General features: G+C 45.2%; 2 protein-coding genes across 2 annotated transcripts; one reads left to right on the top strand and one right to left on the bottom strand.

Annotated features, from left to right (window-relative positions):
• Window positions 1-23373: 23373 nt before the first annotated feature.
• Window positions 23374-25232, top strand: LOC124688107. The gene is made up of 3 exons (XM_047221822.1): window positions 23374-23540; window positions 24238-24420; window positions 24802-25232. The coding sequence occupies exons 1-3, from the start codon at window positions 23478-23480 to the stop codon at window positions 25030-25032; spliced, it is 477 nt and encodes a 158-aa protein (XP_047077778.1). The 5' UTR covers window positions 23374-23477; the 3' UTR covers window positions 25033-25232.
• A 487-nt stretch (window positions 25233-25719) lies between these two features.
• Window positions 25720-30626, bottom strand: LOC124690545 (ATPase family AAA domain-containing protein 3C-like). The gene is made up of 7 exons (XM_047223916.1): window positions 30321-30626; window positions 30146-30241; window positions 29087-29507; window positions 28293-28383; window positions 27067-27403; window positions 26834-26982; window positions 25720-26521 (listed from the first exon to the last, which is right to left on the bottom strand). Exons 1-7 carry the CDS (start codon window positions 30624-30626, stop codon window positions 26020-26022), a joined length of 1902 nt encoding a protein of 633 aa, XP_047079872.1. The 3' UTR covers window positions 25720-26019.
• Window positions 30627-72089: the final 41463 nt, after the last annotated feature.

Below are 72089 nucleotides of genomic sequence, written 5' to 3'. Positions count from 1 at the left end.
AAGGCATAACGATAAAACAACCAAGTGAAAAAAAGGTACTCATCCTAGAGGAGCAAGGCAATATAGAAACAAATAATATCACTTAAGATCTTTTGATGTTGAAGCATGATAAGAGCACATGTAAATATTCAGATATGGTGCATGGGGATTCAAAGGAAGTGATAAGGGAACATATAAATATTCAAATATGGTGCATGGGGGTTAAAATAAACTAAGTGTATCATACTGAATTGGAATAACATTGCTACAATGAGAAAAAAAAATAGGCATTTAAGATCTTGCAATGTTGATCCAACTCGAGAGCTAAATTACAAAGCATACCAACCAACCAGCTAGTTGTATACACCACACCAACGTCACTTTTTCCGTTATAAGAATGTTAGTTGGTACAAAAACATTGCCCCAAGCATTCTCAGCAAGATAAATTGTCAAAGAGGATGACCCGCTCATTTACACGCATCATCTCTTTGAAACAAATACCATGACATGATGATACTAACCACATGATTCTTGCATACTACTCATAATTCTTGCGTACATCGAATTTTTCTTGAAAGCTTTGTAGGTGAATCCAAAGCCAAACATAAAATTCCACCGCCATGATATCGGTTGCTATTCTGATAAATAATTGTGACATATCACCAAACAGTACAATACGAACAATGGTGTAGTAAATAGCAGCTATGATTGGAAATTTGCACCTTGTAAGTACGCCCACTCAAATGAACAAAAGGGTTCCACACCACTAATAATACAAAGAATGTGGTGAAGTTTAAATAATTGACAGGAGGGGTACACTTATGTATTTCCCTCCAGGGAGCTTTGTTGCGCCAGTGATGAAGTATGACGGCATAATTCTCTGCACACATACAAAACTGCTTAGCTATGAACCCTGAGATTATGAAACAAAATTTTATGGACATAGGCGCAATAAATCTACACATAAATCCATCCTCACGTTAGCACAATATATTGCTAGCTGGTTTAAGGACAAAGAAAGTTACAGAGCTAATCAGGGGTAATTGAACATCCTGGGTCACCAAGATTCAGAGAGAGATTTTGCGGACATAAAAATTTGTAGCCAAGATCTGTTTGACGAATCGCATAAATCCATATATATGAGAACCTACTTATCCCATGCTCCGTAAAATAACACTGCATCTAGTAGTTGGGTAAGGAAGCAAAAAAACAACATAGGAAATTTTATTTTTTGGTATTGTACCGTTCTAAAATCTTTAAGAAAGTGATCATATCATACTACTCCAATAATAGCGCAGCAAAGATTCTTCCAAATTATTTTTTCTGACCAAACTTAACTTGTACTCCCTCCATTCCAGTGAATAAGGCGTCCTTCTTTTATGTGTTTTCTCGTTGACCATAAATTTCTCAAAATATATGAAGATTGTTAGTGTAAAATTGACATCATTAGAAAGTGTTTTTAATATAAATCCAACGATACTAATTACATCTAATATAATCAAGATTTTCTTACCTAATTTTTTCGTTCAAAGTTCGTCTTGAAATGTGTGTGCGCCTTATTCATCGAAACGGAGGTAGTATATAGCATCAAATGTAATGGCGAGCTCATCCAACAATATCAGCCCATGTATATAGTAGAAACACAAATAAAAAAAGCTTTAACTATGAGGTACATATGCGACGTAAATGATTTTATTGCACAGATCTTCATAAGTGTGTAAACATAGTAGATACATAAGGATATATGTGAAGCAAGATTAATATAATGTGATTTAGTATGAGCAGGGCTTCATTAATAGAGCTGTCATTTCCACGAATTACAGTGAAAATCTGCATGAGTTAAGATGCACGTATATGTATATCGATCAACTACACAATCTGAGCAAAGTGAAAACCATTTCTGCGATGAAAAACAAGTATGTACCTAAATAAATGTCATTACGACTCTTCAAATCTCTACTTGATCTGTCCTTGCATGATATTCCTATATCCCTGAATATAAACAAGTAGGGATTTCTATTTTCGTGCCCTCGGGTCCTTAGTTGTGCTCAGTTTTCCCCAGCTCCTTAGTTTTTCCTCAGTTTTACCCAAGCGTTTGTCTGAAACCATCACACGTGATGTAACGGCCGGTTGCCCGACGGTTGACCGTTATCTTCTGACTAGTGGGGCCACGTAGAGCCTGCAAAGACACGTCAGACCATCCATCTTTGTTTGACCGTAAGCATCGCTGTATCCCTGACCAAAACGCGAACGAGTGGAGCTTCGGTATATCAAATGACAAGTACGGCCATGACGCTGATACAAGGGGCAATACACGGGTAGGATTAGATTTTTAAACGGAGCTCTACAGCGATGGCACGGAGGAGGTGGCATGCGGGGTGCCGAGATGAGATCGACGTCCACAAAGAACTGCATGAGGCGAGACCGGACGCATTAGATAGATATGAACTAGACGCGTTTAACCATGCAAAGAAGAGAAGAAATGGTCGACGACATCGACGACCACCTCAAAACTTTGACTGACCGTGTCGGACACGAACGCGAGCAATGTAGAGAAAACTAGTGTCTCTCCTTTCTGGCGTGTATAGGTGGGTGCTAGGAGAGTGTGGTGGCGAAGGGAAAGACCTCGCGGCGGTCTGTGGCGTCCAGCATAGCGGGTCGGCGTGGCCGTGCCCACAGCGGCGTGCATGCATGATCGGCATTGGCATCAGCATGTACGTTCGGCATTGGCCTCGGCGGTATCTCGGGTGTGTCGGTGATCGAATGAGGGGACGGGATTGAGGGTGCATCCCGACGTTGACCTAGCAGTGGCGGCGAGCATAGCCGTTTTGACCATGCCGATATCGGCATCGGCATCGTTTGGAGGCTGTGGTGCTCGAATCAAGTTGGGATTTGTTTCTTGTAGGCCAAAATGAATTTGAAACAAGTTTCATGTTGAAGGTTAGGTAACGAAAGTTTGTAACTATCCCAAAATTATACTAGCGCCATGGTGAGGTTCTTTTTGATAGAGCTATACGGTTGGGCAAACTTTTTTGACACTTTTTAGATAGGGTTCCTTGTTGTTACACGTATGGCATAATGTATGGAAAATTTGGGGTCATTTGGAGATGTTCGAAAAAATCACTTTGCTTAAGCGCATGCCGTTTCGTCTCGCTGAAACCAGCTTTTCTAACAAGGTGATTTTTTCTACCTTCTCTAAATAACCTCAAATTTCATACAGCTGATCTTCTATACATAGATAGATAGATTGTTTCGTTTTTACATTTTTCGAACTTTTTATTTCCCTTTACAATACCCAATTGATTTTCAGGTCAAAACCTCGAAAAACAGCATCATGTATGGCATCATTTTCACCCTAAATTTTCCGAAACTTTCCCTTTTAGATATTCCTTGTTGTTATAGGTATGCCATCATGTATGCCAAACTTGGTTAGGTCTCACTGAAACCAGCTTTTGTAACAAATTAGGTTTTTTCTGCGTGAAAAGTAATGGCTACAACAAATTGTTGATGGTTTATCATTTTTTTGCGTGAAAAGTAATGGCTACAACAAATTGTTGATGGTTTATCATTTTTTGCGTGAAAAGTAATGGCTACAACAAATTGTTGATGGTTTATCATTTTTTGCGTGAAAAGTAATGGCAACAACAAATCGGTGATGGTTTATCATATTTTTTGCGTGAAAAGTAATGGCAACAACAAATTGTTGATGGTTTATCATTTTTTGCGTAAAAGTAATGGCTACAACAAATTGTTGATGGTTTATCATTTTTTGCGTGAAAAGTAATGGCAACAACAAATCGGTGATGGTTTATCATTTTTTTTGCGTGAAAAGTAATGGCTACAACAAATTGTTGATGGTTTATCATTTTTTTGCGTGAAAAGTAATGGCAACAACAAATCGGTGATGGTTTATCATTTTTTTTGCGTGAAAAGTAATGGTAACAACAAATCGGTGATGGTTTATCATTTTTTGCGTGAAAAATAACGCCTAAAACAGTTTATAATTTTTAGCGCGTGAAAAATAATACGTAAAACCGCCCTTCAGCAAGCTAATTAACCGCCAAAGAGAGAGAGAGAGGGGTTATCCTGCCCGTTCCCTATATCATACGATCAACGGTCGGTGGGCACGATCCGCGTGACATGGGCTAGACCAATCAGAGCGATGATGCACGTCTGCGAGAATTTGTGAAGAGAGAGGGCAAAACTGAGTACTATCAAGAAACCAAGGGCACCCGAGTAGTAAATAGACTAAGGGATTCAAATATGAGATTTAAAAAATGGAAAATGCGTGTTTTGTACAATGAAACCCATCTTGGCCTACCTCAAACTATTTGCAATACCAATATACATCAGGTTGAGAATTGTGGCCTCATTTAGACAAAGTATGATTTGGGGGAAGCTGTTTTGGGAAGGGCTTATTGTGGAAAACCATGCACCTTCATAGCTACTAGGTGATTTGAGAAGTGGCAATTTGTGGTAAAACTTGATTTATCTATGATTTATCTATGATTTGAGAAGTGTCAATTTGTGGTAAAGACTCCATGAGTAAGTGCCACTCTTTTTAGGATTTTTTTGCACATTAAATGACTCATTTAACTAGTTAATCCCATTTGTTGACTCTCTCGTTGACCAGCCACTTGAGGGTAAAACTGAGTATATTGCACTAGCCAGTATTAGCACTCGAGGGGAAAATTGAGCACACAAAAAATGCTAGTATAAGACTCGAGGGTATACCCGAGTATATCTAAATTTCCGGGGTTAGACTCGAGGACACGTGCAATTGTTGACGCGTAGACGCGGGTCGCGGTGGAGAAGTCGAGACGTGCAATCGTGGACGCGTGTCGCGTTGCGTAAGTCCAAGACGTGCGGACGTGCACCCGTGCACGCGTAGGACGCGGGTCGCATTAACCACCCCTCGCCTTTATAGACGCCTCCTCCCACCGTCTCTCGTCACTCTCACTCGCTCACGCATCGCCAACTCTCTCCCACGTCCCATCATCTTCTCCAAAGCAAAAACCCTCTCCCTCTCCCTCTTCCTCTTCCTCTTCCTCCGCCGGAGAGATGGACAAGGAGAATGCCAATCCCATCGTCGAGGTTGGCTCGAAGCGCGACGCCTCCATCTTCGGCCCCGTCCCCTCGACGGACGACGCCGCCGCCGCCGCCGCCGGTGCATCGGAGGCTGCCGCCGCCGGTGGCGGTCGGATCCCGGCGGGATGGGACCCCTACGACCCCGTGCCGTACGTCCCGCCCCCGAACCCCTACGACACCTCCCTGGAGGACCCATGGAACGAGGTAACTACGGTTTGCTTCCTTTTTGTTCCCCATTCCTTTTTGAACCCTATTTTTGCTGGTGTAGATGGATCTCGTAGATGGATGAGTATTGGGCTAATATCTGCGCCGATTTTATTCCATTTTGTTTTGATCACTTCTTGATTTGGGGTTCGGCTGTTCGGTTAATTTATGCAAGTAATATTGGATCTCAATCAGTTAATTTATGCAAGTAATCATGGGATCTCAATCAGTTATTTTATGCACTAATCAAAAGATATCAACCGTTTAATTTTGCAAATAATCTCGAATGTGTTCAAGTTCAGATCTAGTTCAGATCTAGAATCTGTTTCTTTGCCTATGATGAATGGTTGGGCACAAATTTTTACAGGGAGGGTTCAGCGAACCATTGCTGTGTACAAATCTGTTGTGCATGAGTTTTAGTTCGCTTACCCCTTCCCTGTAGATATATAATCATGTCCACTCTAACTGAGGCTGACTCTGTTTTTCTTAACTTTGTTATCATGTACGTTAGTCATCGTTGCAACTCATTCACTAGTTTCTGTTTGATATGGATCGGATGTCCGGCAGCGACGTCGGCAGCGACGAAGAGCAGGAGGACGTCAAGACTCGCCGAGTGCCGCGGAGGCTGCAGGTCGGCCGAGACATCTCCTACTTCGCCAAGGAGGTGTACAGTGCCCCTTCCGCACCGGGAGACTCGGCGCCACGGACTTCAACTCGCCTCGTCACGCATGCAGAGAACATCAGCAACACCTTCCCCAAGGTCGGCACGACGGTGAACGTCCACTCCTTCCGCGCCAAGCACAGGGCGCTCGGCATGCACCTCCGCAGCTTGCAGCGGGTGGAGATCTCCGCCGGGCGCATGCCTCCGCTCAAGCCCAAGGCTCCCAAGGGGAGCAAGAGCAACAAGTGGAGGGAGAGCCAGATGGGGTAGGCGGAGTCCTCGGACGTGTGCTGCTGCTGCTTCGCTGCCTCCTAGTTTGTTGTTGGGATCCCTTTGTTGTTAGCTAGGGATCCCTTGTTGTTATGTTAGTATGATGGTGCTCGTGAAGAACCTCGTTACTATGTTGGCTGCTGTGTATGCAGTATATTATCTATCCATATTATCTAGGGATTATCTATCCCTAGTCTACTATATTTTGTTGGCCGTACTTAGTTTTCTTGATTTACTATGACTGTGAATTTATCGTACATTATCCTGGAGATTTGCTTCTAGATTTAACTACATACATATGAACCGGAGGGAGTACTAGATTTGCTGCCATATTGGGCAAACAACGAGGGCCAAAAGGCACAAATAATTGAAGAAAGTCAGAAATGCAAGCTTCTCTAGATTTTATACTAATTTGGTGAAAAGGACAGAGAGAAAGAGGGGAAAAAGGTGCACTTAATAGGGATGCCAATTTGGGGCCGAGAGAGACAGAACCCAGCTCCTCGCTCACGTGCAACCAAACGCTTCTCGTCCTGTCCCACGCGGGCCCTTTCTACCAGCCCCACGCGACGCGGGCCCACACGACTCGGCCCCACAAGACGCGGCCCCACACGTGACAGAACGGTCAACTAAACGGGAATCCTGCCGTCTGAGCTGCTTCTGCGGGTTTCAAACAAGGGCTTGGGGAAAACTGAGGAAAAACTAAGGAGCTGGGGAAAACTGAGTACAACTAAGGACCGGAGGGCACGAAAATAGAAATCCCAAACAAGTAAACCAAAAAGATAAAGCGAAGACCCATGTGAGAAACGAAGTTCATCCCATTTCGGTTTTCAAACAATAGTAGCAGCAACTAATGCAATTGCAATGAAACTATCTTTCCATTGACCTTACGGTACTACCTATTGTTAAACAGGTTCAGCAACAGCATTATCGTCAATTGAAAACTGAAAATGATATTATCTGCTATTCTTGCCCATGTTTCTGAAAAGAAAACATTTAAATAGGATGCAAGCCTTTGTTTGTAGATGATATTGACTGCAGACTAACAGTAACAAACTTGGACCTCTTACATGACCATTTAGAATCAACAAAATGAAGAAATGGTATGAGAGAAGTAACATATGAATTGAACTGCTTTCAACTTGATATTTAGTTTCACAATAACTCAGTTCAAAGAATGCAAACCTTTGTTTCTAGATGATTTGAACCGCAGACTAACAGTAGCAGAGTTCCAGCTCTTCCACGACCACTTAGAATCTGCATAATAATCAATAAAACAAAAAAGATAAAAGTGGCATAGCAGTTGAATTGCTTTGAATTTTCAAAGCTTTAGGGTATCAGGGAACCAATCAAATGTCTGCTCCTCCTAGATGGAACCAACAATTGGGGTACTTCTGGTGTCTAAAGGAAACAAATTATGAATTGAACACAGCAAGACATCTTAATGGTTACTGTCGTTTTTTCAAAAAAAAACTTCTTGCCTGCAAGATATCTTAAAGCAACCATGGCATGAAGTTGTACGAAGCATGTGTAATTGCTGAATAAGATCTGGACACACACCTGGACTATACCATCTCTATACACAAAAAGAATCGTCATATGCAAGATAGCATTACACTTCTACACATCTTGACATCCACTAAACAGTAGTGGTGAAGCTATTGCAATCCGGTGCATGCAACAGTGCGATTCCACCATTTTCAGGTTGCAACAGCCATAACTCTACGTCAAACTTATCATTTTTCGTCCAAGAAAAAGAGCTTAGGATTGCATCCAAATCAAGAAGTGGGCATACCTCCATGAAGATGGTGAGCTTGGGGTCCCGATTGACCACCAACCCGTGCACCTGTAAACCAGCAATCAAATAGCAGAAATCGAAACTGAAATTGGGCCGAACTAATCATGCATGATCCACCTCTCACCTCGTACTATACATTGTGTTTTTCTGAGTCCTCAAGCAGGATGTTGTACTTGGCTAGGCACATCTTCCCCTGCCAGTTCTGCAGAAGGATGGACCAGATCTGAGACCGGAAATCCATGGAAGAGAGAAATATTTAGCAGGACTCGATTAGATGTGAAAGCTGATAGAATGGGGATTGCTGGATCGACTAAGCAAGTAGTTCACCATGATCAATCACCAGACAAATCGAACCCTCAAGATCAATTAGCCGACAAAAATGGCTGGGGATCAGGGAGATAATAGGAATTAAGGTCCACGGAATTGGTGCTTACTGGTGTCCTCGTATGAGCCATAAAGCGGGAGAATGTTCGGATATAGCTCTCGCGGAATCACATCGCAAACAGGAGGAGAAAGTGCTCGCAATCGACCAGGTCCCACTCGTTCGGGCAAAGCAGTGGTCCACATGCAGGTGCATGGAGCGCTCGGGCTCTCACAAGGCAACGATCGCAACAGGATTACATACTGTAAATAAGAGTGAAATGCATCAACAGTCCTCGAATTTGCTGGCTACGTCTAAAACCGTCCTCGAACTCAGAACTTGCCTCATTGCAGTCCCCTAACTTGCTCCCAATGTTCATCTACGGTCCAAAATACATAGACCAACGTATACCGCTGATGTGTCATGGAATCAGGCCCACACTTGCGTTCTAAGCTGGCTCCGAACGTACAATAGCTAATCTGCCTTACGTCTGGGTCCCATTTGTCAATGGTGAAGAAGAAAAAGGAATCTACAGATTTAAACTCGCGGCCGTACAATCGAGCTCAAAGCCTCAAAGTACCACCCACGTTAGCCACAACGTAGAAGTTCGGTTGATGATTTAAATAGGGACGCTCTTTTATTAAAAGGATTATTCAATAAACTTCAATTACATGTGCCTATCGGGCACAACTTTTGAAGAAAAAAAACCTAGCGACGATAGTAATTACTGTGCATGAACAATATTTCCTCCAAATCGATTTAACAAGCGCGCACGTAGTTTAAGAAATTGTTTTGAAAAATATTTTGGTTAATAAAATATGGAATATATGTTATACAAATTATATGATTGGAAAACTTGCTTGAATACGAATCTAATGGTATATATGTTGTGGACATTTAATTTATATTTTGTTGATCTAATCATTGGTCAAACTTTATCTTAAACTGCGTGCAACCGTACAGAGTGAGTACATGACTTGTTCAGTTACATTTGAAATTTTACGTACTTCCATGTATTGATTTAAGGATAGGATGTTTGAAAATCTATGAAATACGAAGTATATAACAACTTAGATATTAAAGCTAGTTTCCCATCAGTACAAGATCTTCACATATATTCGACTTGAAGGAAATTTTATATCCGGTAACCATTTCCTCAACACTTAAACACATATTTTTTTTGTATAATCAAGACCATTGTATTGGGAAACACCCAATTTATTGCAAAATTCAAATTTAAATACTACCGATAACAAGTGGATGCATGTTTCCGAGAGGGAAGTCATTTATTCTAGTTCGTAGACGTATCACATTTTTCAGAAAAGAATGGCTAGCAGTTGGTCAAACAAAATAAGAGATAATACAGTACATACTTAGCGTCCTTGTATGAAACGGAAAGCGGATTGGGTTGTAGTGGTTTGCTTGTTGGGTTACAGTAACATGGGATGTGAGTTCTAATCTTACCCTTGTCGTAAGTTTTATATTATTCTTCGTCCACCATTGAAAAGTGGACTCACACGTAACGTAAGTTAGCTCAGGTGTTGTTGTGGGTCAGCTAGTGACTGTCACTTTGGGCCTGATTTCATGCCACATCAGCAGTATACGGTGGATCTTTGTATTATGGACCGTAGATAAACACTTGGAGCAAGTTAGGGGACTGAAGTAAGGCAAATCCTGAGTTTGAGGACTGTTTTAGACATAGCTGGTAACTTCAGGGATTGCTGATGCATTTCACTCTGTAAATAATATGGTGCATGCATTTGAGCATCATTCCAGGTAGAGCTGAAAGATGAGCAAGATGAGGAGACATGATCAGCCGAGGCAACTGATACGTCTCCGACGTATCGATAATTTCTTATGTTCCATGCCACATTATTGATGATATCAACATGTTTTATACACATTATATGTCATATTTATGCATTTTCCGGCACTAACCTATTAACAAGATGCCGAAGAGCCGATTGTCTGTTTTCTGCTGTTTTTGGTTTCGTAAATCCTAGTAAGGAAATATTCTCGGAATTGGACGAAATCAACGCCCGGGGTCCTATTTTTGCACGAAGCTTCCGGAAGACCGAGGGGAAAGGAAGTGGGGCCACGAGGCGCCGACACCACAGGGCGGCGCGGCTCGGACCCCGGCCGCGCGGCCCTGGTGTGTGGGGCCCTCGTGTGGCCCCCCGCGTTGCCCTTCCGCCTACTTAAAGCCTTCGTCGTGAAACCCCCAGTACCAAGAGCCACGATACGGAAAACCTTACTGAGACGCCGCCGCCGCCAATCCCATCTCGGAAAAGATGGCTAGAATTGATTAAGGATTATGATCTGACAATCAATTACACACCAGGGAAGGCTAATGTTGTAGCAGATGCCCTGAGTAGGAAGAGCACCGGAGGAGTGGAACAAGAAATATCACCGGAGTTGAGGAAGGAAATAAGTCAAGCCGAAATACAACTATGGGAGAAGGAAGCCCATGAAGGATTATCGGCGCTGCAAGTAGCCGATGAGTTGAATGTCAACCTGAAGAATGAGATAATGATGGGTCAGCTGGACGATCCATTTATCGTGGAGGAGATGAGAAGAATAGATGAGGGAAGACCATCAGAATTTCATCGCGGAGAGTCTGGATCATTATGGTTCCAGAAAAGAATTTGCGTTCCGGATATTGCTGAAATCAAGGAAGTAATACTCCGGGAAGCCCATCAAACACCATACTCCATTCATCCGGGGAGTACGAAGATGTACATGGATCTAAAGGAGCTATTCTGGTGGAACAATATGAAGAGAGAAATAGCACAATATGTGGCGGAATGCCATACTTGCCAAAGAGTGAAGGCGAAACACCAGAGTCCGGCAGGGAAGTTACAACCTTTACCTATTCCAGAATGGAAATGGGAGGAGATAGGAATGGATTTCATCACCGGACTACCCATGACCAATAAAAAGAAGGACATGATTTGGGTAATCGTGGACCGGTTGACGAAAAGTGCACATTTCTTAGCGGTAAACCAGCAAGATAAAGGAGAGAAACTCATCGATCTTTACATCAAAGAGATCGTGAGTAAACATGGAGTGCCTAAGAAGATCGTGTCGGATCGGGGATCCGTGTTCACGTCAGCATTTTGGAAGCAACTACACGAAGCTTTAGGATCCCAGTTGGATTATAGTACCGCCTATCATCCCAGACAGGTGGACAAACCGAGAGAACCAACCAGATCTTAGAGGATATGCTTAGGGCTTGTGCTCTAGACTTCGGAGGATCATGGGAAGAGCACTTACCACTAGCAGAGTTTTCATACAATAATAGCTATCAAAGTAGCATCAAGATGGCACCATTTGAAGCTCTCTATGGAAGAAAGTGTAGATCACCGATATGTTGGTATGAAGCTGGAGCAAGCAAGGAGTTCAACCCTGATTATGTCAAGGAAACACAACAAATCATTGACATTATCAGAGACAGGCTTAAGATAGCCCAAAGTCGGCAAAAGAGTTATGCCGACCAGAAGAGGAGGACATGGGAACCACAAGTTGGAGACATGGTTTATCTTAAGGTAAGCCCGATGAAGGGACTCCAGAGATTTGGAGTTAAAGGAAAACTCAGTCCTAGATATATAGGACCTTTCAAGATACTGAGTCAGAACCGAGGTTTAGCCTTTGAATTGGATCTACCGGGAAGGTTAGCTCAAGTTCACAATGTATTCCATGTGTCACAACTTCGGAAATGTTTGAAGACCCCAGATGAACCAATATCACATGATGAGCTCGAGTTACAACCAGACTTGACATACATCGAGAAGCCAGCCAAGATTCTCGAGGAAAGCTGGAAACAACTCAGAAATAAAGCGATCAAGTATTGCAAGATACAATGGAAGCATCACCCCGAGAGGGAAGCCACCGGGAAAAGGAAGAAGACCCGAGGAAAACATACCCCGAACCGTTCGGTATTACAACCACAACTTCGGGACGAAGTTTTCTTTAAGGGGGAAAGGCTGTAATGTCCCGGGTTTAGAGACGATCGAGGGGTAGATTTTAGAAAGGGATGTGCATTGCATTGCAAATTCTGGGAAATTTCGCGTTTTTAAACAAAAACCGCATCGAAGGGGGACAAGTTTCTCTCTCGACACCTTACGAGGTTAGGGTTTCGAGAGTGCGACAAACTTGCTCTTATCTAACTAAACTAGGGTTTTGAGAAGAGAGGAGAGAGTTTGCATCACAACTTAAGTTGCATGATTGAATTCAAACCTAAGTTGAATTTGAATTTCAAAATTCAAACATCAAATAAATATCTCATAAAATCAATTGTGAGGAAATTCATTAAGTAAATATTAAATAATAAACAATATGAACAATTAAAGTAAAATAAATCTCATTAGAGAAAACTTTGAGCTTTATTGATAATCACACATTATACAATGTCAATTACAATATTCAGAATTGAAATAAAGGAATTACTTACAACACATTACACAAATTGGGATAAATAGAAAAAGAAGATAAAAGAAAAGTACAAGTATGAAACTATTCTAAATACTACAATGTGATTATCATCCAATCTTGAGCTTGAAGATCATCTTGTTCATTTGATCATCATTTTGAACCTGCACATACACACAACAAACACAAGTTATGCCAAGTGGCATAGCCACTTGGCAGGTTAAAAATAAAATGGAATTGAGCAGATATGATCAGGTTCTGCCGAGCTGATCCACTCCCAGCCTAGAACCAAGCCAGATACCAAGCACTTGCACACACACACAGCAAGACTGCTCACAAGGCAGTGTGCATGCTCAACAGCACACACGGGCCAGTGAGTCACCACAAGCTTGCCAGGCCAAGCTGTCGACCAAAAAGGCAATGAAAGGGAGGTATAAAAACCTCCACAGTAAAACCTAACCAGTCCATCGACACCAGCAGCTGGGTAAGTGCATCAAGAACACCAGAACACTTAGAACAGGAAGAACAGCAAACCCTCAGAGATCATCCAGGGACAGTTTCACCAAGAACTGTCAACCTTGAACAAGCACTGGATGGAGTAGAGCAAGCTCAAGCTAACCAGGAGGAGCAGGGCAAGCCAAGAAATCAACACAGCAGCTAAACCTCTACACCAACAACCTTTCTAGGAGCTGGAGTGAGGTATACAAAACAAGAGCCTGAGCAAGATCATATCTTGCTCATACTTAAGCATGCTTGCATCACAGGAGCACAGAAGGGTAGGAAAACCCTGGGTGTATCATCATTTGGTTACTAAACCAATTGGTGCCAGCAAGTACAACCAAGGCTAAAAGGAAAATAAACCAGGGAACACTCGGTTGTGACAACACTCGTGTCAAAACCAGAGAAATCCAAGCATGGATTTACTCCTTGTAGTCATTCAGGTTCACAAAGCACCCATTAGCCTAGCTAAACCATCAGATTGACAGGCAACATGTGCCTATCCTGTTTATCAACATCAAGCCTACTGGAAATTCACTAAATGACTAGCCAGTGAGCATCTATCCATCACAGAAAGCCACCAAATAGGGGAGCTACCCTAGGACAGCATATGACTACCGCTGTGGTCACCTCAAACCCTAGAACAGACCAAACCAACAAGCCAAATACAATTATCATCACCCCGATTGGGTTCAAAGCAGGGCTAGGGTTCCCAACCACTCGTGGGCATCCATCTAGCATAAGCCAATCAAATGTGATGATCATTATCGTATCACAGTTCACATCAATTATCCACTCAATCAATTGAAGCAACACGGATAATTGATATTAACAAGTAAATCATGAAACGAGACACATGCAAATGATCCGGAGGATCACCGCAAGCATCAGCCGATGCTTGAGCAAGCACCAGCACTGATCTGTGCCACACACATACACAGAGTAAGTAACAGCAAGGCAGGCAACAGTTAAGCACTCCACTGATCAGCTGCTGATGAGCACATGCTCATCAGAGCTTGCCATAGCATGCTAGGGCATGCTAGGGCATCACTAAGCAACAGAGCATGAACCAGGTATTTAATTGGCTACAGATACTCCACAAATGTCTCACAGATAACCAAATGGCTAACCAAATGATCAGTATCCGAAGCACATCCAAGGCTCGGATGAACCACTGGATCCGGATAAATAAGTAAAGCACTTGGTGCTCATCACCGAATCATACGGATAAACCGAGCAGTAATGCTCAATCAAGCATACACATGAAATTGAGCCAAGAGACAAGCATACCATTACCCCGGTTCTTGCAAAATTGCAAGAAATTGCACAATATAATCAAGCCGGGGACAGGAATATGCACACACAACATGTCCAAGTGACAAGTAAAAATAATAGGAGCAAGCTAATAGGCCATGAACATCACCTGGATGCTCATGAGCAATCACAGGAGGGCCACAAGCAGGAGATGACCATGAACGAAGTAGCTAGGAAGCACGAAGCATGGCGAGAATAAAGACAGACAAGCATCATACGCATAGCAAGAGAGCAAGCACATTAGCTAGGAATCATGGCGCATGCAGGCAGCAGCAATAAGCACAGCCACAGAACAGTATCGGCACAAGGGACAGCAGGCAATGGCCAGAGCTAGCCCAGAAGAATAGGAGAGGAGGATGAACCAGCAGTAGAGAAGGAAGAAGGAAGAGGATGGCGGCGCACGTACCTGGAGCGGAGCACCATAGCGTGCCACGGCGGCACGGGCCACCACGGCAGCGCCAAGCCGCGCCTGGCCTGACGTCGCCGAGCGCGAGCGCCCCAGCACCGCCACAGCACCAGGAGCATCGGCGGCGTGGAGATCACCATGGATCCCCACTGCAGGCGAGCAGAGGCGACGAGGGCGAGCGAACAAGGACGCCTGCGTCAGATCGACGCGGACCACCGTGTCCGCCGTCGAAAGGCGGATCAGATCCACCTGATCTCGCCGGCGGCGACCGCCGGAGTTGGCCGGATTAATTCGGCGACGGCGAGGCGACCACGGCGTCGCGAGAGCCACAGAGAGAGGGGTTAGGGTTTCTGCGCGAGGAAGGAAGGGGCGAGTGGGCCGACCGAGCCCAAGTGTGGCTCGGGTTAGGGTTAACCCGCTGGGCCGCACTGACAGGTGGGCCCAGGGGCAAATCAGTCATTTTATAATTCCCATAAATACAGAAACTTTGAAATTATATAAAAAATGTTTAATAGCTCTAAAAAATAATTAAAAATATGAAAATAGATCAGCATAAAATTCTCTATCATAATAAAATACAAAGGAGAATTTTTGAAGACAATTAAGAATAAGTCCTCATTTGATGATTTAAATAATCATTTAAATCACACATATAATTTTCACTAATAAAAATAAGTCCATTAATGCATTTGGACTTTAAAAACACCTTGACAACATTTCAAGGTTGTATATTACTTTAAATAAAGTATCCCTCAAATTATTCTTAGTAATAACTTCCTACATTAAATTATAACGACATTGGAAGGGGGGACCAAACCCTAAAACTGGAACCATGCATAATTGCTTCTTTAACCATTGCCCTTATCGGACAATGATGCTATTTTTCAGAACCAGAGGACAAGGGTCAGTCCACACCATCCAACTGCAAAACTTTGCAGTGTTCGGGCAAGTTCATCACTTGCTCATGTCATTTGAGTATTTCTATCAAATTACTTGCAAAGTATTATGGTTATCACTATTGCATAAAAATCAAAACCACTACTTTCATAACTATGAATATGACTATGTGGTGGGCAATGGAACCATGGATTGTGTTGATATGGTGGAGGTTCCATTGCACGGGTTTATATCCATCTAGGATTAAACAACAAATGTCGCCGATGATTCTTGTGCCGTAATACCCGTGTTAACCATAAGATCCGGAGTGGGACGGAATAGTCAAAAGTGTTTCCACCTCTCGTTCATCAACGGATGCGCTTACCGTAGCGGTTGTGTCTTGCGGAGCAACTTGAGGGTGGGGAGCCCCTTCTAATTCCCCACGGTATAGCTGTTGCTTACCGTAGCGGTTGCCGCTTGCGGAACAACTTGAGGGTGGGGATCCCCTTCTAATTCCCCACGGTAATGTGGTCTATGATGGGTTGCAGCTACCGGCGAAGGAGTTTGGTTAACGAGTCCCAAACTGTTGTCGTGGTCGGGGTCCATCCTTAATTGGTGTAAGAGGACCGACGAGGACCCAGGGTCGGGGTATGCAACAAAGGGTGGGTGTTCGAGGTAGCGGAGGAACATGTTTGGCTAGACCTTATACCGGGCCTCACACCGAAGGAAGTGTGGACGGGAAAGCTGCCCGGTTGGCACCAAGGTTAAGATCTCTTATGGGTAAAGCAACACACCTCTGCAGAGTGTAAAGAACTGTGACCTGTCACTCCTTGTTCCGGGATGAGGAACTGCGAACGCGGCCGGAAAGGAGCTCCATGAAGTTCTAGTAAACCGGTGAAGGCTGACGGACATAGCTCTTTGAAATAAAAACAATCTCTTGAAGAAATGTTTATCAAAACTTGCATTGGTATTAGACTTTCTGGTCTAATATCATAGCTAGTGCATTAAACACCTCTTATCTATAATGAACTTGTTGAGTACGCTCGTACTCATACCACTCTTAAATCCCATGCTTAGATTGTCTGAATCATCTGGAGGAGGACTACAACAACAATGAAGGAGCCGAGATCATCGGCTATGAAGAACCAGACCTCTCTGGAGGTATAGAAGGCGTAGATTACCTCATCGTCTACGGATCCGGAGAGGCTTCCGGAGAAGATCAAGCCTAGAGACATCCAGTAATAGTAGTAACCGAGCAGCCCGAACTCTTAGTATTTAGCTGCTCGAGGCAATAAATGTATAGTATAATGAGAATCTTATATTGTAAGCTAAGTTGGGTTCATCTCGAACCCAGGAGTATCCCTCTTAGGACCCAAGAGGAGCTCCAAGACAATATATGTTTGATGCTTGTAATAATAAGTGAATGAGTTATGGACCCTGCTATGTTCTGTTGTACTACTCTGAGGGATGTAATATTTGCGGAATGGTACTTCGTGAATGTTATATCAACGACAGGCATACTACAACATGCAGTGGTATGCAGGGTCACCACACCCTTCTTCATCGACAACATTATCAGGTTCCTCCCCTGAAACTATATTTTTATTCCATCACATCTTATGTACTTTACTTGGAGCGTCGGTTTGTTTTTGTTTTTGTTTTTGTTCGAATAAAATGGATCCTAGCATTCATTGTGTGGGAGAGAGACACGCTCCGCTGTTGCATATGGACAAATATGTCCTTAGGCTTTACTCATAGTGTTCATGGCGAAGGTTGAATCTTCTTCGTTAAATTGTTATATGGTTGGAATCGGGAAATGCTACATGTAGTAATTCTAAAATGTCTTGAATAATTTGATACTTGGCAATTGTTGTGCTCATGTTTAAGCTCTTGCATCATATACTTTGCACCTATTAATGAAGAAATACATAGAGTTTGCTAAAATTTGGTTTGCATATTTGGTCTCTCTAAAGTCTAGATAATTTCTAGTATTGAGTTTTGAACAACAAAGAAGACGGTGTAGAGTCTTATAATGTTTACAATATGTCTTTTATGTGAGTTTTTCTGCACCGGTTCATCCTTGTGTTTGTTTCAAATAACCTTGCTAGCCTAAACCTTGTATCGAGAGGGAATACTTCTCATGCATCCAAAATCCTTGAGCCAACCACTATGCCATTTGTGTCCACCATACCTACCTACTACATGGTATTTCTCCGCCATTCCAAAGTAAATTGCTTGAGTGCTACCTTTAAATTTCCATCATTCGCCTTTGCAATATATAGCTCATGGGACAAAATAGCCTTAAAAACTATTGTGGTATTGAATATGTACTTATGCACTTTATCTCTTACTAAGTTGCTTGTTGTGCGATAACCATGTTTCTGGGGACGCCATCAACTTTTGTTGAATATCATGTGAGTTGCTATGCATGTCCGTCTTGTCTGAAGTAAGGGAGATCTACCACTCATTTAATGGTTAGAGCATGCATATTGTTAGAGAAGAACATTGGGCCACTAACTAAAGCCATGAATCATGGTGGAAGTTTCAGTTTTGGACATATATCCTCAATCTCATATGAGAACATTAATTGTTGCTACATGCTTATGCATAAAAGAGGAGTCCATTATCTCGTTGTCTATGTTGTCCCGGTATGGATGTCTAAGTTGAGAATAATCAAAAGCGAGAAATCCAAATGCGAGCTTTCTCCTTAGACCTTTGTACGAGCGGCATAGAGGTACCCCTTTGTGACACTTGGTTAAAACATGTGTATTGCGATGATAATCCCGGTGATCCAAGCTAATTAGGACAAGGTGCGGGCACTATTAGTATACTATGCATGAGGCTTGCAACTTGTAAGATATAATTTACATGATACATATGCTTTATTACTACCGTTGACAAAATTGTTTCATGTTTTCAAAACCAAAGCTCTAGCACAAATATAGCAATCGATGTTTTCCTCTTTGAAGGACCATTCTTTTACTTTTATGTTGAGTCAGTTCACCTATTCCTCTCCACCTCAAGAAGCAAACACTTGTGTGAACTGTGCATTGATTCCTACATATTTGCATATTGCACTTGTTATATTACTTTACATTGACAATATCCATGAGATATACATGTTATAAGTTGAAAGCAACCGCTGAAACTTAATCTTCTTTTGTGTTGCTTCAATACCTTTACTTTGATTTATTGCTTTATGAGTTAACTCTTATGCAAGACTTATTGATGCTTGTCTTGAAGTACTATTCATGAAAAGTCTTTGCTTTATGATTCCTTTGTTTACTCATGTCATTACCATTGTTTTGATCGCTGCATTCATTACATATGCTTACAATAGTATGATCAAGGTTATGATGGCATGTCACTCCAGAAATTATCTTTGTTATCGTTTACCGCTCGGGACGAGCAGGAACTAAGCTTGGGGATGCTGATACGTCTCCGACGTATCGATAATTTCTTATGTTCCATGCCACATTATTGATGATATCTACATGTTTTATACACATTATATGTCATATTTATGCATTTTCCGACACTAACCTATTAACAAGATGCCGAAGAGCCAGTTGCTGTTTTCTGCTATTTTTGGTTTCAGAAATCCTAGTAAGGAAATATTCTCGGAATTGGACGAAATCAACGCCCGGGGTCCTATTTTTGCACGAAGCTTCCAGAAGACCGAGGGGGAAGGAAGTGGGGCCACGAGGCGCCGACACCATAGGGCGGCGCGGCCTGGACCCTGGCCGCGCGGCCCTGGTGTGTGGGGCCCTCGTGTGGCCCCCCGCGTTGCCCTTCCGCCTACTTAAAGCCTTCGTCGCGAAACCCCCTGTACCGAGAGCCACGATACGGAAAACCTTACTGAGACGCCGCCGCCGCCAATCCCATCTCGGGGGATTCCGGAGATCGCCTCCGGCACCCTGCCGGAGAGGGGAATCATCTCCCGGAGGACTCTTCACCGCCATGGTCGCCTCCGGAGTGATGAGTGAGTAGTTCACCCCTGGACTATGGGTCCATAGCAGTAGCTAGATGGTTGTCTTCTCCTTATGTGCTTCATTGTCGGATCTTGTGAGCTGCCTAACATGATCAAGATCATCTATCCGTAATTCTATATGTTGTGTTTGTCGGGATCCGATGGATAGAGAATATTATGTTATGTTGATTATCAATCTATTACCTATGTGTTGTTTATGATCTTGCATGCTCTCCGTTATTAGTAGAGGCTCGGCCAAGTTTTTACTCTTAACTCCAAGAGGGAGTATTTATGCTCGATAGTGGGTTCATGCCTCCATTAAATCTGGGACAGTGACAGAAAGTTCTAAGGTTGTGGATGTGTTGTTGCCACTAGGGATAAAACATTGATGCTATGTCTAAGGATGTAGTTATTGATTACATTACGCACCATATTTAATGCAATTGTCTGTTGTTTACAACTTAATACTGGAAGGGGTTCGGATGATAACCTGAAGGTGGACTTTTAGGCATAGATGCATGTCTGGATAGCGGTCTATGTACTTTGTCGTAATGCCCAATTAAATCTCACAATACTCATCATATCATGTATGTGCATGGTCATGCCCTCTCTATTTGTCAATTGCCCGACTGTAATTTGTTCACCCAACATGCTATTTATCTTATGGGAGAGACACCTCTAGTGAACTGTGGACCCTGGTCCATTCTTTTATATCGAATACAATCTACTGCAATACGTGTTCTACTGTTTTCTGCAAACAATCATCATCCACACTATACATCTAATCCTTTGTTACAGCAAGCCGGTGAGATTGACAACCTCACTGTTTCGTTGGGACAAAGTACTTTGATTGTGTTGTGCAGGTTCCACGTTGGCGCCAGAATCCCTGGTGTTGCGCCGCACTACATTCCGCCGCCATCAACCTTCAACGTGCTTCTTGGCTCCTCCTGGTTCGATAAACCTTGGTTTCTTTCTGAGGGAAAACTTGCTACTGTGCGCATCATACCTTCCTCTTGGGGTTCCCAACGGACGTGTGCTGTACACGCCATCAGCAACCGAGTGCAATGAGGATTCAGAGACCGGCTCATGCAAGTGAGCAACAGGAAGAACCAAGTTCAACATACACGGTGTTAGCACGGCGCTGATATTTTCAAGTTGGCGACATATTCACAAAAGTGAAGATTGTTAAAGTTGTGTCAAATATGTCTATAGGCTACCGTTAGACTTGGATTATGCGGGTAAGTTACATGTCGGAGTTGAACTTTGTAAGTGCCTACTATATTAGAAAAACACCATAAATAGCCGAAATAGACTAGAAACAAGTTGTACGTTAGACATAAGATTTCTCACCGGGAAAGTTCGGCGTTTGTGACATGGACGCTAGACCAACTTGATGTTTCAAGATCTAATGTGTCTACATATCTCGATGGGCTCATTATCGGCGGTACTATGATTAGTATACATGTGGATACATACATGTTAAGCATGCGGTACTATAATTAGTATATATGGGGATGGATACATGTTAAGCATGTCTCGCAAATGTAGGCGTTGATCATTGAATTGCGCTACCAACCATCGTCTTCGTATTTCTATAATAGTCTACAAAGGATAGATGAAACAGGTTAGTTAAGCAGAAGAAGCTCCCATACGAACAAAGATTTGTTTCACATGGGCAATAATGCTCCCTTCATTTTCAGATTTTTTATAATTTTAAAACCTCACACTTCTATGTCTCCAAAAATTATGGCGTTAATTATATAGATAGATATGTACAGGAGGAGTGTACGCAAAAAAGTCTAGGTAAAAATACTTTAAATTTTGGAAAATACAAAAAAATCTGACAAAAAATGTACTATGTACTATTTTTTAAGAAAAAGAAGAAGAAAAAAAACTTGGCCAGCCCGTCGCAGCCTCGCAGGTGCACCGGGGCAAGATGCCCAAAGCTGAGGGCATCTCCAACCGTGCGACCCAAACGGACGCGCTGGGCCGTCCGTTTTGGGCCGTTTGGGTCGCCGCCCGGACACGCGGACAGCGCCCCACGTCCGCGTGTCCGTTTGGGTCGCACGCTGCGCCCAACGCGGCGACCCAAACAGACGCCACGTGGTTCGTCTTCCTTGCGCGGCGCTGCGCCATGGCAGGCCTCGACGGGACAGCCATGGCGGGCGGTGGAACGCGCGGGAAAGTTCCCGCGCGCACCAAGCTTCCCGCGCGCGCGAACGCCATTGGCGCGCGCTCGCGCCCAAGTTTCCCGCCGGGCCGCCGGCTATAAAAGACGGCGGCGGTCTCACACTCCGCAACACCATCCTCCCCTCCACCTTCTCCCTCCCCTCTCCACCTTCTCCGTCGCCATGCCGCGCGCCCCGCAGCCACATGGGCCAAGCTCTCCCTCGCCGCCCGGGCCGGGTTCCCGCGGCCGGTGGAGGAGGCGCGCGCGGACTCGCGGTGGGTCGCCGACGACGAGGCGCTCCGCGTCGCTGCCGAGGCGGCGGCACAGAAGGCCGGTGACGCGGAGATGGTGGAGGCGGCCGCGGAGGGCCGGCACGAGACCGCGGACGGCCGGTACGAGGCCTCGGAGGAGGGCGGCCGCCGCGGAGGAGCCCGTCAACGAGGAGGACCTCGCGGCGGCGAACATCAACGCCGCCATCGAGGAGCGACTCGCCGACCTCACGCGCGTGACGAAGGAGCACGAGGGCATCCGGCGGGCCGGCCGCCGCCGCTAGGCGACCTCCTCGGCCGGAAGAACGAGCCGCTCGCTATGCGAGCAGCCCGTCACCTCATCCGGATGCCGTCCCCGAGCGGCGCGCACGGGAGGATGCTGCGTCGGCGGAGCGCGGCCGGCAAGAGCGCATGCGCCGGCGGGAGGAGATCCACGAGGCCCAGGCCCCCGCCCGCGTCCGCCTGGAGGCGCGCACCGCTGTGGAACGCGCCGCTCTGCAGGAGGTGGAGCTATGCGGGAAGCGGATGGTTCCGCCGCAGGAGGCGGAGCGCGAGCGCGCCCGAGGTGCGCGGACGGAACGGAGGAGGATGGCGGCCGCCGCCCAGCCGCCGCCGCCGCCGCGCCGCGCCCGCGCCGCGCGCGCCGCCGCGCCACCCGGCCCGTAGGCCGGAGTGGAATCCTCACGCGTACGAGCCGCGCGCGTCGAGTGAAATCCACGGCCCCGACGGCGAGCCGGCGAGGAGTCGCCGGCGAGACCGCCGGCCCCATACGTATTTAGGATAAGAAGTAGGAGCTAAAAATTGTAATGAGTTCTTTTTAATGAAAAAATTTAGTTATGCCTATGACACGCGGGCCAGGGGCGGACAAGGAGCGGACGCGAGCGACCAGCCTTTCGCGTCCGCGGCCACGCAAACCCGGCCAAGATTTGGGCCGGGTTTGCGTCAATCCGGACGCCGCGGGCATCCGTTTTAGGGATGGGTCCGCGCGCTGGGCCGGTTTTTTGTCCGGCTGGACCCATCCGGACGCGCGGGCGCGGGATGGGTCGCCCGGTTGGAGATGCCCTGAAAGCCCCCACTCCGACAGGTCAATCACTGGATCGATCAGCGCTCCCCTCCCTCAACAAGAAAAGCCCCCCGCTTTAGCTCCGGAGCTTCGAGCCAGGGCGGTCGGCACAAGTCGCGGGGACGATGGTCGGAATCTTCTCCAGGTTCTCCGCCGGTGGCACCCACCGCCGCGCCAAGAGCGCCGTCGTGAGTTTCCCTCCCCCCGCCCTGTTTTGTATTCGTGCCCACATGTACTGTGTATTCCTACTTGCTCCCTAGTTTACTTGCCCAGAGGAGAGATCTGTCTGGGGATGCACCTTGCTTTAATACTAGGTTAGCTTTAGCAGTACGAAGCCGTCCATGGCTCAGATTTGAGCTGTTCCGATTTCATCTCGTAATTCGTCTTATGATGGATGGATGGTGCTGCCTCCAACACATGGTAGCCCCCTTCCCTTTTCCTCTTCTGATTTATGAAATTCGGATTCTTTTAGGGAGGAAATTCGCTTAGGATGATTCTGTTTGGTAGGATTCAAGTAAGAAAAATAGCTACTGTATGCTTGCGGTGCTTCTTTGGAGAGATTAGGCAAGCAAGAACCGTACTCAGGTTTCGAACTTTAGGTTTCAGCCCTCTTCACGCTTTGATCTAGGGAAAAGTTGGGAGATTTTGCTGTCTCCTAAATGTAATCCAACCTTTTTAGCAGACTTCGTGGAATGTTCTTGTATTACTCAGGAGGTGTTCATCGTTTATTAGAGCCAAGAGTCAGGCATAACTCTTATCAGATTGCAACCTGATGTTGCCAACTCTTGGCTGTCCTACTGCCAAACTGCTTTAACGACTATTGAGACAGCAGTTTTGGGTACTCAAATAGGTATTGACTCGGGCAATCTCGTTTTGATGCTGTAGGAGGTTGTGGAGACATTGGCGCCCAACATGGAGACCGGGGAGTCTGACCCGGCAGCTGCAGCTGGGGATAGTCCCCACGGCATTGAGGTAGGCATTGAGTTCAAGCCAGTGGAGCACCCCGTGGAGCCTGTCAACCTTGATCAGCCGGTGAAATGCCCGCTTCCTGAGCCATCTATACTGCATGTAAGCCTGTTCTCTTGTTTAAGAAAAATTGAATGTTTGAATGGTGGTATGTAGTCTACGACAAGTAGCGGTAGTGAACTTGTGTGGCAGACATACAGTTACAGGCCTGCTCTTATACACTTGAGTTTCAAGGTTACGAACTTGTGGGGGAATGCAGGGGCAATTCATGTCAGGCTCTGTTGATGTTCCTTAAACAAAACTCTGTATCTAAGCTACGACCAAATCCTGCCATCAAGTTCTAATGTACCTGTTTCTGTATTTTGTCTGTTCTTGGTACATTTCTTTTCCATCCCTTTTGGCAAGGTTTCCTTAAGTCTCCCGGCAAAAAATCATGCAAGCCTATATTATTCCTTATTGATTTTGCTGATTCATGATTTCTAGGATGGGAGGATATGGCAAGAGAGGATGTCTTCTACAGCGGGTGGGCGGGTGAGGACAGACTTGCCGGTCGTGAAGGAAGGGTCGCAGCTCGAGTCCGACAGCAGCGGAACAAGGCCGCGACCTGCAGCCCGAAGGCGTGCGATACTGCCCTCTGTAAGTGCTCCTGAGCATAACATCCTGGCGCTGCTTGACGAGTGCGACATGCCTGAGAGCCAGCGTCCTGCTGAATGAAGCCTGTATATGCCTTGACTGTATCTGTATATTACTGTCTCTTCCGTCTTCGCCCATTGTGAAATGCTACGAGCTGGATACAGCTGTGTTAAATCTTGGTTGCAACTATAGAAACAGGCTTTTCTGTGAAAGATACACTGTTTGTATGTACTTTTATCTATATATACGAGTGAAAGAAACCTGCAGTTACATCCTTCTAATTTGTTGAAAGATACACTGAGATGCGTGTCTACGTTTTAGGCAGCTCTACTGTTAATTGTCATTTTTACTAATTTGGTTTTGTTTAAGGTGTCAAGTGAGATTCCACTTATAGTTCATTTTGTGTTTTCTGTACAAAATTTTGGGGAAATACAAAATGAACTATAAATCCCACTTGCATCTCTAGTTTTGTTCGAGGGACGGGTTGTTCAAGTATCCTTTCCTATAGTATAACCAAGAATGATAAGCTTTACGCAACACAGAAATCTTAATGTCCAGACTAGATTTATTTGATTCTCCGATATGTGATATTAAGATGGCCTGTGATGTTGAAGAGGGGAAATCTTGGTGATACCGATGCCATATATGGCAGATTGCAGAAGCACAACGGGTTCTTTTTTTACAGAGGCTCAACGTTACTAATCTTCCCAGTATTCAGAAGGGAGGGCTCAGCTCTAAATGTTGGTCGAGCTAGGAAAATGCAAGCTGTTGAGGCAGGCCTTATCAACACGGCTTAACAGTAAATGGACACCATACAGCCACTATCAATGACTAAATTATTAGTAAATGACGCCACCAAAGGCATAAGTATGTGCTGAAGATCAATCAGAAAACTGCCGAGCTTGTTGCAAGTGAACTGTGTCATCTTGACGTTGATACATGTGAGCCTCCAAACTTCCACCGAGGTGTGTCAGGATGGCAGCAAAAAGAATTAACGAAGACTAAGCAGGTGAATCACCCGCCCCCCGTCCAGGCACTCTATCCAGAAATGAACACTGTGATCTACTCCTAGGCATGACCAGCGATTTTTCTCCTCTGCTGGTGCTCGGCGACTTTGTAATCTACAACCTCACGGAACAGGGCCGGGGTGAGCTCACATTCCGTGCTCCCGTACACTGCGGCCTGCACGCTCGCCAATAGCTTCGCGATCTCTCTTCCAGAGAAGCCTTCCGTCTTGGCAGCAGCCTCACGGATCAGGTCATCGGTGATCCCCTTCACTGCTATCTTCTGAGGCTGGCGGCGGAAGAAGCTGAACAAGCCCTTTCCTTGCTTTTCACCAGCTTTCACGATGTACTTGTCAAGGTACAGTTTAACAATCTTGGACCTCTCTTCTTCACCAGGCAAAGGAAACTCAAGGACCTCGTCAATACGGTCAGCAACAGCTGAGTCAAGGTCACCAGGTCTGTTGGTCGCTAGTGCAAGCACAAAGTCCTTGGATTGGCTACCCGTGCGGTAAAGGAGAGCATTCAGAGCACTCCTTTGAGCTTCACTCATGTATGTCTTGTTCCGTCTGCAAGATAGAAAATAGATTACTCAGGAATGTCAACACTGCAGTTGGGTAAAGGTAAAAGATATTTACCAACTAGGAAGAATAGAAAAGACTTCTAAACATGAATATCTTGTGATATCGACATACGAAGAAGCAATGTGAAAATTATAGAGAACTAGAAATAGTCAACACATTGCTAACATCTATGCTGCTGATGCTTAGCATTTACACAAGAACATGAAGTTCTTTATGAAATATTTATGATGCTGCAAAGTCACAGATACCAAAGGATCTAGTTTACGAAAAGAGTCTGAAGATTTGACTATCACTTACTCGCACAAGAAAGCATCTGCTTCATCAATGAAGAGGAGTAGACCTCTATCGGATTTCTTTGCCCAATCAAACAGCTGATGAATCTTGGTGACTGCTTGTGCTCCTAACGGTGCAACATCTCCACCAGTCATCAGTGCATAATCTAGTCCCTGTAATGGTTATAATGTTAGTAAGCTAACAATATTTCAAATATTTCCACTAGTATTCACAGGGAGCTCACTTATACAACTTACAGATTCACGGGCTAGTTCCCTTGCTGCCATTGTTTTCCCTGTGCCCGGAGGCCCATAGAAAAGCATGTTCCTAAAAGGAGCTTGATGAAGTTTCGTGTTTGCTGTGGCATTAGCTAGTTGATTCACTCTCTTCTGAAGAGAAGGATTTAGAATAACATCACCAAAACCTTTCCCATCCTTCCCCAAATTGCTCCCATTTTTCAGTTTGCTAGTCACAGTACTCATAGCACGTGATGGGACACCAGACCAAGGGTACTTCCCTCGTGATGACTCTCTGATCAGTGAAGGCTGACCCAGAATACGGTCAACATAACCCCAGACTACTCTTGCACCTTCCCTGGAGGCAAATAAGTTAATCGTGTAAGAGGATCACATGCACAAATGACCAATACACAACTCCAGAACGATATTTGTGTAATTGGGGCTGAAAACAGCAACATTGCATTCAACAATAGAGGATATAAGAAGGTTAAGAACTTCACACATCGTGAAACAAAACAGTCTACACCAGAATGATATTCGTGTTATTGGGGCTGAAAACAGCAATATTGCATTCAACAATAGAGGATATAAGAAGGTTAAGAACTTCACACATCGTGAAACAAAACAGTCTACACCATAAGTGCCAAGAGCAGTGAATTAACGGTAAGAAGAGCAATCAGAATTCGGTAATACTTCTGATTTATGATAACTTTGTAGAATCCAACTGAAATATAACAGCTCCCAGTATAACCTGGCACTAATTGGTTTCAGAGTTATTACTCCTTCCCATTCACACTGCAAGTCTTGGATGTTGCCACAACCTTCAAGTTTTTTTTTTTTTTTTTGAGGATACAGCCTTCAAGCTGACACCGTGACTCAATTTCTAAGCAAATATGTTGCCTCGCATAAACTTTCATGATGAATCTAGTAATATCAATTTGATGCCATGGATGCTAGTAATTCTTTCTTTATATATATGGTCAAACTCAACAAATGTTTGAACTCGTAAAGATTATAAAACGACTTTCATTGTGAATCAGAGAGAGTATAGGAACATTTCAAAACAAAAGATTATTAGAAGTTGCAACTTGCAAGTGGATGCACGACATCAGTTCTATGCAATCAAATAATCAATTCCTTAGTATACAAGGCCAAGATACACTCAGCATTCCTTTCAGTTTTATGGCCATTTACCAGTCGGTATTTCTGAAGTGCAAACATAGAGTACAGCTTATGAATTTTACCTTGTTGTGTATATCCCTGCTGCAAGTCCAGTTACACCTATAACTGCTACTGTTAGCTTACTCTGATCAGTTAATATCGTCCGTAAACCACCTGAAATGTCAAAAGGAAAATGTTAAAGCTAACCTTCTATATCACCACTGATATATAATATATGAGCATTATCAACACAGGTCGCCTCACAACCAGGTTACCCACTCCAACCAGAAATGCAGTGTCATGTTAGCTAGAGACAGAACAAGCAGAGTGGTGGGCAGATATAGTACTAATTACACGCTCCGATCCTCACACAACAAAATCACCTTCCCAACTGGAAGAGGTGGAAGCCACACTACAACATCACTTATATAGCGGTGGGCGAAGATATAGTACTAATTACACACTCAGGTCCACACACAACGAGATCACCTTCCCAATTGGAAGAGTTGGAAGCTGCACTACAGCACCATTTATATAGTAGCAAACAGTGCATTCATGTGGGATGAGCAGCAGTCATATGATTAGTCAGAGAGAGAACATCTGAGCGGAGAGCTTAATTAGTGAACTTGTGTGGGAGTAAGAGAAGGGCAGAACCACAACTATACAAGTGATTGTATCAATTTACTGCTTAATTGCTGAACTACGACATACATTTCTGGACAGAGGGAGTTAATTCGTCTAAGGCCCTTTGCTCTGGGTTATGAATGGTTAATCCAATTGTTCGACATGGGGTAGAAAACGTGTACAAGTGGCTTATAGTAGAAAAGGTCTGAGGAAATGAATAGGCACATGGAAATGGCAACTTGGTAAGGCATACCTCCTATATGCTCAAAAGTTGCATTTATTGCTTGGACCCACTTCTCCCTCTCAGCATTTGCCTTTTCAATAAGCATTCGCCGATTCACATCTTCAGAGAGTTTCTTTTCAAGCGCCTTTGCCTCCGCTTCTGCTCTACTTTTCTGTCTCTGGGTCTCCTGCTCTATAGCTGCCATTTCCTGCTGTGTCCGTTTGCGCAGTTCCTGGATTTCTTCCTCAAACTGGCGTCTTATGTGCTCTATCTTAAGTGCAGACTCTTCTTGCATCTTCACGAGCTCATGGTTTCTCGTCCTCTGTGCCTCATGTTCGTTCTGCAATCTTTTCCTTGCTAGCTCATCATTATATCGAGCTACCTGTGACTTTATTTCAGCTTGGGTTTGCGCAAGTTTTTTCTTCTCTTCATACTCCGTGCGTGTCCTCTCCTGCAAATGTGTCAAGATGCAAGATGTAAAATAAACAACCAACCCAAGCAAAGACTAAAATTAATATAACAGTGCAGATATACATTTAGTCAAATAAATATACTTGTGCATGATCTGAAGCATATACCGCGTGCAATAAATACGGTGCTCTAGAACTTGATTTCCAGTCAAGCACTTGGTCTTTGCATTGTTATATAAAGTACCAAACATATAGATCGAAATTAAGTACCAAAAACTCCTTAAAACAGTACTAAATACTAGCGGTTTCTTTGTGTGTCTGTGTGTGCGGCTGAAAATTCAGCAATTCTTGTGTGTGAGTGTGACATCCCCCAGATAATTAAAGAGTGCACCATGGAACTGGGTTTCCTTCTCCTTTATCTCCCATTCTTCCCTAAACACACGAGTCATTTATTTGCTTGGTCTTATGTCTAACCAAAAGTAAAAGGGCAAGAAGCTACTAGCAGTAACATACACCAAAATTGCTCCCTCGTGAAACTGGATGCCTGAAAACGAAATTTCTTTAGCAATGCTATATATATTACTGCCAACATTCCCGACAGTCTGAATGAAGACTAATGGCAATTCGTCCAGAGCATTAAGGCCAACAAAATTAAACGGAAAGAAGAGAAATATCTCACGAGCTCGAGGATCGCAGCCTCCCTCGTGTACTCGGCCTTCTTTGCAGCGAGCTCCGCTTGCTTCGTATCCTGCACCTTCTTAAGATGCTCAAAGGTCTGCGGAGCCATGAGTCAGTCAACATCAGAGCCAGCCAAGGCACAGACAATAGCCTCCCCCAAGCCTCGGAAATCCTACCTTCTTGACTTCAGTGGAACTATGTTTTTTACTCATCTCGTCCAGCAGCTTGACCCCCTCCTCCAGCGGCTCGGGGTTGAACCCGGAGGCGCTGGTGCGCGGGTTGTCGTTCCGGACCCTGGGCTTCTCCTCGGCAGCCGGCTCGGGGGCCGGCGGCGCCCCGGGGACGGCACCGGGGGCAGGGGCGGGGGACGGGGAGGACCAGCCGGGGATGAGGCCGGCGTGCACCCTCCCGGAGGACGCGGCGAAGGCCGCCCCGGCGGAGAGGGCGGCGGCCGCGGCCTTCGCGGCGGCGGCGGCGGCCATGGTGTTTGCTGGGGGGCTTTGCGGCGGCTGTAGGGTTTAAGGCTGGGCTGCAGTCTCGATCGGAACCGTGGTGGGAGATGCGGTGTATTTGTGTCTTCTCGACGGCGCCTCCCAGCTTCGGCTTGTGGCCCAAGAAGATCGACTCCCTTTTTTTTTCTCCTTCCTGAAGGCGCTTCTGGTTTTCTTGAGACCGAAGACGCTCTCCCTTCAGTTCGCTTCAGATATTTTCAAAAAAATACCTACACCAATTTACGAATTTATTAATAATCATTAACGATAGTGTAAATAATAATAAAATATAAATAGGTACTTTGACCACCTAAAGATAACTACATGCACAAGCACGAGCAGAAGACACGTCGTTGTCCTCGCCCCTCCATCACCGGAGCTGGACAAAGCTTGTTGTAGTGGATATACGAAAAATCGTCATGCTAGAACCAAAGGACCATCGCATCAAAGTAGCAACCATCGCTAATAATGAGAACCGGTAGATCATAAAAAAAGTCAAAAACTGGCATGAAACCACACCAACAGAAACGAAAATTGATCGGATCCTAGGAGATCCACCCACGCGACTCTACGCGCCCTCCAACAGCACTAGACGCACCACCGGAGCTAGGATAGAGCAGGGAGGACCTTATTCTAACTTCAGGATGTAGCCGCCGCATCATAATCCCAAAAAGAACACTAAAAATAACCTAAAAATGAAATGATTTGGTCGTCCGAGCCTGAACCGCCGTCCGACTTAGTCGATTTATTCCATGTGCATTATGCAATGCGAGACAAGGCAACTTACAACTGACTCAAGAATGATTTGGTCTAGCATACGTGAATCATGTTGAAAACCAGTAGCCCTCTATTTAAATTTTAATGTTTGTAATAAATTATGACTTATGACTTTGTGTGTGTTATATAAACTATATGCTACTATTTGTGTTGTTCAAAACATTGGTACTTTTTGTGTTAATATTGATTTTATTCACAACATCAGTGGCCTATGTGTGTAAATCGGTGGCCTATGTGTGCAAATTAGTTTGAAAAATGGCCCCGAATTGCAAGAATGCGCACCAAATGAGGGTCGCCGCTGGGGCAGCTGTAAGGCGCAAACGAACCTGGATATCTTACCTATCCGCCGACAACCGTATATGGACCCAAACTGAGAGATTGGTCGTCTGAAATGCGGCCCACCATTGCATTTTAGGTAGCAACACTGTATTTTGGTCTGTTTGCGGTGGCCCACTGACAGGGAGGATGCCAGCGTTCGTTTGTGGTTGCCAGCTGCCCCAACGGCCTCAAACTACAAAAATATTCGACATGAAAAAACACAAACATAATTTACGTATTATAGAGCCAAAAGTCCACGTTTTACAGAAAAAATAAATGGATAATGGAGTGCATGCCGGCAGGTTCAGGCCCTCCTCGCCGGCTCGACCAGCTTCTAGTCTTTCTCGCCGAGGTTGATGAAGACCTCCAGAGGCGGCCACACATTGGCCGCCAGAGGAGGCGGGGGCAGCTGCCGGCGATGCTGGTGCCGCCACGACCTGCGATGAGAGGTGGTAGTGGTGCTGGTGCCGCCACAGCCTGCTGCGAGAGGTGGATGGGCTCCTCATATGTCAGCTCCGGCTCCTCCATTGGCTTGTAGTCCATGTCGTCGTCTTCCGGCGAGTATTTGACATCGCCCTGGATGTAGGCCTCTGGAGGGAACACCAGCACTCACGGGAGCGGCTCCACATATTGGGTGTCGGCCCCTTGGTACTGCAACCAATCGGGGCGGCCAGGGTGCGGCTTTGGGAATATGTACCCCGGCTAGTACTCCTCCTCCCATGGAGCGTGCTCCTCCTCTTTCACGGTCGCGCATTGGTGGCGGCAGCGGTGGCACCTGCGGCTGTGTCGGTGACACCTAGTGACAAGGGATTAACTTATCAATGCCTATGGATTGTAGGCTAGGGTTTAGTTAGAAGTAGAGGGCAAGTAGATCTCGAAGGTTTCAGCCGAAAAGTGCTCGACGAATATGAAAACTAGGGTTTGCAGACAATGATTCGATGATCTTCTCGTCCCTCGACCCCCCTTTATATAGGTGGAGCCGAGGGATTCGTGCTATACAAGGATTACGAGTCCGGGATGGTTTCTAACTCATCCCGCCAGATTACAAATAACACTTCCTATTACAACTCTATCTTTTCCTTAAATACATCTTGGGCTTTTCGAGTCTTCTTATTCTTCGGGTAGTGGGTCTTCAATAAACCCCGGGTACTATATTAGGCAGGCCCATTTGGGATGCCTATGTCAGTAGCCCCCGAGATTTTGCTTGAATCATAGAGTCAGGGAAAATCTCTATCGTTTATTTTTACTCGAAAGCTCTAACTTTCATACTTTTTCTCATAAAATTCTATATTGTACAGGGATATTGGTAGTTGGGGCTAGTTCATCCGACGGATCGGGTACTAGTTAAGCTGCTCTAGTGGCAATCCGCAACAACCTACTTCAAAATCACGTCCCTGGACATGATCTCGGGATACTGGTGTAAACTTCGACAGGTGCCGCTTAAGGTCTTACCATTCTGTCGAGTCCCAGTCGAATTTATCGAGTACCTAACGCGTCCGTTAGGATTTTTCTTCGCATCTGTTGATACGGATAAAAGTAGCAGAGCGCAGTCTTTGGCGATGCCACGCCCAGCAGAATAGTTCTGGGGTCTTACCTTCGCAAATTTGCGGCATTCGGAAATTGATCGCAACTTTGGCGTTCTGAGAATATATTGTCGAGTGCTTTTCCGGCTGTTGGAATGGCACATTTTATCGAGTCAAATATGACTTATATTGCTCTCCCGATGGGAGTATATGTAGAGTTGATTATAACTCGAAATATACTCTCTTGCTGTTTTATTTTTCCTTTGTTAACTTCATCGGGTACGCGAACAGCGTTCCCGATGGGAGTAGCCCCCGAGGCTACAGCCAAGAACTTGTGCTTGGTTGTAGGCTCAACATTTTAGTCCACCTTGTCGCTATATTGCCATTATCTCCTGATATTCTTTCCTCCTTCTCTCTTTCTTTTTTCTCTTTTTTTTTTTTTTTTTTTTATATTTGTCGGGTGCGCGAACAGCGCTCCCGATGGGAGTAGCCCCCGAGGCTACAGCCAAGAACTTGTGCTTGACTGTAGGCTCAACATTTTCTATATTTGCCATGGTCGAAATTTTACTTTTTTCGAAGTAGCCCCCGAGCATTTGGGCAAAAACTTGTTTCTGACCAAAGGCTCCCGAAGTATGCAAATAAGTCATCCTGTCGCCATTCTCCTTTTATTTTTCTTGTCGACACATTTTTCCTTGACAAATTTTCTTCAACTCCATCAATGGCCGAGATTTTTCTGTTTTGTGGGTCCATCGTTTCCACCACGTTGACACGTCGTGCAAGTGGGGGACACACGTCCTCCGCTTTTTCTGGCGCACGTATCGTAACGCCTATCCCAGTAAAAATACTTTTTTGCCCTTGTGTCTAGAAGATCTATTATCACCACACGATCTCCTCATCCAACGGCACACTGCTTCACCCAATTCTTATATAAACCTGTCTTCAACCTCCGTTCATCCCCTCGCTTGCGCCGCTCACCTGTTCCTCTTCACAAAACTTTCCCTGCGCCCAACTCTCTCCGATTTTCCGCTCTCGCATACATTGCTCTGCCCATTGCCGTTGATGCCACCGCGCGCGCGCCTGACTCGCCACAGCACTCCAGAGTCTGCGATGGCTGCTGAAGATCTTGAGTGGGAGAGATCTAAAATCTCCAATCAAGACGCCAACCTGATGAAAAGGCTTGGCCTTATGAAGAAGGAAGACGCCATCCGCTTTCCCAGCGAAGAAAGCTATCCCAACCCTCCAATGGAGTATCGGGTTAGTTTTGTTGATCATCTCATCCGTGGCCTATCTCCCCCAATCCATGATTTCCTCCGCGGTCTTCTCTTTGTTTACGGGATTCAGTTGCACCGGCTGACTCCCAATTCGATCCTCCATATTTCTATTTTTATCACTCTTTGTGAATGCTTCCTTGGAGTCGCTCCCAATTGGGCTCTTTGGAAGCGCATTTTCTGCCTTCGCCGCAATGGCGCGCACAACGCCACCTACAACATAGGTGGCGTAGTTATCTGTGTCCGAACCGATGTCGATTATTTCGACGTCAAATTTCCCGACTCTGTCCAAGGATGGCGCAAGAGATGGCTCTATATACACGAAGAAAGCGCCAATTCCGTGGAACATAACATAGTTCCCTTCGACGGAAACGCGAAGATTCAACGCCGCCACTCCGGGACGCCGAAGTTTCCGAAGAAGAGAAGAAGGCGACGAAGCTCTTATGTCTCGTATCCATCAGCTCCAAAATACTCGAGGCAAAGAATTATCCGGTGTCCAAATCACAGCCTATTTTCTTAGAATTAGAGTGCAGCCTCTTCGGGCTCGCAAAAATCCCCTTTGGACATACTACGGTGCCAATGACGCCAATAGGCTCTCCGGTGATCTTTCCGTGAAGGACTTGGAGAAGCTTATCCGAAGAATTACCTCGCTGAGTAAGAAGGATCCTATTCCTTCCTCCTGTCGCGTGGCACCCTACAACTCCACCAATCCTCTTCCCGAGGTATTTTGTCTTCTCGAATTTTTATCTTGTTCCGAGTTTTTCCTGCATCTCATTGTATTAATATCTCGCTATTTTTTCCTTTGTCGCTATTTTTTATAGGATCATCCTACTATGGCTTCCCTTCCTCCTCTTCCTGAGGATGGAGAAGTCGAAGAAATGGGTATAGTTGCCGAAGATGCTCAAGGCTCTTCTATTCCTGAAAGTGAAGTCGCGGGTTCTCACAAATCTGCGGCTTCTCATGAGCAAGAGGCTGAGTCTGAAGCCAGTGAATCGACTGAATCCCTTCCTCCTGCTGTTTCTCCAAAGAACAAAAGGAAAAGGACTGAAGCCGAGGATTCTGGCATTTCTAAGGCTGAAGAAGTTGTTCCTTCTCATCCGAAGGCAGCTTATGATCCGTATGTTGAATCCCTCATCAGCTCGTAAGTCGACTTTTATCTCTCCTCCCCTTTTTTTATGTGCTCGAAAGATTTATCTTGTCTTGCTTTTTGTACTGTCGATTTTTGTTCACTAGTGATGAGGAAGAAGAAGTACCGATTCATCGACGTAGCTCCTCGGACCAGCACGTCACGTACTGTGCTTGTTTCAGACACGTTAGTTGAAGGAGATGAAACATCGCCTCCCCAACAAAACGTCGTCACCACTACTCCACCATCGAGCCCCCTTGTCCCTTCGCCAAAAAGGGCAAGGGTTGAAATGATCGTTGAGCCTCCTCCTCAATTGAGCAGCTCTTCGTCGCAGCTCTTGGATGATGTAAGTTTATCGAGGTCTATCTTTCCTTTATTTTGCTTTTATGGACCCTTACTTTTTGTAATGCCGAAGTTTTTCCCCTTCTTTTCTTCTTCTTTGACAGCCTATGATCAAGGATCTTATCCGCATCGGGTCCCAATTTATTGGGTACCGCGAGTATGCCGACAGAGCCGAAGGTACGACTTTTCCACTTGCTGTTTTTCCTTGGCATTTTACGCCAACCGCTTGTCGCTATTTCGATCTTTCTTCTTTTTCTTTTCCGCATCTCGACAGAAAAACTTGCAGAAGCTAACGAACGTGCCGAGACACTTTCTCGGAATCTTGAGAAAAGTGAAACGGCTCGCAAGAAAGCTGAGCTTGCCGCCAGCGAAGCCAGAGCTGAAGCTGATAATGCCAAAGCAAAGGCTGCTAGTGTCGAAGAATTGCAGCAAAGGCTCAAAGATGCTGAATCTGCCTTGCACGAGCAAAAATCTGCCCAGGTTGCACGAGAACAAGGGATCATCAAGCGTTTGAATTCGCAAAGTCGACGTACGCTGAGTTAATATCACTTGTCCCTTCTGTTTTGTTTGTACTTCTTGTTTCTTGGTTTTTGACTAACGTTCTGTCTTATGTGGCAGCCCAAACCAACCAAGATTTTGATCTGGAGAAGCCTGTCAATGACCCTCTCCTTGACGCACTTTCTCTTCTAGAGTTCCATGGACGCGAAATTCGTGAAGGCGTGGCCAATGCCAGTGGGGCTTTGTCGGCGTTGTTCCCCTACTTCTTCCCGAAGAAAGAGGAACCTTCGACTTTCCTTGACCTTGCCAAGCTTTTCAATACATCGGAAGATCTTGGGCTGAAGATGCGCCATGAAAATATGAAGGTGGCCGTTGAAAATACTTGTTGCTCCGGTTGCTGACAGCCAGCGAGACTCTCGACTCGGATGAAGGTTGGCGACACCGATCGGATAGAGCGATCGAGGTGGAAATCACCGATGAAGGCGGCCAAGCCCAATACAAAGAAAATCTTGGCGTATCTCGGGATTAAGCCAACTTCGACTCCCAGCTCCTCGAGGCCGGAGGTCTAGTTGCATGCCTCCTTGTTTCTTTTTCTATTTCTTTTGCTCTTGTCGCCATTTTAGCCTTGGCGACAGTTATTCACTTAGTCCTCCTGGAGAACTTTCTTTTGTAATACCCATGTAAATATTCTAGTAAGTAATGAAATTTCCCTTCGTGCTTTTCATTGATCCTGGGCCTTTCTTTTCCAGTTAATATTTGATAACTACTCGACTCCTCCTTGCTCTGCCGCTGCTTCACCTGCATCTTCCTTCTCGAAGAAAATATTAGTCGACTCTGGTCTCCTCAAGAGTTCATCAAGCGGACATTTGTCGGAAGATTTACAAGAACTTCGACAAAAACTTCAGTCTATGAAGAAACAAACTTTGGCCATGATGGAACAATCTCGAAAAGCCTCTGAAGGAGAGAAACTTGCTCTTCAGCAAGCCGAAGAAGCTGTGGCTGCTAGGGATGCTGCTGTACTAGAAGCAAAGGGAGCCACAACCCGAGAGAATAGTATGCTTGAGCTGATGCTAGAGGCTAGCTCAGATATGCTAGGTGCGTTTTTGCCTTCTATTGATGCCTCTTCTTTATCCTGCTGTGCCTTTCTTCCAATTTCTTGCCCTGTCGCTTTTAACGAGGCTCGGTTCTTGATTCTGCTGCCGAAGATCGGAGAGTGAATGAGAGGACAAATCTTCTTGTTAATCTCTCCCTTAACCATGGGTGTTTGTTACGGGCCACTCCGAACGAACCCAACAAATTGTTAGGTTCCAAGATCGTGCTTGCCGGGTGCGCGATTTTCTCAGCTTTTGCACGTCAACATTGACCCTTGTCTATAGGAATCTGTTTCCAAGAAACGAGGTTCCAAAAACTCTTCCCGAATTATTGGAGGTATTCAGAGATGCTCCTCGCATCCATAACTTCGTGCGGGCTCAACTCACTGCTGGAGCGAGATTTGCCATGATTATGATAAACATTTGTTACCCAAAGTTGGACCTGACGAAGATTGTTGCTGGTTGTCTAGGGAAGAAAACGCGTCGAAAGAATGATATTGATTCAATCGATGCCATGGTAGCTCCTGTGGCCGAGTCGATGATAGATGAACTTCTTCGGATGGACTCCGAATTCTTTACCAAGGGTTCTTATGCTGAACACAAAACAACCAGGGGTTTATCGGTAGATACTATCTTGGGATTTCATTGACTTGTATCATGTTAGACATCTTGTATCTCATATTTCCGAAGGAATTCATTGTGTGTTGCTGAGGTTCTCTATGTTGTTGAAGCCCCAGAGCTCGAAGATTACACTATTTTTCTTTCCTTGAAATCTATTTTTCCTGCTGGAATAAGACCTCTTTGTTTGTTCTTTGGGTAGATTGCCCATTTTTGAGTATCGTTGATGTCGAAGTTCTATGTTTGCATGGCGAGGTTTTTAAACCAAGGCACTTATGTTTTTTGATGTGTACACTATATTTATGATTGCTTGTCTCCCGATTTTTTTTATATTTGGCGAGGTATTAATGTACCAAGGCGAAATATTTCAGTGAATCTATATTGTATGTATTTTGAGGCTTGGGCGTTTGAGCCCCGAGCGTGTCGAAAAATAGGAAGTATATCTCCACTATCTTTATTATATTGTAGCACCACGAGCCCGCCTCATTAAAAACCTTTCCCGGCCCCACTCGGTGCCCCGAAAAAGGAAAAGAGTGCGTCTGAAAACTCGTGGGCGTTTCAGTACATTGAAGTTTTACAAGGACTATATTTCGATTCTAAGCGTAGAACCGCCTGAGTTGCGCCACGTTCCAGGGGTTTGGCTCCTCCACCCCTGTCTTCTTGTCCTTTATCCTGTATGCTCCTCCTCCGATTACTTCCGTGACGATGTAAGGACCAAGCCATGGTGACTCGAGTTTTTCATGACTCTTTTGCGTGAGCCGAAGAACTAGGTCGCCCACCTAAAAAGATCTTGGCCGCAGACGTCGACTGTGGTAATTCTTCAAGTCCTGTTGATATTTGGTTACGCGAGATAGTACTTCGTCTCGAGCTTCGTCGAGTGCGTCCACATCGTCTTCCAATGCTATCTTTGAAGCTTCTTCATCATATGCTGTCACTCTAGGGGAGTCGTGCTCTATTTCTATTGGGAGTACTGCCTCCGCGCCATGAACCAGAAAAAACGGGGTTTCCTGTGTCGCCGTATTTGGTGTCGTTCGGATGCTCCACATCACACTTGGTAATTCTTCAGGCCAGGTATGTCGAGCTTTTTCTAAAGGTCCCAACAGACGTTTCTTGATGCCATTGCAGATGATGCCATTGGCTTTCTCGACTTGCCCATTGGTTTGAGGATGTGCAACCGACGCAAAATTCAGCTTGATACCCACCTCTTTGCAATAGTCTTTGAATTCATTGGATGTGAAGTTGCTGCCGTTGTCCGTGACGATGCTGTGGGGCACTCCAAACCTGAAGACGAGGCCTTGTATGAATTTTACTGCAGATGCTCCGTCTGGTGAATTTATCGGCTTCGCTTCTATCCACTTTGTAAATTTGTCGACAGCTACTAGCATGTACTCTTTTCCTCCTGGCCATGATTTGTGTAACTTGCCCACCATATCGAGTCCCCATTGTGCAAAGGGCCACGACAAAGGTATTGGTGCTAACTCTGCTGCTGGAGAGTGAGGTTTTGCGGCGAACCTTTGACACGCATCGCAAGTTCGTACTATGTCCTTAGCATCCTCAATTGCTGTTAACCAGTAGAATCCTGCCCGAAAAACCTTGGCTGCGATAGCTCGACTACTTGCGTGGTGGCCACATATTCCTTCGTGTACATCCTTCAGAATTATTCTTCCTTCTTCGGGTGTGACGCACCTTTGCAAGACGCCTGAGATACTTCTCTTATATAATTCTCCCTTAACCACTGTGAAAGCTTTGGAACGTCGAATTACTCGCCTTGCCTCGACTGGATCGTCGGGTATTTCTTTCTTGAGTATATATGATATGTACGACTGCATCCATGGTATCTGTATTACCATGACCAGGTCTTGCTCTTCTTCTTCTTCCTCTTGCTTCTCCTTGGTAGCCCCCGAGGGTTTCTTCTCCTTCTTTTTTGATTTTGTCGACTCAGTGGATCTCTCTGTTATCTCTTCCCAAAATACACACGGCGGGACCGCAAGGCACTCGCGACCCGATGTTTGCCGGAACGTCGGCTTCGTCGTTGCTCAATCTACTAATATGATTTACTTCGCATCCATCGAACAACTTCTCGAGCTCATTGTACACCTCCTTGTAGGCCATCATGCTAGCATTGATTGCGTCGCATTGGTTCATAACTTGCTGAGCTACCAACTGTGAATCGCCAAAGATTTTTAATCGAGTTGCTCCACGAGCTTTCGCCATCTTCATCCCGTGTATGAGAGCCTCATATTCTGCTTCATTGTTAGACGCGTTAGGGAACGTCATCCGAAGGATGTACTTCAACTTGTCGCCTTCGGGTGATATGAGTACTACTCTGCGCCAGCCCCTTCTAGTCTCTTGGACCCATCAAAATTCATAGTCCGGGTTCTCGATAAATCCGGGGTCTCGTATTTTGCAACTCCATCCACTCTGCGATGAAGTCCGGTAGTATTTGCGACTTTATTGCTTTTCTTTTTTCATACGTGATGTCCCGAGGGGAGAGTTCTATTCCCCAAAGGGAGACACGACCCGTAGCTTCTGGGTTGTTCAGTATATTTGATAAAGGAGCTTCATTGACCACTATGATCGGGTGTGCCGAAAAATAGTGGCGCAATTTTCGTGTCTGTCGTGAACACTCCATATGCTAGCTTTTGGTACCGAGGGTACCTTTGTTTTGAGGGCGACAGGACTTCGCTCACAAAGTATACTTGGTCGCTGTACTCCATGGATTTTCCCTTCTTCTTCTCTTTCGACAACTAACACCGTGCTAACCACTTGGGGTGTGGCTGCAATATACGAGCAGGAGAGGTTCCTTTTCCTTTGGAGCCACCAGGATTGGTGGTGTCGATATTTTTCGCTTCAGATCCTCGAAAGCTCTATCGGCTTCTTCGTTCCACTGGAACTTATCTCCTTGTTTGATCAGCGCATAAAAGGGTAACGCTTTTTCTCCTAATCTGGCGACGAATCTGCTCAAAGCTGCGACTCGCCCAGTTAGCTGCTGTATTTCTTTCAACTTCGTTGGCTTCCTCATTGTTACTATGGCTTGTATTTTGTCGGGATTTGCTTCAATCCCTCTTGCTGAAACTAGAAATCCCAGAAGTTCTCCTGCTGGGACGCCAAAAGAACACTTCGTCGGGTTCAGCTTGAGGCAGAATTTGTCGAGGTTGTCAAAAGTTTCTTTGAGATCCTCGATCAGCGTTGTCCCCTTTTTTGATGTTATGACGACATCATCAATGTACACTTGCACGTTTTTCCCGATCTGTGTTGCTAAACACTTCTGCATCATCCTCTGATATGTTGCTCCCGCATTTTTTAGACCAAAGGGCATTGTCTTGTAACAAAACACGCCGTAAGGTGTAATAAACGTTGTTTTGGCTTCATCCTCTTCTTTTAATCTGATCTGGTTATAACCAGAGTATGCATCCAAAAAGGAAAGACGTTCACAACCTGCCGTGGAGTCGATGATTTGATCGATCCTTGGGAGGGGAAAGTGATCCTTAGGGCAATGTTTGTTGAGACACGTGAAGTCGACGCACATGCGAAGGACTGTCGTGTTTTTCTTTGGCACCATCACCGGGTTAGCTACCCATGTGGCTTCGTAGATATCTCTCCGATAAAACCAGCTTCCTCTAGTCGATTTATTTCGATAGCATGGATTTGCGGTTTGGTTCCGAAAAACGCCGCAAAGGTTGTCCGATTGGTTTCGTTGTTGGATCCAAATTTAGGTGGTGCTCGGCAAGTTCCACGGGTACTCCTGGCATGTCGGCTGGACACCATGCGAAGATTTTCCAGTTCTCACGGAGGAACTCGACGAGCGCGCTTTCCTATGCGATATCCATGTTGTTTGCAATGGATGTCGTCTTTTTTGGATCCGTCGGGTGAATCCGCACCTCCTTAGAATTTTTCTCTCGTGTTGAAAGTTGATTCCTTGTTTGGCCTTCCGACGTCCGGCGAGTACGTCGTAATCGATCATGCTTTTCGACGCCAAGTATTCAGCTTGCATCCCGAAGGTTCTGATAACCGATGGAAATCCTTGTCGCACTTATCAGCTAAGGCAAAACTCCCTTTGACCGTGATTGGTCCCTTGGGTCCAGGCAATCTCCATAACAGGTATGTATAGTGCGGTACTGCCATAAACCTAGCATATGCTGGTCGTCCCAACAAAGCGTGGTACTGCGATGGAAAATCCACGACTTCAAACTCCAGCTTCTCGATTCTATAATTTTCTCGGGTTCCAAACTGAACGTCGAGGTTGATCTTTCCCAATGGGTAACTTGGTTTGTCCGGTGTGATGCCGTGGAACCTTGTGTCCGTTGGCTTTAGATTTGCTAAGGATATGTTCATCTTCCTCAATGTATCCGCATACATAAGGTTTAAGCTGCTGCCACCATCTATGAATACTCGAGAAACATCAAAGCCCGCAATAGCTGCCGGCGGAATAAGTGCTGACCGCCCTGGTCGAGGAACTTACTGCGGATGATCCGCTATTGTGAAACCGATATCTTGTCCCGACCAATTAAGGTACTCAAGCTGTTGGTGGAGGCATTTTCTCCGCCATAAACACCTGTCGTGAGATTACTTTTTGAGCTCTATTAGATGGCCTTCCCTTCGAATCATCGACACCTGCTCCGTTGGAGTTAGGATCAACATAGGGTGGTGGTGCGAGTGCTGCCGCTATTCCGAGCTGGTGTTGATTGCCTTCGTAATCGCGGGAGGTGGTGGTAGATGAACTTCGCTCCTAGGCTCCCGAGGGTTTCTCTGTGCTGCTCGTGCGTGAGCGTTTTACGCACATCCGAACATTGCTTGAAAATTTCGACAATCTTTCCGCAGGTGTCCTGACTGTCTTTTCCCATTCGTTGTCGAGGAAGAAATGCATCTGGCACGGCCCGTTCAGCATTTCTTCGGGAGACACAAAAGGTCGTGGAAACCTTGGCCCACTATTTTGCCTGTTGCGGGAGTCGTCCCTATTATCGCCTCGCTGCTCATTGCTTCTCTGATAATCGTCTCTGTTGCTTCCTCCTGTATTTGACCGAAATCCTGCCGAAATTTGTCCTGGGGCGTCATAATTCGGATACTGCCGAGGAAATCGTCGCCTCGTCTGATAATTTCGACCACGGTCCTCCTCTGGCGACCTGTGTCGTTTATTGTGGACAGCGTCTTCTCCGTCTGCCCATCTATTTGCTATCTCCATCAATGCGGATACTGTTTTTGGATTGGTCCTCCCCAAATCCTCAACAAAATCTCCGCGCTCGATTCCTGCGACAAACGCATCTATTGCTCTCTCGTCAGATATATTTTCTGCCGAGTTTTTTATGATGTTCCACCTTTGGATGTATTTTCTCATTGACTCATCTGGCTTTTGTCGACACGCCCTCGGCTCTTCCAACGATGCGAGGCTTCTTGCATGTGGACTCGAAGTTCTTGACGAATACGTCCTCGAAACTTTCCCAACTGTCGATGGATCCTGGCGGGAGTTTTTTGATCCAAGATCGTGCAGCTCCACTTAAGTGCACCTGAATACTTTGCATCGCGGTTGCTCTAGTTCCTCCGGTTAGCTTCACCGTTTCGAGGTAATCAATTAACCAGTCCTCCGGATCTTGCAGGCCGTCGAACTTTTTGAAGTGATCGGGTAACTTGAATCCTGAGGGGACTCGAGTTTTGCGGACTCTTCTCGTGAAGCACGGTAGACCGCACATATCCTCATCATTAAGCTCCGGGGACTGCCGATGATCTCTTCTGCTTTGCCTTGCTCTATCGACCCTCGCTTGTACTCCTGTGTCTCTTGCTCCACTTGGTCCTTCCGGAGCTGCCGCCGTTGTCTGCCGCAGGTCGTGGACTATTTTGCCTTGCTCGCTCCTTCGGGAGGCGTTGCTACGAACAGCTGTCCCCATAGCTCCAACTCCTGCCAATGCCATGTTGTATAATGTTTCCCTTGGATCTCCCGGGGGTGGCTCGGATGCGAGGATGTAAGCTTGTGTCGCCATATACCCAGCTTCGGTGTCTTAGGGATAATATTTCCCCTTGTATCTATCGACATAAAAGACATGTCGAGGTTTTGAACCAAGAACTCTCTTTACGCTTCGGGTATGTGTTGTAACCTTGATCTTCCTCTGTTCCGAGCCTCCCTGTGGCTATCACCCGAAACTCTAGATTGTCCACTTAGATCTGCCCTTCTCTTGCTGGATGCAGAAGCTGCCTCCTTTCTCCTGTTCAACTCAGCTGTCTGTTTTTCTATTTCTCGGGCAGTTCGTGCGAGCATATATTGATAAGCTTGCAGTTCTTGAGCTGTAGCTGTTGTCGTCATTGGTTCTGAACCATCTATGGCTTTTGCCGCCCTATCCCAGGCTGCCTGCGGAAGTTGGACTCTGACGCGTGGTGTGGGCCCGACATATTTAGTGCCCATACCTCTCCTTAGATCTGAGGGATCGACAAAAGGATTTCCCAACTCGTCGAGAGCCTCCGATGTTTCCTCTTGATTTTCGATAGCATAAATCTGATGATATTTTGTACTCAGATCTATGTTGGGTTCGGTGACATCATTGTTGAGATTGATGAAGACCTTGCCCACTGTGAGAGACTTGTCGATGAAGTCGTAACTCGTCGACATCGCTTGAGCCATCGCTTATATATGAGTCCGCGAGATGACTCAAACGATGCATTGTTGAAGATCTTGGCGAGTTTCTCTCTTGCTCGATGCTAACGTAACGTGTTGCCGAAGTTTCTTCTTCGACTCGGTTGATGATGCATAGCTTGAAAAATCAGAATCGACCGGCGACGATCCCGACGAAATCGGAATTTCGACACGATACGATCCTTCCTTCTCGACGCGAAAGTGGAACCTTCCGAACGTCATCTCCAAGGGCTCCGCCAGATACGCATATGCATCCAAACGGGAGGGTGGGTGAGGAACAAAATCAACAAGACCAGCAGCGATCTGTTTACCTCGATCCATGGTGTTGCTTCCGGTTGACGATGTCGAAGATCTTGAACGTGCCATCGAGATCGGATCCTTACGCCTCTAATTCCCACGAGACGGCGCCAATTGACAAGGGATTAACTTATCAATGCCTATGGATTGTAGGCTAGGGTTTAGTTAGAAGTAGAGGGCAAGTAGATCTCGAAGGTTTCAGCCGAAAAGTGCTCGACGAATATGAAAACTAGGGTTTGCGAGACAATGATTCGATGATCTTCTCGTCCCTCGACCCCCTTTATATAGGTGGAGCCGAGGGATTCGTGCTATACAAGGATTACAGAGTCCGGGATGGTTTCTAACTCATCCCGCCAGATTACAAATAACACTTCCTATTACAACTCTATCTTTTCCTTAAATACATCTTGGGCTTTTCGAGTCTTCTTATTCTTCGGGTAGTGGGTCTTCAATAAACCCCGGGTACTATATTAGGCAGGCCCATTTGGGATGCCTATGTCACCTAGTACGCCTCATGCGCCGCGTAGTCAACATAGCCGTCGTCGAGGCCCTCAAGGCGAGCCTTGATGCTCTGGTGCCGAGCCCTTTCTTGGCATCAAACCACCATCTCAAAAGTGGTGAGTCCACGGCGTAGGCCGGGGCTCGTCGCAGATCGGGCGGCAGGAAAGTGTGGTTGTGCATAATCTTGTGATGTCGAGCAGGGTCTAGGTTTTTGGTGTTTCTATGTGGGGTTATGTATCGTCCTTTCATGGGTTTGCATCAAAAGGAAGATTTTATATAGCCCACTGGAGGATGACCTAGAGTGGTGATCATCATCGAGGTTGATAAGTGTAAATTCAAGATGAGTACCTCGAACATATGCTAGAATATTATCGTATTTGGAAACATCCTTGAGATCCTCCTTGGAATCTAATATTCTAGATATGAAGAAATATCTTGCAGAGCTACTAAAACTGTCGGTCCCTCCCATCATTCCCATCACAGAGGACAAGGACAAGGACTCTTTATTAGAGGGAGATGCTTCGGCCTTACCCTCTACTAAAAAGCCCTTGGACGGTGACGACCTAGCCAATGTTAAAATCTCTAATGCTTCTCCTAAAACGGGCTTAGGTGTGAAAGAGAGCTACAATGCTGTTGATTGCGCTCTCCGGATCCACCTGTCCCTCACCCTCATATAAACAATAGGGGTGATCCACCTAAGCTTAATGTTGAAGATTTTAATAGGTGGCAATTTAAGTTCCGCTCTCATGTGTGCAGTGCCTCCAATGAGCTACGGAGAATCATTCTTGAAGGGTACAAACCTTTCAACGCCGACAACATGAATAGAAGAGAGGTGGTTGATCACCAACTCAACTCTGTCGCCTTGAACATGATTCATCAAGATGTGGGGACAAACGACTTCGCTTATATTCAGAACTACACCACCGCCAAGGAAGCTTGGGATGGGTTGTCCGAAATCTTTGTGGGAAGTGAAAACATGAAGAGAAACAAGTATAGTGCTCTTCGAAACCAAGCCGAAGGGTTCATGAGGTTGCCAAATGGAGATCATCAAGATATGTATAGAAGGCTCCTATCCATTGTCGATGCCTTTCGTAATGTGGGTGCCCAACATATTGATAACTTTTGGATCAAGGATAAGTATTTTGATGCCATGATGCCTTATGAACTCATTGATGTCAAGAGTCTCCAAGGAGGGAAAGCTATCCTAAGCTAACCTCCTATCAAGTGGTGCACGAGATGCAAGCGCTCAAGGTGGCCGAACAAAATTCTCAAGATTCACAGAACCATGCAATGGGGATGGCAAGAGGTGCAAATCTTGCTTTGAATGTCAATGTGGTGGAATAGGTGGACAATCGAGAACCATATAGAACCTCTTGGAGCATGTCCTATCCGGAAGACTTGAAATATCACTACCATGACCATATGGCATTTCATGCAAGAACCTTTTGGGTTGATCCATCCAAGGCAATGGAAGAAAACATCAAGAGGAACAAAGCAAGCGGGTTCAAGAGCCCGGGCCCAAGATCAAAATCTTGCTTCAATTATGGTGACAAGTTCCACTTCATCGTCGAATGCCCATATGAGAATAGAGAAACTCGTGATGGGAGGCTCATTCCCAAGGACAAGAGCAAAGATTCAAAGGTTCCCAACAATAGACCATTCATCAAGAATAAAGAAGAACAAGCGGTCATCAAATATTGTGCTATTAAATCAAGAGGAGTATTCTTCTGAGGATAATGATAGTGAAAGTGATGAAGAAGAAACCTCAAAGGAAGTGGCCGTTGTTGCTACTACCTAAACTCCATCTTCATACCTATTTGAATCCCCCAATGAGAGCCCTCACATCAAGAATGCACATTGCTTTATGGCAAGATCTTCCATGGATACATCTATTGTCGCCTCAACTCAAGAAGAATATACTTCTGGGGATGATGATGATAAAGAAACTACCAATGGGTTGGTTTCTCTTGCTTCCATCTCCACCACCTCTTCATCACTAATTGAATCCCACAATGAGGATATTCACATCAAGGGAGAAAATTACTTCATGGCTAAATCTTCCGAGGTATCATCCCCTAACCCCTCTATGCATAACATTCCAAATACTCTAGGGGTTGATCATGCTAGCTTAAAAGTTAAACAAGAAATGCTTGAGTTCGATGTGTTCATATTTACCTTGAAAGGTGACAACAAAAAGCATGTTGGGTCTCTCATGTCTCGTCTAGCACAACTAGAAGATATCCTTGATAAAAAATGTCAAATAGAAAGAGAGGATTCTCTTGAAATTGCCTCTTTAAAAAATGCTCTTGAGGAAGAACAAGAAACTATAGCTTCTCTTGAAGAGAAACTAGAAACTCTTGAAGAGCCTCAAGATGAAATTGCCAGACTCACCAAAGAAAGAGATCTTGCTAGGGCTAAGCTAAAAGTGCTTAGAAGGAAAAAAAAAAGCCAAATTTGGTGTTGATCATGAGAAACTTTGTTAAGGATCTAGATGATCTAGACAAGGCTCACAAGGCCTTGAAGAGTGAACACTCTCTCCTCACCAAGTCAAATGAGAAACTTCAAATTAGGCTTTCTAAATATGATGTGCCTAGCTCTTCTACCTCTACTTGTGATCAGAGGAAAATGCTAGGTTGAAGGATGAACTTGCCAAGTCCTCCTCCCCGTTGGATGAACTCTTGAGTAAGCAAAGGTCAAACAATGGGAAGGAGGGAATTGTCTATAGTGCCAATGCAAAGAAGGCAAACAAGAAGAAGGCCAAGCCCACAGAAGAAAAGAAGATTGTCATTGGTGGTGATGTCTCAAAGGGAAAAGCCATTAATGATGATTATGCGGGAATTCCTAATCCTCACTATGTTTTATTTAAATATTATTATGGTGATGTTTATGAACAATATGTTGGTTCTTATGATGGTTATATTGCTTGGTCTATTTGGACCCTTGTTTCTAACAAAAGAGGACCCATTGAAAATCGCAAGGTGGAGAATAGAATTTGGAGTTAATTGCCAGAGTTGGATTCCGTATGAGAGCAAAAGACGCCGAAGAATCTTGTGTGCTGGCAGAGATAGCCCACGGTACAAGAACACAACGAATATTACGGTAAAACCGGGAGGAGGATTGGGGTGTAAGGTTGAACCTGGTAGGATCGCGTTCCCTTCTTTAGCAGGGATCAGGCCGAGGTTGCGCGCCTTCTTCTCGTCGCGCTTCGACATTGTCGAAGCGGGCCAATCACCGGGGGCATCCTTGGTTGCAGCAGCGGAAGCCTCCAGAGCGACCTTCTTTGTTGCATCAGCAATAGCATTGGGGTCAGTGGCGCTCGTAGAAACATTGGAGGCAGCAGCGGTGGCCTTCTTCTTCACCATCTTGGAATATCCTTAGAGATGACGGTGGTTGAAGAACGACGGTGGTGGCGGCGCATTGGTTGCGAGATGCGAGAACAGAGGAGGAAAGAAAGCAAAAAGGGGAAGAAGGAAGAGAATAAAATTTATGTTTCACTTTAAGAGGGGGAGTTACCAAGGATTTGGTCCGAAGGATCTGCGTTATGAGCCACGTGCGTCACCACGACCATCACGCCAAAGGACAATTACCTCCACTACGCGCGGATATCGAGGATGCGTCTCGGTCAACACGCAAGGATCGATCATTTCCTAACTGACCGCGCAGATACAGGGTGGGCCCGTTAGGTCACGTCCTGTCAATCGAGCCGCCGCAGAAGCCACATCACTGATGATGTCATCAAAAGTATCGACTCCTCACTTATGAAGCATCCGAAGGAATTTACTTCATTGGGTTGCTCAACTAGAGTCCATGCACGGTTGTAAGCATCCGTCCCTAGACTCGGGGGGCAACTCCCGTCAGGAGCGCTGGAACACACCCGATAAAAAATATTGAAGACAAAGAAAAACAAGCCCAAAGGTTTTAGAAGATCCAGGGTCGAGCCCGGGGTTTTGATCCCGAGTAAAGTAACATTGTTTTACCATCGGCAGTTAACTAGCATCGATTTATCGAGTAAGACTGGGCACGTTACTTCTATCCCTTACGTACCATCATGTTAAATGACTTCACTCGAAGTCTAGAAGACCCGATATATAAAAAGATATCGGATGATGAAGGCAATTCAGAAAACATCTGCATCAGAATCTTCGAGTAGTACAACTTGAGTCTACGCACGGTTGCAGGCATCTGTCCCTAGACTCGGGGGCTACTCCCATCAGGAGCGCTGGACGCGCACCCGATATAAAGTAGTTTCGACTTCATAGTGAAGAAGGATCAAGTCTTTTCAAACTACGGACATTCGGATGAAGGCAATTATAGTCCCTGCCCGAAGCTTTACTTCGGCTAAACACTCAGGGGCTACTGACGTGGGCATTACCCTTTGAGTAACCAGCATTAGACTACCTCCTCGGGCCCAACCAGGGGCCCAAGAAGATTTTCCAACAACCAAGGTGGGCATATACGTCGGTTCCAGTAAAGGAGACTCGCCCGAAGAAGGATTCTTGACAAACAAGGCAAGAAGACGCTATACAAGGAAAGATTGGCATAGATCTCTTTGTAACCTAGTCGAGTCCGAACAGAACTCTCGAGACCTGGCCTGCTATATAAAGGCTAGGAGAGGGTCTGCCGAGACACAACTTCAACAGATAGATCCATCGTAAGTCAAGAGCTAGAACCCTAGAATCTTAGCCTCTCGATGAGACAACCACCATAGCCTATTGGCTACCCCATTGTAACCCGATATATTCGATAATCAAGATCAGATAAGCAGGAAGTAAGGGTTTTAACTCATTGAGGGCCCCGAACCTAGGTAAATGTCTCTCCCCGTTTGTTTGGTATCCGATGTCTCGTGTTAGCCTGCAGGATTCCGTTAACCCTAAGCCCCTCATGGTGGGCATTGCCGGGGAGCATCCTTGTCACTATGTCTCACATTGATGCATGGTATGGTCATGAGACATATGGCTTTCGGAATTATATATGGTTAAGATTATCATTATGGAAGGGTATGGTCACTATATCTCAACTTGTATATTACTTTGTCTCATATTTGTCTTATTCGATATATGTGCAATTGTTTCCTATATAGTGTTGATGGTGCTTTTTATCTAATGTGAGCATTTGTATTCAAACACAAATTACTTATATGTACACATTTAGGGGGATCCTCTATATCTCTTGAAACATTGTGGTATATGATCTCTATTGCTAAATCACGGTACTGTCATCAAACACCAAAAAGGTGGAGATTGAATGAACATTTCATGATCTCTAGGGTTTTGTGTGTTTGACAATAACACCGGTGATAATTTAACGTGATGCTAAGTGTGGCAGATGAAGTAAGTGGTCACCTCCGTTGAAATCGATCCCCAAAAAGGAAGAAACGAATTGTGCTGAAACTACCCCAGGCCGACACTGCCAGTTTCAAGAGGTCGACACTACCGGCGGAAGCAGTCTGACACTGCTGATGTCTACGCACGCTTCTATTCCCGTAGACAGTGTTGGGCCTCCAAGAGCAGAGGTTTGTAGAACAGCAGCAAGTTTCCCTTAAGTGAATCACCCAAGGTTTATCGAACTCAGGGAGGTAGAGGTCAAAGATATCTCTCTCAAGCAACCCTGCAATTAAGATACAAGAAGTCTCTTGTGTCTCCAACACACCTAATACACTTGTCAGATGTATAGGTGCACTAGTTCGGCGAAGAGATAGTGAAATACAAGTAATATGGATGATTGTAAGTAGTAATTGCAATCTGAAATAAAAATGGCAGTGATGGCGTGTAAGACACACGTCCGTTGGGAACCCCAAGAGGAAGGTGTGATGCGTACAGCAACAAGTTTTCCCTCAGAAAGAAACCAAGATTTATCGAACCAGTAGGAGCCAAGAAGCACGTTGAAGGTTGATGGCGGCGGAGTGTAGTGCGGCGCAACACCAGGGATTCCGGCGCCAACGTGGAACCTGCACAACACAATCAAAGTACTTTGCCCCAACATAACAGTGAGGTTGTCAATCTCACCGGCTTGCTGTAACAAACGATTCAACGTATTGTGTGGAAGATGATGATTGTTTGCAAAGAACAGTAAAGAACAATTGCAGTAGATTGTATTTCAGATGTAAAGAATAGGACCGGGGTCCACAGTTCACTAGTGGTGTCTCTCCCATAAGATAAGCAGATGTTGGGTGAACAAATTACAGTTGGCAATTGATAAATAAAGAAGGCATAACAATGCACATACATATATCATGATGAGTACTATGAGATTTAATCAGGGCATTACGACAAGGTACATAGACCGCTATCCAGCATGCATCTATGCCTGTCCACCTTCAGGTTATCATCCGAACCCACTCCAGTATTAAGTTGTAAACAACAGACAATTGCATTAAGTATGGTGCGTAATGTAATCAACACAAATATCCTTAGACAAAGCATCGATGTTTTATCCCTAGTGGCAACATCACATCCACAACCTTAGAACTTTCCGTCACTCGTCCCGGATTTAATGGAGGCATGAACCCACTATCGAGCATAAATACTCCCTCTTGGAGTCACAAGTATCAACTTGGCCGAGCCTCTACTAGCAACGGAGAGCATGCAAGAACATAAATAACATATATGATAGATTGATAATCAACTTGACATAGTATTCAATATTCATCGGATCCCAACAAACACAACATGAAGAATTACAAATAGATGATCTTGATCATGATAGGCAGCTCACAAGATCTAACATGATAGCACAATGAGGAGAAGACAACCATCTAGCTACTGCTATGGACCCATAGTCCAGGGGTGGACTACTCACACATCGATCCGGAGGCGATCATGGCGATGAAGAGACCTCCGGGAGATGATTCCCCTCTCCGGCAGGGTGCCGGAGGCGATCTCCCGAATCCCCCGAGATGGGATTGGCGGCGGCGGCGTCTCTGGAAGGTTTTCCGTATCGTGGCTCTCGGTACTGGGGGTTTCGCGACGAAGACTTTAAGTAGGCGGAAGGGCAGGTCAAGGGGCGTCACGAGGGGCCCACACAACAGAGCCGCTCGGCTAGGGTCCAGGCCGCGCCGCCCTGGCGTGTCGCCACCTTGTGGCCCCACTTTGTTTCCTCTTCGGACTTCTGGAAGCTTCGTGCAAAAATAGGACCCTGGGCGTTGATTTCGTCCAATTCCGAGAATATTTCCTTACTAGGATTTCTGAAACCAAAAACAGCAGAAAACAGCAATCGGCTCTTCGGCATCTCGTCAATAGGTTAGTGCCGGAAAATGCATAATAATGACATATAATGTGTATAAAACATGTGAGTATCATCATAAAAGTAGCATGGAACATAAGAAATTATAGATACGTTTGGGACGTATCAGGCAGCAAGCAAACATGTAGCAGGACTTGTTGGAAACGGTGTTTCAATGCTTAGAAACAAGGCCTAGGGGTCATACTTTCACTAGTGGACACTCTCAACAATGATCACATAACTGAATAAATAAATGCTACTTTCAAACACTCTCTTGTTGGATAACAAACACCATTCATTGTGTAGGGCTATAAAAGCACACCTCAAGCCGGAGTAAACAAGCTCCACAACTTCATAAAGGAATCACACACGATGCACACACTGTCACCGTCACACCGTGGAGAGTGAATCCGGAGTTCATATTAAAGTAACCTCTAGAGTTCATAATAGACCGTTGCAATTTAGACCGAGTACTAACATAGCATACAATAGCTATGAAAGGTGGAATAGATCACATCAATACTATCATAGTAATAGTTAACTTCATAATCTACAAGAGATTACAATCATAACCTACACCAAGTACTACATTATGCACACACTGTCAACTTTACATCATGGAGGAGGAATAGACTACTTTAATAACATCACTAGAGTAGCACATAGATTAATAGTGATACAAAGCTCATGATCACATAAAGATCACACCTGGGGGAGAGAGATGAACCACATAGCTACCGGTAGAGCCCTCAGCCTCGGGGAGAACTACTCCCTCCTCATCATGGGAGACAAGCAACGGCGATGAAGATGGCGGTGGTGTCGATGGAGATGACTTCGGGGGCAATTCCCCGTCCCGGCGGCGTGCCAGAACAGAGACTTCTATCCCCCGAAACTTGTCTTCGCGATGGCGGCGGCTACGGAACTCTTCGTGGAATATGACTTGTTGTTTTAGGGTTTTCGGAGACGGAAGAATATATAGGCGAAGGGGCGATGTCGATGGAGCCCCGAGGGGCCCACCCCATAGGGCGGCGCGGCCAGGGGTGGGGCCGCACCCCCCTAGGGTGTGGCCGCCTCGTGGCTCCTCTTCGTCTCCTCTTCGGTGTTCTGGAAGCCTCCGTGGAAAATAAGACCGTGGGCTTTTGTTTCGTCCAATTCCGAGAATATTTCCTGTGTAGGATTTCTGAAACCAAAAACAGCAGAAAACAGGAACTGGCGCTTCGGAATCTTGTTAATAGGTTAGTACCGAAAAATGCATCAAAACGATATAAAGTATGAATAAAACATGTAGGTATTGTCATAAAACTAGCATGGAACATAAGAAATTATAGATACGTTGGAGACGTATCAAGCATCCCCAAGCTTAGTTCCTACTCGCCCTCGAGTAGGTAAATGATAACAAGGATAATTTCTTAAGTGACATGCTACCAACATGATCTTGATCAATACTATTGTAAAGCATATGAGATGAATGAAGTGATTCAAAGCAATGGTAAAGATAATGACTAAACAACTGAATCATTTAGCAAAGACTTTTCATGAATAGTACTTTCAAGACAAGCATCAATAAGTCTTGCATAAGAGTTAACTCATAAAGCAATAGATTCTTAATAAGAGGTTTTGAAGCAACACAAAGGAAGATTTAAGTTTAAGCTGTTGCTTTCAACTTTCAACATGTATATCTCATGGATAATTGTCAATACAGAGTAATACGATGAGTGCAAATAAGCAAGTATGTAAGAATCAATGCACACAGTTGACACAAGTGTTTGCTTCTAAGATAGAAGGAAGTAGGTAAACTGACTCAACATAAAGTAAAAGAAAGGCCCTTCGCAGAGGGAAGCAGGGATTACTCATGTGCTAGAGCTTTTTATTTTGAAAACATGGAAACAATTTTGTCAACGGTAGTAATAATTCATATGTGTTATGCATAAAACCTCCTATAAGTTGCAAGCCTCATGCATCGAATACTAATAGTGCCCGCACCTTGTCCTAGTTAGCTTGGACTTCCATGGATTATCATTGCATTACATATGTTTCAACCAAGTGTCACAAAGGGGTACCTCTATGCCACCTGTACAAAGGTCCAAGGAGATAGATCGCATTTGATCTCTCAATTTTGATAGATCTCAACTTGAGGACATCCATACCGGGACAACATAGAAAACGAGATAATGGACTCCTCTTTAATGCTTAAGCATTCAACAACAGATAATATTCTCATAAGAGATTGAGGATTAATGTCCAAGCTGAAACTTCCACCATGATACATGGCTTTGGTTGGCGGCCCAATGTTCTTCTCTAACAATATGCATACTCAAACCATTTAACTCATGGCAAATCTCCGTTACTTCAGACAAGACGAACATGCATAGCAACTCACATGATATTCAACAAAGGTGCAACAGGTTGGTGGCGTCCCCAGAAACATGGTTACCGCTCAACAAGCAACTTATAAGAAATAAGATACATAAGCGACATATTCTTTACCACAATAGTTTTTTAGGCTACTTTCCCATGAGCTATGTATTGCAAAGACAAGGAATGAAATTTTAAAGGTAGCACGCAAGCAATTTACTTTGGAATGGCAGAAAAATACCACATAGTAGGTAGTTATGGTGGACACAAATGGCATAAGTTTTGGCTCAAGGTTTTGGATGCACGAGAAGCATTCCCTCTCAGTACAAGGCTTTGGCTAGCAAGGTTGTTTGAAGCAAACACAAGTATGAACCGGTACAGCAAAACTTACATAAGAACATATTGCAAGCATTATAAGACTCTACACTGTCTTCCTTGTTGTTCAAACACTTTTACCAGAACATATCTAGACTTTAGAGAGACCAATCATGCAAACCAAATTTCAACAAGCTCTACGGTAGTTCTCCACTAATAGGCTTAAACTACATGATGCAAGAGCTTAAACATGATCTACTTGAGAGCTCAAAACAATTGCCAAGTATCAAATTATTCAAGATAATATACCAATTACCACATGAAGCATTTTCTGTTTCAAACCAAATAGCAATAAACGAAGCGACTTTCAACTTCGCCATGAACATTAAAAGTAAAGCTAAGAACACCAGTGTTCAATATGAAAAAGCGGAGCGTGTCTTTCTCCCACACAAGGAATGCTAGGATCTGAATTTATTCAAACACAAACAAAATAAAAGCACACAGACGCTACAAGTAAAGCACATAAGATGTGACGGAATAAAAATATAGTTTCACTAGAAGTGACCTGATAAGTTGTTGATGAAGAAGGGGATGCCTTGGGCATCCCCAAGCTTAGATGCTTGAGTCTTCTTGAAATATGCAGGGATGAACCACGGGGGCATCCCCAAGCTTAGACTTTTCACTCTTCTTGATCATATTATATCATCCTCCTCTCTTGACCCTTGAAAACTTCCTCCACACCAGACTCTAAACAATCTCATTAGAGGGTTAGTGCATAATCAAAAATTCACATGTTCAGAGAGGACACAATCATTTCCAACACTTCTGGACATTACCCAAGGCTACTGAAAGTTAATGGAGCAAAGAAATCCACTCAACACAGTAAAAGAGGTAATGCGAAATAAAAGGCAGAATCTGTCAAAACAGAACAGTCTGTAAAGACGAATTTTTTCGAGGCACTTAACATGCTCAGATGAAGAAGCTCAAATTGAATGAAAGTTGAGTACATATCTGAGGAACACGCATGAATTTTTGCAGATTTTTTAGGTTCTCCTACAGAGAGACCAACTCAAATTCGTGACAGCTAAAAATCTGTTTCTACGCAGAAATCCAAATGTAGTATCAACCTTACTATCAAAGACTTTACTTGGCACAACAATGAAACAAACATGATAAGGAGAGGTTGCTACAGTAGTAACAACTTCCAAAACACAACAAAACAGTAGCAAAAATAAAAACATGGGTTATCTCCCAAGAAGTGCTTTCTTTATAGCCATTAAGATGAGCTCAGTAATTTTAATGATGCACTCGCAAGAAATAAGAGTTGAAGCAAAAAAGAGTATCAAAAGTAAATAAGAAACACTTTAAAGTCTAACCCACTTCCTATGAAAAGGAATCTTGTAAATAAACAAGTCATGTAAGCATAATGCAATAAGCATAGAAAGGCAATACAAGCACAACTTCAAGATTCTCAACATAAAGAGGGGAAACTTAATATTATTAAGATACATATAACCATGTTTCCCTCTCTCATAATAACTTTCAGTAGCATCATGAACAAACTCAACAATATAACTATCACATGAAACATTCTTATCATGAGCTACATGCATAAAATTATTACTCTCCACATAAGCATAGTCATTACTATTAATTGTAGTGGGAGCAAATTCAATAAAATAGCTATCATTATTATTCTCATCACCATAATCATCATATATAGGAGGCATATTGTAATCATAATTAATTTTCTCCTCAATAGTAGGTGGACTGAAAATATGATAGTCATCATTGTAATCATCATATATAGGAGGTAAAGTATCATCAAAGTAAATTTTCTCCTCAAAACTTGGGGGACTAAAAATATCACAACCGGCTTCCCCAAGCTTAAATTCTTCCATAGCATTAGCAATAATAGTGTTCAAAGAGTTCATGCTAATAACATTGCTACAACTATTTTGCAAACAAAGTTCCATGGGTTTTTTAATTCTCTCTTCAAACACATCATGTCCTAATTCAATATAAAGTTCATAAAGATCTCTAATTTTTTTGTTGTTTTCCATTACGCCTAACTAGTGAAAATAAAAACAAGAAACAAACAGATATAATTGCAGGATCTAAAGGAAATAGCTTCGAGCACTCACACACCGGCAACAGTGCTAGGAAATAGCTTAGTAGTCGGAGGATGTGAATACCTTTTACCTTACCTCCCCGACAACGGCGCCAGAAAATAGCTTGATGTCTACGCACGCTTCTATTCCCGTAGACGAGTGTTGGGCCTCCAAGAGCGAGAGGTTTGTAGAACAGCAGCAAGTTTCCCTTAAGTGAATCACCCAAGGTTTATCGAACTCGGGGAGGTAGAGGTCAAAGATATCCCTCTCAAGCAACCCTGCAATTAAGATACAAGAAGTCTCTTGTGTCCCCAACACACCTAATATACTTGTCAGATGTATAGGTGCACTAGTTCGGCGAAGAGATAGTGAAATACAAGTAATATGGATGATTGTAAGTAGTAATTGCAATCTGAAATAAAAATGGCAGCAAGCAAACATGTCGCAGGACTTGTTGGAAACGGTGTTTCAATGCTTAGAAACAAGGCCTAGGGATCATACTTTCACTAGTGGACACTCTCAACAATGATCACATAACTGAATAAATAAATGCTACTTTCAAACACTCTCTTGTTGGATAACAAACACCATTCATTGTGTAGGGCTATAAAAGCACACCTCAAGCCGGAGTAAACGAGCTCCACAACTTCATAAAGGAATCACACACGATGCGCACACTGTCACCGTCACACCGTGGAGAGTGAATCCGGAGTTCATATTAAAGTAACCTCTAGAGTGCATAATAGACCGTTGCAATTTAGACCGAGTACTAACATAGCATACAATAGCTATGAAAGGGGGAATAGATCACATCAATACTATCATAGTAATAGCTAACTTCATAATCTACAAGAGATTACAATCATAACCTACACCAAGTACTACATGATGCACACACTGTCAACTTTACATCATGGAGGAGGAATAGACTACTTTAATAACATCACTAGAGTAGCACATAGATTAATAGTGATACAAAGCTCATGATCACATAAAGATCACACCATGGGAGAGAGAGATGAACCACATAGCTACCGGTAGAGCCCTCAGCCTCGGGGGAGAACTACTCCCTCCTCATCATGGGAGACAACAACGGCGATGAAGATGGCGGTGGTGTCGATGGAGATGACTTCGGGGGCAATTCCCCGTCCCGGCGGCCTGCCGGAACAGAGACTTCTGTCCCCCGAAACTTGTCTTCGCGATGGCGGTGGCTACGGAACTCTTCGTGGAATATGACTTGTTGTTTTAGGGTTTTCGGAGAAGGAAGAATATATAGGCGAAGGAGCGATGTCGGTGGAGTCCCGAGGGGCCCACCCCATAGGGCGGCGTGGCCAGGGGTGGGGCCGCGCCCCCCTAGGGTATGGCCGCCTCGTGGCTCCTCTTCGTCTCCTCTTTGGTGTTCTGGAAGCCTCCGTGGAAAATAAGACCGTGGGCTTTTGTTTCGTCCAATTCCGAGAATATTTCCTGTGTAGGATTTCTGAAACCAAAAACAGCAGAAAACATGAACTGGCGCTTGATGGCGCGTGACAAGGGATTAACTTATCAATGCCTACGGGTTGTAGACTAGGGTTTAGTTGGAAGTAGAGGGCAAGTAGATCTCGAAGGTTTCAGCCGAAAAGTACTCGACGATTGTGAAAATTAGGGTTTTAGAGACAATGATTCGATGCTTTCTTTGTCCCTCGACTCCCCCTTATATAGGAGGTGGAGCCGAGGGATTCGTATTGTACAAGTTACAGAGTCCGGGAGGGTTTCCAACTCATCCCGCAAGTTTACAAACATCATCTCCTAATACAACTCTAGCTTTCCTTAATATCAACTTGGGCTTCCGATTCTCCTTATTCTTCAAGTCGTGGGCCTTCAGTAAACCCCGGGTACTATCTTCGGCAGGCCCATTGGGGATGCCTATGTCAGTAGCCCCCGAGATTTTGCTTGAATCGTAGAGTCAGGGAAAATCTCCACTGTTTATATTTACTCGACAACTTTAAACTTCTCTATATTTCTTCATATGAATTTCTATATTGTACAGGGATAATGGTAGTTGGGCTAGTTCATCTGACGGATCAGGTACTAGTTAACTACTCTAGTGGCAATCCGCAAAAACCTACTTCAAGATCACGTCCCTGGACATGATCTCGGGATACTGGTGTAAACTTCGACAGGTGCCGCTTAAGGTCTTACCATTCTGTCGAGTCCCAGTCATATTTATTGGGTACCTAACGCGTCCGTTAGGATTTTTCTTCGTATCTGTTGATACGGATAAAAGCAGCAAACCGACGTCAGAGACGGCGCCACGCCACTCAGAACGGATCTGGTGTCTTACCTTCGCAAAGTTTTGCAGCATTCAGAAATTGTTCGCAACTTTGGCGTTCTGAGAATATATTGTCGAGTGCTTATTCGGCTGTTGGAATGGCACATTTTATTGAGTCAACGGATGACTTATATTGCTCTCCCGATGGGAGTATATGTAGAGTTACTTATAACTCGAAATATACTCTCTTGTTCTTTTATCTTTCTTTTTTATAATTTCATCGGGCACGCGAACAGCGTTCCCGATGGGAGTAGCCCCCGAGGCTACAGCCAAGGACTTGTGCTTGGGTGTAGGCTCCACACCTTATGCCGCTATATTTTCTTTTCTCCCGAAATTTTCAAATCTGTCGGGTGCGCGAACAGCGCTCCCGATGGGAGTAGCCCCCGAGGCTATGAGCAAATATTTGTATTTGATCATAGGCTCACACCATTTCTATTTTGTCTTTCTCGAATTTTTCATTTTTCCAAAGTAGCCCCCGAGCATTTGATCAAAAACTTGTGTTTGATCAAAAGCTCTCCAATATCTTTTGCTGTCGCCTTTTTATGAAAATGTTGAGTCGAAATTCTTCTTGCCGAAGTGACATCATTGCTGACGATAACCACGACCACTGTTCCTGGAAATCGCGAGATGTTTTCTCTCGCTGCCTTGCGGGCCCAAATTACGCATCATATTGACACGTCGTGCAAGTGGGGGACACACGTCCTCCGCTTTTCCTGGCGCACACACTGTAACGCCTATAGGGCGAAATTACTTTTTTTACCCCTGTTCCATGTGTACATCATCTACCACACACTTTTTCCATCCAACGGTTCGCCGTTTCGCCGCACCTCTATTTAAGGTCTTCATCTTCTTCCTCCAGCACTTTCGGTCGCGCCGCTTCCCTGCTCTCATCTGCAAAAATCCCCTCTTGCGCTCCATAACTCCCTGAGCTCAAACACTCTCACATTGTGTTCCTGCGCCATTGTTGATGCCACCCCGCAGATTGACCAGGCACAACACTCCTGAATCCAAGATGGCTTCCGTAGATCTTGGGAGCGCTGAGTGGGAGAGATCCAAAATCTCGACCCAAGACATCAACCTCCTGAAGAAGCTGGGAATCAGCAAGAAACCAAAGGCGTTGTGCTTCCCCAGCGAAGAAAGCTACCCAACCCCTCCAATGGAGTATCGGGTTAGTTTCGTCGATCATCTCATCCGTGGCCTCTCTGCCCCCATTCACCCTTTTCTTCGGGGGTTGCTTTCCGTTTATGGACTGCAACTTCATCACCTCACACCCAACTCTATCCTCCATATTTCCATTTTCATCACTCTTTGTGAATCCTTCCTCGGCGTCCGGCCCTAACTGGGCGTTGTGGAAGCGTATCTTTTTCTGCCGCCGTAATGGCTCTGCCAATGTCGCCTATAACATAGGCGGCGTTGTTATCTCCGTTCGCCCTGATGTCGATTACTTCGATGTCAAATTCCCTGACTCAGTTCAAGGATGGCACAAAAAATGGCTGTACATTCATGAGGAGAATCATGGATGTGCTGAAGACAACATCCCTCCTTTTGATGGTGCCGAAAAAATCTACCGCCGCCGTTCCTGGGATGCAGAGGCTACCGAGGAAGAAAAAACGGCGACGGAAGCATTGATGACCCGCATCCGCGAGCTGCAAAACACTCGCGGCCAAGAACTATCGGGTATCCAGATCACGGCTTATTTCCTTAGAATCAGAGTGCAGCCTCTGCAGGCTCGCAAAAATCCCCTCTGGAAGTATGCTGGCGACAAGGATGTGGATTGCCTGCGGTGGATTTACCGGTCAAGGACTTAGAAAAGCTTGTCCGAAAAATTTCCTCCCTCAGCAAAAAAGATCCCGTCCCGTCTTCTTGTCGAGTAAAACCATATAGCGCCACCAATGCGCTCCCCAAGGTAACTTTTTATCGACTCTCTATTTTTGTTTGACATCTTTTGCATAACTTCTTTATTGACATCCCTCTTTGCTTTGTACAGAACCATCCAGATATTGTCTCTCTTCCTCCCCTTCCTGAAGGTGGGGAAGTCGAAGAACGAGCCATTATCGATGATGATAACCAAGATGCTCCTGGCGCTGATAGTGAACCCGCAGGTTCTCGAAAATCTGCGGGGTCTTCTGAAAAGGAAGCTGAATCCGAGGGTACCACCTCGGCACACTCTCCTCCTCCTGCTGTTTCTCCAAAGAACAAAAGGAAGAGAACTGATGTCGAAGATTCCGGCACTTCCAAAGCCGAAGAAGCTGCTCCTTCACGTCGGAAGGCAGCTTTCGATCCATACCTAGAAGCCCTAGTCAGTTCGTAAGTCACCTTTTGTTTCTTATTGTTTTGCTATTTGAAGATTTTTGTCTATCTTGCTTCTTATCTTGTCGCCATTTAATCGTAGTGATGACGAGGAAGAAATGCCAGCTATTGATGCGACTGCTCGAACGAGTACGTCGCATACTCTAGTTGTTTCTGAGGTGCAAATTGAAGGAGAAGAATCTTCGCCTCCTCAACAAAACACCGACGCGCCTACTCCTCCTGCAAGCCCTCTTGTCCCTTCGCCAAAAAGGGCGAGGGTTGAATCAATTGCACAGCCTACCCTACAATTGGGTAGCTCCTCGACTCCTCTTCTGGATGATGTAAGTCCTTGAATACTTTCTGACGCTGTCGATGTTTTCTCTGTTTACTTCTTTTTATTTTGTGCTATCACACTTTTGTTCCCTACCGACACTTTCTTTTCTCTATCTTTCTTTTAACAGCCTTTGATTAAGGAATTCATCCGCTTCGGTGCCCAATTTGTTGGGTACCGCGACTATGCTAGCAAAGCTGAAGGTAATGTCTTGCTGCTTCTCTTTACCCTTGCCTTATCACTCCTTTCTTGTCGATGTTTTTAACAAGTTTTCGTGCCAACACACTTGCTCAAAAATTAGAGCAAAGTGAGGAGGCTCATAAGAAGGCCGAATCAGATGCTAGTGAAGCTAGGGCAGAGGCTGACAAGGCCAAAGCCGACGCTGCTGGTGTAGAAGAACTTAAGAAGAGGCTTCACGATGCCGAGATTTCGCTGAGCGAGCATATAGCCGCACAATCTGCTCGCGAGGACGCGATTATTAAACGCCCGAGGTCGCAAAATCGTCGCTTTGTCAGTAAGTATCTGAACCATTTTGTACTCTTTGGACTTGCTTTTCTTTACTCATTTGTTGATCAATAAATTTTTGTCTTGATAGGTAAAACATCTCAGGAATTTGAACTTGAAGATCCCGACAATGATCCTCTTCTTGACGCACTTTCGTTCCTTGAGTTTCATGGAACAGAAGCACGCGAGGGTATTGATCAAGCCAAGGAAGGACTGTCGCGACTCTTCCCCTACTTCTTCCCGAAGAAAGAGGAACCCGCGACTTTTCTTGCTCTTGCCAAGTGCTTTAATCCGCCAGAGGATCTTGGACTGAAGGTGCGCCAAGAGAATATGAAGGTCGCTGTTGAAAGCACCGTCGCTCTGGTTGCTGACAGCCAACAAAACATCGACTGGACCAAAGTTGGCGACACACAGGAGATGGAGACCACGAAGTGGCGATCACTGATCAGGGCTGCGAAGCCCAACACAAAGAAGATCCTCGCTTATCTTGGATTCGCGCCTACTCCTGCCCCTAGCTCGTCAAAGCCGGAGGTCTAGTAGAATGCCTTATCTTTTTCTGTTTTTCATTTTCCTGTTCCTTCTGAAATTGTCGCCACAGTAGCTTTGGCGACAACTATCGTAGTAATTCTTTTGAAGACTCCTTCTGTAATATCTATGTAAATGTCCCGAAGATCAATGGAATTCTGTTTTGCGTAATGATTGATTCTAAAATTTTCTTTTCCAGTTGATATTTGATAACTACTCCGCAAATCCTCATCATGCCGACACTTTTCCTGCGTCCTCCTTCTCGAAGAAAACATTTGTCGCTGATGACCTTGTCGAAGGTTCTTCAAGTAAACACTCCCTGCAAGATTTGCAAGAACTTCGCCAACAACTTCAGTCCATGAAAAAGCAGACTCTTGCGATGATGGAGCAATCTCGCAAAGCATCCGAAAGGGAAAGGATTGCTCTTCAACAAGCTAAGGAAGCTATAACTGCCAAGGAAGCTGCTATTTCAGAAGCTGAAAAAGCAACTACTCGAGAAAATTTTATGCTTGATTTCATGATTGAGGCTAGTGCAGATATGTCAGGTATGTTCTTGCAAACCGAGATTCCCGTTTTCTCGCTACTTCCTTTCTCGAGATTCTTATATTGTCACCAATTTAGGCTCCTTTATCGACGCTGCTGCTGAAGATGAAAGAGTGAATGCGAAGACAAATCTTCTCGTCAACCTTTCCCTTGACCATGGCTCTTTATTCTCGGCCACTCCCGAGCGGACCCGACAAATTGTTAGGTTTCAAGACCGCGCCTGTCAGGTTCGCGAGTTCCTTGATTTCTGCACCAGGACACTGACTTTGGTTTACAAGACGCTGTTTCCTCAGAACGAGGCACCCGACACTATTCTTGGATTCTTGGAGAAGTTTCAAGATGCTCCTCGTATCCACCACTTTGTACGAGCTCAACTATCTGCTGGTGCCAGGTTTGCTATGATGATGATCAAAATCTGCTATCCCAAGTTTGACATGAGCCAAATTGTTACCAAGTGCTTAGCCAAGATGGCGAAGAAGAAAAGGGATGTCGACAAAATTGATGATCATGTGACCCTCGTGGCGTAAGATATGATGGATGAACTTCTTCGGATGGACTCCGAATTCTTCGAAAGGGGCAGCTATGCTGAACATAGTACTCGCACTGCAAATACTGGACGGATGACCATAGATAATATATTGAGCCGGAATTGATTTTCTTTTTCTCTTAACCTGTCAATTTTCTTCAAACATGGCGCCCTGTATTGTTGCAAACATATACTATATTGTACAGCTTAAAAAATACTTCTATTTTTCTTCCTCAAGCCCCCGAGTGTTTCGGTGGTGAATCTCTTTATTGTGTATGCGAGGTTGTAAACCAAGGCAACCGAATTTTTATTGAGGATACTGTATTTGCGGGTACAAGCCCTTGAGTATTTTGTTCTTTTGCTGATTGCTATTTTGTATTTTCTTTTTATTTGGCGAGGTATTTGATACCAAGGCGAAATATTTCTTGCACATTAGATTTATCTATGTTGTGTATATGCTGTAACTTCGAGGCGTAAGCCCCCGAGTATGTCGACGAAAAGAATAGTATCTCATCACTATATTTTATTATATTGCAGCACCGCGAGCCCGCCTCATTAAAAACCTTTCCAGCCCCACTCGGTGCCCTGAAAAGGAAAAGGGTGCGTCTGAAAACTCGCGGGCGTTTCAGTACATTGTATTTTTACAAAGGAGGACTATATTTCGACTCTAGGCGTAGAAACGCCTGAGCTGCGCCACGTTCCAGGGGTTTTTCTCGGGAACTGTTGGGGGGATGACCCCCGGTATGCCAAAGGCATGCCAAGCCGGATGGTTTGAGCCATCAAGATACCGGTTTAATGTTCGTACCGGAACACGAAGTTAAAGAATTTGGCTAGGTGAGGCTAAGCCGGTATCCCCATGAGGGGTATGCCGGAACCGGGTAAAGAAGATACCGGGCTACCGGAAAGAAGAGCAAGTCGGCAGGACTGGTCAAAGATTCTCTCCAGAGCTAGAAGACAAAGATGAGCTAAGCAAAGTAGCTTTAAGCGAAGGGCTGACGATAAAGAGGAGGATGACGGTCAAAGAAGCCGGAGGACGTCAGCCTCCCTGATTAAAGGAGACCCCGGTGTCATTTATGATTAAAGTAGCTTTGTGAAGTAGTTTGTCTAGTCAAAGATGCCATTAGGGTTTCTTGCCCTGTAAGCCACCCTCTCCCCTATATAAGGAGAGGGGGCAGCCCTCTTCACGGGCACGGACGAAGGGAGCTAGGTTTAGACGAACACTTGTACTGAGAAACTTGTAACCTGTTGAGATCAATATAGAAGATGATCTAGAGCGAGTTCTTCCTTATGTCTTTCTTCTTCAACCTCTAGCCTTGGCTAAGTTCTTGAGGAAACCATCCGGAAGTTCATCCCATCTAATCACAAACCCTCCCCCGAATCCTCTTGCGTCCATTCGGCCCCAACTTAAGCCATCCTATGGCATCTGTCTGTTCACCACGACGACAGGAACCCATGTCTTCTTGTCCTTGATCCTGTACGCTCCTCCTTCGATTACTTCTGTGACGACGTAAGGGCCCAGCCATGGTGACTCGAGCTTTTCAGTACTTTGCTGATTGAGCCGTAAGACCAAATCGCCGACCTGGAAAGATCTTGGCCGCAACCGTCGACCGTGGTAGTTTTTCAGGTCCTGTTGGTACTTGGTGACTCGTGAAAGTACTTCATCCCGAGCTTCATCGAGTGCATCCACATCGTCTTCCAAAGCTCTTCTTGAAGTTTCTTCGTCATACTCTGTGACTCTTGGGGAGTCATGCTCTATTTCGATCGGTAGTACTGCCTCAGCTCCATGGACTAAAAAGAACGGAGTTTCTTGTGTCGCCGTATTTGGTGTTGTTCGAATACTCCACAAAACACTTGGCAATTCTTCTAGCCAAGTATGCCGAGCCTTTTCAAGCTGTCCTAGCAGGCGCTTTTTAATACCGTTGCAGATGATACCATTGGCTTTCTCGACTTGGCCGTTGGTTTGCGGGTGCCCAACTGACGCGAAGTGCAGTTTGATGCCTACTTCTGCGCAGTATGCCTTGAATTCCTTGGACGTAAAGTTACTGCCATTGTCTGTGACGATGCTATGAGGTACTCCAAACCGAAAAACGACGCTCTTCACGAATTTTATGGCTGACGCTGCATCTGGCGAATTTATCGGCTTTGCTTCTATCCACTTGGTGAATTTATCGACAACAACCAACATGTACTCGTATCCTCCTGGCGAAGCCTTGTGTAATTTGCCCACCATATCAAGTCCCCATTGGGCAAAGGGCCAAGATAAAGGTATTGGCATCAGCTCTGCTGCTGGGGAGTGTGGTTTTGCGGCGAATCTTTGGCACGCGTCGCAGGTTCGCACTATCTCTTTTGCATCCTCGATTGCTGTCAACCAGTAAAATCCAGCCCGAAAAACCTTGGCCGCAATAGCTCGACTGCTCACGTGGTGACCACATATTCCCTCGTGTACATCTTTTAAGAGTATTCTTCCTTCTTCTGGTGTCACGCACCTTTGCAGCACTCCCGAGATACTGCGCTTGTATAACTCCCCTTTGACCACTGTGAAAGCTTTGGATCGTCGAATAACTCGCCTTGCTTCAATTGGATCGTCGGGTATTTCTTTCCTTAGAATATACGATATGTACGCTTGCATCCATGGGATTTCTACCATCATTACCAGCTCCTGGTCCTCTTCTTCATCTTGAACTTCTTTGAGACGCGCCGAAGTTTTCTCCTCCTTCGTCTTCTTCTGTACCTTCTTTGTCTTTGTGGATCTCTCAGCTATCTCTTCCCAAAACACCCCTGGCGGGATTGGGAGGCACTGCGACCCGATGTTTGCGAGAACGTCGGCTTCATCATTGCTCAACCTACTGATGTGATTTACTTCGCATCCATCGAACAGCTTCTCGAGCTCGTTGTACACCTCCTTGTATGCCACCATGCTGTCATTGATCGCATCACATTGGTTCATAACTTGCTGAGCTACCAATTGTGAGTCGCCAAAGATTTTTAGTCGAGTCGCGCCGCAGGCTTTCGCCATCTTCATCCCGTGTATAAGGGCTTCATATTCTGCTTCATTATTAGATGCGTTTGGGAACGTCATCCGTAGGACGTATTTCAATTTGTCGCCTTCCGGTGATATGAGTATCACCCCTGCACCAGCTCCTTCTACTCTCTTGGATCCATCGAAGTTCATGGTCCAGGTTCTTGACAAATCTGGGGGTCCTGTATTTTGTAACTCCATCCACTCTGCAATGAAGTCTGGCAAAATTTGCGACTTGAGTGCCTTTCTTTTTTTCATATGTGATGTCCCGAGGGAAAAGTTCTATTCCCCAAAGGGAGACACGCCCTGTAGCTTCTGGATTGTTCAGTATATTTGATAGAGGTGCTTCATTGACTACTATTATCGGGTGTGCCGAAAAATAGTGGCGCAACTTTCTTGCTGTTGTAATTACTCCATATGCTAGCTTCTGGTACTGAGGGTACCGCTATTTTGAGGGCGATAAAACTTCACTGATGAAGTATACCGGCCTTTGTACTCCATGGAGTTTTCCTTCTTCCACTCTTTCAACGACTAGCGCCGTGCTAACCACCTGAGGTGTGGCTGCGATGTATAGCAGGAGGGGTTCCTTCTCTTTTGGTGCCACTAAGATTGGTGGTGTCGAAATTGTGCGCTTTAAATCCTCGAAAGCTCGCTCTGCCTCCTCATTCCATTGGAATTTCTCTCCTTGCTTGATTAGAGCGTAAAACGGTAATGCTTTTTCTCCCAATATGGCGACGAATCTGCTTAAAGCTGCGACTCGCCCAGTTAGCTGCTGTACTTCCTTCAACTTTGTTGGCTTCCTCATTGTTACGATAGCCTGTATTTTTCGGGATTTGCTTCAATCCCTCTTGCTGAAACAAGAAAACCAAGAAGTTCTCCTGCAGGGACGCCAAATGAACACTTCGTTGGGTTCAATTTGAGACAGAACTTGTCCAGGTTGTCGAAGGTTTCCTTCAGATCTTCGATTAGCGTTGTCCCCTTTTTTGATGTTAGGACGACATCGTCGATGTACACTTGTACGTTTTTCCCAATTTGTGTCGCCAAACACTTCTGCATCATCCTCTGGTATGCTGCTCCCGCGTTTTTCAAACCAAAGGGCATTGTTCTATAACAAAATACTCCATAAGGTGTGATGAACGCTGTTTTGACCTCATCTTCTTCTTTTAATCTGATCTGGTTATAACCGAATATGCATCCAGGAAGGAAAGACGTTCGCACCCTGCCGTGGAGTCGATAATTTGATCGATCCTTGGGAGGGGAAAGTGATCCTTTGGGCAATGTTTATTGAGACACGTAAAATTGACGCACATGCGAAGGACTTTAGTGTTTTTCTTCGACACCAACACTGGATTTGCTACCCATGTGGCCTCCATGTGCAGCTCCTTGATAAAACCAGCTTCTCTTAGTCGATCTATTTCTGATAGCATAGCTTTGCGGTTTGGCTCCGAAAAACACCGCAAAGGTTGTTTGATTGGTCTCGCTAATGGATCCAAGTTTAGGTGGTGCTCGGCAAGTTCCCTGGGTACTCCTGGCATGTCAGCTGGACACCATGCGAAGATTTTCCAGTGCTCACGGAGGAACTCGACGAGCGCGCTTTCCTATGCGAGGTCCATGTTTGCCGCAATGGACGTCGTCTTCTTTGGATCTCGTCGGGTGAATCTGCACCTCCTTGGAATCCTTTGCAGTGTTAAAGGTTGCCTCTTTATTAGGCCTCCCTACATCTGGTAGCACATCATAATCAGTCGTAAGCCTTGACTCCATGTATTCTGCTTGCATCTCGAAAGTTTCTGATAGTCGATGAAAATCCTTGTCACATTTGTCGGCTAGTGCGAAGCTTCCTTTGACTGTAATTGGTCCCTTAGGTCCAGGTAACCTCCACAACAAGTATGTATAATGTGGTACTGCCATAAACCTGGCATATGCTGGCCGTCCCAACAAGGCATGATACTGTGACGGGAAATCCACGACTTCAAACTCCAGCTTCTCTATCCTGTAGTTTTCTCGAGTCCCGAACTGAACGTCGAGATTAATCTTCCCCAGCGGATAACTTGGCTTCTCTGGTGTGATACCGTGGAATCGCGTGTCAGTTGGTTTTAGGTTTGCTAGGGATATGTTCATCTTCCTTAGTGTATCTCGCATACATAAGGTTTAAATCTGCTGCCGCCATCTATGAACACTCGAGATACATCAAACCCCGCAATTACTCGCTGGTAAAATAAGTGCTGACCGCCTCGGTCGAGGAACTTGCTGTGGATGATCAGCTATTGTGAAGCCAATATCTTGCCCTGACCAGTTAAGGTACTCGACCGTTGGTGGAGGTATCTTCTCTGCCATAAACACCTGTCGCGAGATTACTTTCTGAGCTCTATTGGATGGCCTGCCTTTCTGGATCATCGAGACCGCTCCATTAGAGTTGGGATCAACATAAGGTGGTGGAGCAGGTGCTGCCGCAATTCTGAGATGATGTCGATTTTCGTCCGTAATCGCGGGAGGAGGTGGCAAGTGAATCTCACTCCTGGGTCCTTGAGGATTTCTGTGCGCGACCTGAGCATTAGCGTGTCCTGCCCACCTTAACATTGCCTGGAAATTTCGGCAATCCTTTTGCAAGTGTCCTGACTGTCTTTTTCCATTATTGTCGAGATAAAAATGCATCTGGCACGGCCCGTTCATCACCTCTTCAGGGGACACGAAAGGTCTTTGGAACCTTGGCCCGGTATTTTGCCTGTTGTTTCGAGAGTCATCTCTATTGTCGCCTCGCTGCTCGTTGCTCCTCTGGTAATCATCTCTGTTGTTTCCTCCGGCGCTTGCTCGGAAGCCAGCCGAAATTTGCCCAGGAGCATCATAACTCGAGTACTGCCGAGGAAATCGTCGCCTACTTTGATAATTTCGGCTGCGGTCCTCCTCTGGTGACCTATTCCGTTTGTTGTGAACGGTATCTTCTCCATCTGCCCATCTGTTTGCTATCTCCATTAATGTGGATACTGTCTTTGGATTGGTCCTCCCCAAATCCTTGACAAAATCTCCTCGCCTGATTCCTGCGACAAACGCATCTATTGCTCTCTCGTCAGATATATTCTCTGTCGAGTTTTTAATGATATTCCATCTTTGGATATACTTTCTCATTGGTTCATCTGGCTTTTGTCGACATGACCTCAATTCCTCTAACGATGCAGGTTTTTTGCAGGTGGATCGGAAGTTCTTGACGAATACGTCCTCAAAACTGTCCCAGCTGTCGATAGATCCTGGAGGAAGTTTCTTTATCTAGGATCGCGCGGCTCCACTTAGGTGTATCTGAATACTTTGCATAGCTGTTGCTCTGGTGCCTCCTGTGAGCTTCACCGTCTCTAGGTAATCGACTAACCAATCTTCTGGATCTTGCAGGCCGTCGAATTTCTTGAAACTATCGGGCAACTTGAATCCCGAAGGGACTCGAGTTTTTCGGACTCTCCTTGTAAAGCATGGTAAACCGCACATGTCCTCGTCGTTTAGTTCTGGGGAATGCCGATGTTCTCTTCTACTTTGTCGTGCTCTGTCCACCCTTGTTTACGCTGCTGTGTCTCTTGCTCCACTTGTTCCTTCAGGAGCTGTTGCTGCTGCTGCCGCAGGTCGTGGACTATTTTGTCTTGCTGTTCATTCGGGAGGTGTTGATGCAAACGCCGTCCCCATGGCTCCGACTCCTGCCATTGCCATGTTGTATAGTGCTTCCCTTGGATCTCCTGGAGGTGGCCTGGATGCAATGATAAAGGCCTGTGTCGCCATATACCCAGCTTCTGGTGTCTTGGGGATGATGTTCCCTCTCGTGTCTATCGACATAAAAGACATGTCGACGTTTTGAACCAAATGCTCTCTTTCGCCTTCAGGTATGTTTTGCAGCCTCGATCTTGCTCTGTTCCGAGCTTCCCTGTGGCTATCTTCCGAAGTTCCGGATTGTCAACTTAACTTTGCTCTTCGCCTGCTTGATGCGGAGGCTGCCTCCTTTCTTCTATTCAGAGCAACTGTCTTTTTTTCCAACTCCCTTGCAGTTCGTGTGAGTCTATATTGATATGCTTGCAACTCTTCTGGCGTGGCTGTTGTGGCCATTGGTTCTGAGCCGTCCATAGCTCTTGCGGCTCTATCCCATGCTGCTTGCGGGAGTTGAACTCTATCTCGAGGTTCAGGTCCGACATATTTGCTACCTAGACCTCGTCGTAAATCAGAGGGATCGACGTATGGATTTCCCAAATCGTCGAAAGCCTCAGATGTTTCCTCCTGATCACGGCTTGGCTCTCCGATGACATAAATCTGATGGTATCTTGTATTCATATCTGTGCTATGTTTGGTGACACCATCATAAAGATTGGTGAAGACCTTGCCCACCGTAGTGGATTTGTCGATGAAATCGAAGCTGTCGACACTGCTCGAGCCATCGCTTATATAGGAGTCCGCG

Source organism: Lolium rigidum, chromosome 2 (genome assembly GCF_022539505.1).
Source record: "Lolium rigidum isolate FL_2022 chromosome 2, APGP_CSIRO_Lrig_0.1, whole genome shotgun sequence".
NCBI classification, from domain to species: Eukaryota; Viridiplantae; Streptophyta; class Magnoliopsida; order Poales; family Poaceae; genus Lolium; species Lolium rigidum.
The sequence above is the reverse complement of the archived record's forward strand: the minus strand, read 5'-3'. Positions and strand labels throughout refer to the sequence as shown.

Excerpts from the sequence above, each read along its gene's own strand:
- LOC124690545 (XM_047223916.1), bottom strand. The coding sequence starts at position 30,626 with ATGGCCGCCGCCGCCGCCGCGAAGGCCGCGGCCGCCGCCCTCTCCGCC. Across the intron at positions 29,508-30,145 it reads AGGCTGCGATCCTCGAGCTC|GAGAGGACACGCACGGAGTA; the intron begins GTGAGATATTTC and ends ACACATTTGCAG. Across the intron at positions 28,384-29,086 it reads AACTTTTGAGCATATAGGAG|GTGGTTTACGGACGATATTA; the intron begins GTATGCCTTACC and ends TTGACATTTCAG.
- LOC124688107 (XM_047221822.1), top strand. The coding sequence starts at position 23,478 with ATGGTCGGAATCTTCTCCAGGTTCTCCGCCGGTGGCACCCACCGCCGC. Across the intron at positions 23,541-24,237 it reads GCCGCGCCAAGAGCGCCGTC|GAGGTTGTGGAGACATTGGC; the intron begins GTGAGTTTCCCT and ends TTGATGCTGTAG. Across the intron at positions 24,421-24,801 it reads CTGAGCCATCTATACTGCAT|GATGGGAGGATATGGCAAGA; the intron begins GTAAGCCTGTTC and ends CATGATTTCTAG.